We start from the raw sequence: 72,089 nt of genomic DNA, 5'->3' as shown, positions 1-72,089 counted from the left end.
TGCTATATTAGAAGGATTTCAATTTATGAACTGCGAGTAACAAAGGATCTGTGTTAAAAGGCAAAAGCAGTCACCCACTTACCTATCTGCTTTAAATAACAATCTGTCATCTGCGTGTTACAGGATGTGCTTTGCAGGAGACACCTTAACCCTCTATGCTACTTTAATTCAAAACTGGAACTAGACAAACCACAGATCTCTCCAGCAAATATGGTAATGCCCAGAGTTATGTTACCATTATTATCATTCACTGAGATTTACTGGGCACACAAACATCAGCTTTGTAATCTCAAAAGCATCTGGAGTAATTTCTTAATGCCAGGCCACCAGCCTAATTCACAGAAAAACTGTTTGATTTTTAGCAGCTTTGCAAACTCACCATTTTTACTGCAAATTAAAATATAGCCAAACCAGTTGCACTTCCACCAGAGCTGCAACACTCTTGAACCCACAGACCCATGGAGACACACAGAGATAGCTGTATAGATGCCTCCAGTTTTAAGTGTAACACACATAACTTTTTACAATAAATAGTCTAGCCTACTGACTTTATCGTAACTTTCTTTAATAAGCAGGTCAAGCCTCTAGCCTTGATCGATGGCTTGTCACCATAACCAATATGTTAATATATCCATGTTTTTGATGATGTGGAACAACTCAATAAAAAAATTAGTCTTCTTTTTTAATTCAAAAACAAGTTACTGAAAACATATATCCTTTATTGGCATTAGCACCGACTGCTTATATTCAAACTCCATTGCCAGTGCCCCCAGACAGCCCACCCCTACAAACTGCACCAGCAAAATAGATTGTACAAAAGATAGCAAACACCTAGGAATCACTGGAAATCCATACAGTGTGACTTACAGCTAGCTAACCAACAACATTCTTTTGAAATGCTCCTTTTAAAATCTAATATTTTGGTCCTTTGCAGTTTTAAAAAAATGACTGTTTGCTTGAACAGCTTCAATTGGGCCCACCAGGCGGTTAACACATGGTGAAGTTCACAGCACACACATGCCATCTGTTGTGTGGCCTGTACTCTTATCATTCTGTTTACTGTTAGAAGTTCTTGGGCTGTGAACTATTAACATCTAAATAGTGACTACAGTCTTGCTAACACTTAGTGTATGCAATAATTTGAAAGTGGATTAATCAATTTCGGGCTATTGAAGAGGAAGAAAAGCATGAAGACCATCAACATAGGAAGCACTTTATCAATGCCATACAATGCAATCAAATTGTGAATAATGTACTGATGTACACTAAAAGAGCCAAGGGCCATACAACTATAACAATGCATCATTCGAAGTTAAAAAACTAATTGACTCAATTTTTCATTTGTCCCTCAAAACTAGCGCCAGTATGGGTTGCCTTGGTGATACTTGCCTTTGTGCACTCATTTTCCATCAGAAAATGGAAGAAGTTGTTTCCCTGCATTAGCACTAAAACTGCAAATCTGCCATTTCAAAGCACAGGAAATAAATACTAGATGTTGCCAGTACTCAATCTATGGTGCTCAAATTACCATGCTCAAAAAGACTGGGACACTGATCCTGCCTTGCCTGAATCGAGAGTTAAAGATCATTTCAGATGGAAAGGGAGTGAGAGAAAATTGCACTTCTTAATCTTAGGCCTGGAAAAAAATAATTACACTGTGACACCGGAGAACACCTACTGCAGTTGAAAGCTATTTCTTACACCGAATGCAACAGCCCATAGCGCAAACGTTTAAACTTTGCACTATCTGCCCCCTCTCCGCACCCTGGCCGACATCCATGGCATACATGCAACCACACCCAAGAGGGCAGGATTTCCAGGCGCTAGAAAGCATTTCAAAGTAAACCCTTTTTTTAATCCTGATCTGAAGCACCAGGAAGCCACGGCTTACTAAACATACTCACCCCGGTCGGAGAGGCCTGAGCCCATTCATTCCACTAGGCCCCAATTAACTCACAAACACCCAACACAATATCACGAAGAAGGGTGTCACTCTGCCAATTTCCAACAGGCGTGATATGAAACGCCAGTTAAGCCTGCCGAAAAGACCTACATTTAATGTGGAAACCATGGGCCCACCTAAAATTGATAGATACAACAAAGGTCCCTTGGGTTCACTTCTAGGTTATGGCAAATAGGTCCATTCTTCCTTCAGGTTTTTCAAACAGCAGGACAGTCCTTCTTCTGATCTACACAGGTCCAGGAGTGTTCTGAGGAGGGTATTGGGGATGCCACATATATGCCCAGTGCCAGTGGATGGGGGAAGCTACATGTGCCAGAGACAGAGTAGGGGCATTTTGAAGCTCAGGAAGGGGCCAGTCAGAAAGGCACACAAACTATGTTAAAAAAGGAATCAGCCATTAGTAGTACGCAAAGTACACTAATTTAACTTTTGTGGTACCTTAATATATACGTTTAACACACAAAAACATTTAGAAAACACTCACAATCACTGGATGATGTCATCAGTGGTGTCATCAGTGAGGTAATTTGATGTCAACAGTGATGTCACTGACCATTTAATGAGTGATGTAATATGTGAGGCCCTTCGGCAGCATTGAGCCCTCGGATGATCGGCGACTCCACCTGGTGGATTTAGCCTCCGTCCTTTCGCCATCTGCCATACTTCTCCCCTGCGGGACTGATTCCTTTCCCCGAGGTGTGCGTGCTTTGTCTTGCCTTCCCTGCTCTGCATCGAAGACGCCCTGCGGTTCTGGAGTGGTGACCCCGGGTACCCTTCTGGCTGGGGCCATTCGGGCTGCCGCCTGAAATCTGGGTTACAACAAACAAATGATGGATGGAATGCTGACAATGCAGACATTCTCCCCCAGTCAAGAGATCTGGGTTAAATCCATCGTTCTTTTGCCCACTACACCACCCCAGTTTAGACATGGCCATATGCAAATCAGTCTTGACCCTGTGCCTCATGGGAACAGTCCAGCCCGAACTGCCAAGCCATGTCTTCCCTGGACCGGAATCAAGCATCCTAGGACCGGTTTCTGGCTATCAGCCGTCATCAGCCAGGATAGCTTGACTCCAGTGGCGTAGTGAGCATGGGTCCCACGTCTGGGAATACCCATCCCACTTAGGGCGAAAAGCGTTACAACAAACAAATGATGGATGGAATGCTGACAATGCAGACATTCTCCCCCAGTCAAGAGATCTGGGTTAAATCCATCGTTCTTTTGCCCACTACACCACCCCAGTTTAGACATGGCCATATGCAAATCAGTCTTGACCCTGTGCCTCATGGGAACAGTCCAGCCCGAACTGCCAAGCCATGTCTTCCCTGGACCGGAATCAAGCATCCTAGGACCGGTTTCTGGCTATCAGCCGTCATCAGCCAGGATAGCTTGACTCCAGTGGCGTAGTGAGCACGGGTACCACGTCTGGGAATACCCATCCCACTTAGGGCGAAAAGCGTTACAACAAACAAATGATGGATGGAATGCTGACAATGCAGACATTCTCCCCCAGTCAAGAGATCTGGGTTAAATCCATCGTTCCTTTGCCCACTACACCACCCCAGTTTAGACATGGCCATATGCAAATCAGTCTTGACCCTGTGCCTCATGGGAACAGTCCAGCCCGAACTGCCAAGCCATGTCTTCCCTGGACCGGAATCAAGCATCCTAGGACCGATTTCTGGCTATCAGCCGTCATCAGCCAGGATAGCTTGACTCCAGTGGCGTAGTGAGCACGGGTCCCACGTCTGGGAATACCCATCCCACTTAGGGCGAAAAGCGTTACAACAAACAAATGATGGATGGAATGCTGACAATGCAGACATTCTCCCCCAGTCAAGAGATCTGGGTTAAATCCATCGTTCTTTTGCCCACTACACCACCCCAGTTTAGACATAGCCATATGCAAATCAGTCTTGACCCTGTGCCTCATGGGAACAGTCCAGCCCGAACTGCCAAGCCATGTCTTCCCTGGACCGGAAACAAGCATCCTAGGACCGGTTTCTGGCTATCAGCCGTCATCAGCCAGGATAGCTTGACTCCAGTGGCTTAGTGAGCACGGGTCCCACGTCTGGGAATACCCATCCCACTTAGGGCGAAAAGCGTTACAACAAACAAATGATGGATGGAATGCTGACAATGCAGACATTCTCCCCCAGTCAAGAGATCTGGGTTAAATCCATCGTTCTTTTGCCCACTACACCACCCCAGTTTAGACATGGCCATATGCAAATCAGTCTTGACCCTGTGCCTCATGGGAACAGTCCAGCCCGAACTGCCAAGCCATGTCTTCCCTGGACCGGAATCAAGCATCCTAGGACCGGTTTCTGGCTATCAGCCGTCATCAGCCAGGATAGCTTGACTCCAGTGGCGTAGTGAGCATGGGTCCCACGTCTGGGAATACCCATCCCACTTAGGGCGAAAAGCGTTACAACAAACAAATGATGGATGGAATGCTGACAATGCAGACATTCTCCCCCAGTCAAGAGATCTGGGTTAAATCCATCGTTCTTTTGCCCACTACACCACCGCAGTTTAGACATGGCCATATGCAAATCAGTCTTGACCCTGTGCCTCATGGGAACAGTCCAGCCCGAACTGCCAAGCCATGTCTTCCCTGGACCGGAATCAAGCATCCTAGGACCGGTTTCTGGCTATCAGCCGTCATCAGCCAGGATAGCTTGACTCCAGTGGCGTAGTGAGCACGGGTCCCACGTCTGGGAATACCCATCCCACTTAGGGCGAAAAGCGTTACAACAAACAAATGATGGATGGAATGCTGACTATGCAGACATTCTCCCCCAGTCAAGAGATCTGGGTTAAATGCATCGTTCTTTTGCCCACTACACCACCCCAGTTTAGACATGGCCATATGCAAATCAGTCTTGACCCTGTGCCTCATGGGAACAGTCCAGCCCGAACTGCCAAGCCATGTCTTCCCTGGACCGGAATCAAGCATCCTAGGACCGGTTTCTGGCTATCAGCCGTCATCAGCCAGGATAGCTTGACTCCAGTGGCGTAGTGAGCACGGGTACCACGTCTGGGAATACCCATCCCACTTAGGGCGAAAAGCGTTACAACAAACAAATGATGGATGGAATGCTGACAATGCAGACATTCTCCCCCAGTCAAGAGATCTGGGTTAAATCCATCGTTCCTTTGCCCACTACACCACCCCAGTTTAGACATGGCCATATGCAAATCAGTCTTGACCCTGTGCCTCATGGGAACAGTCCAGCCCGAACTGCCAAGCCATGTCTTCCCTGGACCGGAATCAAGCATCCTAGGACCGGTTTCTGGCTATCAGCCGTCATCAGCCAGGATAGCTTGACTCCAGTGGCGTAGTGAGCACGGGTCCCACGTCTGGGAATACCCATCCCACTTAGGGCGAAAAGCGTTACAACAAACAAATGATGGATGGAATGCTGACAATGCAGACATTCTCCCCCAGTCAAGAGATCTGGGTTAAATCCATCGTTCTTTTGCCCACTACACCACCCCAGTTTAGACATAGCCATATGCAAATCAGTCTTGACCCTGTGCCTCATGGGAACAGTCCAGCCCGAACTGCCAAGCCATGTCTTCCCTGGACCGGAAACAAGCATCCTAGGACCGGTTTCTGGCTATCAGCCGTCATCAGCCAGGATAGCTTGACTCCAGTGGCTTAGTGAGCACGGGTCCCACGTCTGGGAATACCCATCCCACTTAGGGCGAAAAGCGTTACAACAAACAAATGATGGATGGAATGCTGACAATGCAGACATTCTCCCCCAGTCAAGAGATCTGGGTTAAATCCATCGTTCTTTTGCCCACTACACCACACCAGTTTAGACATGGCCATATGCAAATCAGTCTTGACCCTGTGCCTCATGGGAACAGTCCAGCCCGAACTGCCAAGCCATGTCTTCCCTGGACCGGAATCAAGCATCCTAGGACCGGTTTCTGGCTATCAGCCGTCATCAGCCAGGATAGCTTGACTCCAGTGGCGTAGTGAGCATGGGTCCCACGTCTGGGAATACCCATCCCACTTAGGGCGAAAAGCGTTACAACAAACAAATGATGGATGGAATGCTGACAATGCAGACATTCTCCCCCAGTCAAGAGATCTGGGTTAAATCCATCGTTCTTTTGCCCACTACACCACCGCAGTTTAGACATGGCCATATGCAAATCAGTCTTGACCCTGTGCCTCATGGGAACAGTCCAGCCCGAACTGCCAAGCCATGTCTTCCCTGGACCGGAATCAAGCATCCTAGGACCGGTTTCTGGCTATCAGCCGTCATCAGCCAGGATAGCTTGACTCCAGTGGCGTAGTGAGCACGGGTCCCACGTCTGGGAATACCCATCCCACTTAGGGCGAAAAGCGTTACAACAAACAAATGATGGATGGAATGCTGACTATGCAGACATTCTCCCCCAGTCAAGAGATCTGGGTTAAATGCATCGTTCTTTTGCCCACTACACCACCCCAGTTTAGACATGGCCATATGCAAATCAGTCTTGACCCTGTGCCTCATGGGAACAGTCCAGCCCGAACTGCCAAGCCATGTCTTCCCTGGACCGGAATCAAGCATCCTAGGACCGGTTTCTGGCTATCAGCCGTCATCAGCCAGGATAGCTTGACTCCAGTGGCGTAGTGAGCACGGGTACCACGTCTGGGAATATCCATCCCACTTAGGGCGAAAAGCGTTACAACAAACAAATGATGGATGGAATGCTGACAATGCAGACATTCTCCCCCAGTCAAGAGATCTGGGTTAAATCCATCGTTCCTTTGCCCACTACACCACCCCAGTTTAGACATGGCCATATGCAAATCAGTCTTGACCCTGTGCCTCATGGGAACAGTCCAGCCCGAACTGCCAAGCCATGTCTTCCCTGGACCGGAATCAAGCATCCTAGGACCGGTTTCTGGCTATCAGCCGTCATCAGCCAGGATAGCTTGACTCCAGTGGCGTAGTGAGCACGGGTCCCACGTCTGGGAATACCCATCCCACTTAGGGCGAAAAGCGTTACAACAAACAAATGATGGATGGAATGCTGACAATGCAGACATTCTCCCCCAGTCAAGAGATCTGGGTTAAATCCATCGTTCTTTTGCCCACTACACCACCCCAGTTTAGACATAGCCATATGCAAATCAGTCTTGACCCTGTGCCTCATGGGAACAGTCCAGCCCGAACTGCCAAGCCATGTCTTCCCTGGACCGGAATCAAGCATCCTAGGACCGGTTTCTGGCTATCAGCCGTCATCAGCCAGGATAGCTTGACTCCAGTGGCTTAGTGAGCACGGGTCCCACGTCTGGGAATACCCATCCCACTTAGGGCGAAAAGCGTTACAACAAACAAATGATGGATGGAATGCTGACAATGCAGACATTCTCCCCCAGTCAAGAGATCTGGGTTAAATCCATCGTTCGTTTGCCCACTACACCACCCCAGTTTAGACATGGCCATATGCAAATCAGTCTTGACCCTGTGCCTCATGGGAACAGTCCAGCCCGAACTGCCAAGCCATGTCTTCCCTGGACCGGAATCAAGCATCCTAGGACCGGTTTCTGGCTATCAGCCATCATCAGCCAGGATAGCTTGACTCCAGTGGCGTAGTGAGCACGGGTCCCACGTCTGGGAATACCCATCCCACTTAGGGCGAAAAGCGTTACAACAAACAAATGATGGATGGAATGCTGACAATGCAGACATTCTCCCCCAGTCAAGAGATCTGGGTTAAATCCATCGTTCTTTTGCCCACTACACCACCCCAGTTTAGACATGGCCATATGGAAATCAGTCTTGACCCTGTGCCTCATGGGAACAGTCCAGCCCGAACTGCCAAGCCATGTCTTCCCTGGACCGGAATCAAGCATCCTAGGACCGGTTTCTGGCTATCAGCCGTCATCAGCCAGGATAGCTTGACTCCAGTGGCGTAGTGAGCACGGGTCCCACGTCTGGGAATACCCATCCCACTTAGGGCGAAAAGCGTTACAACAAACAAATGATGGATGGAATGCTGACAATGCAGACATTCTCCCCCAGTCAAGAGATCTGGGTTAAATCCATCGTTCTTTTGCCCACTACACCACCCCAGTTTAGACATGGCCATATGCAAATCAGTCTTGACCCTGTGCCTCATGGGAACAGTCCAGCCTGAACTGCCAAGCCATGTCTTCCCTGGACCGGAATCAAGCATCCTAGGACCGGTTTCTGGCTATCAGCCGTCATCAGCCAGGATAGCTTGACTCCAGTGGCGTAGTGAGCACGGGTCCCACGTCTGGGAATACCCATCCCACTTAGGGCGAAAAGCGTTACAACAAACAAATGATGGATGGAATGCTGACAATGCAGACATTCTCCCCCAGTCAAGAGATCTGGGTTAAATCCATCGTTCTTTTGCCCACTACACCACCCCAGTTTAGACATGGCCATATGCAAATCAGTCTTGACCCTGTGCCTCATGGGAACAGTCCAGCCCGAACTGCCAAGCCATGTCTTCCCTGGACCGGAATCAAGCATCCTAGGACCGGTTTCTGGCTATCAGCCGTCATCAGCCAGGATAGCTTGACTCCAGTGGCGTAGTGAGCACGGGTCCCACGTCTGGGAATACCCATCCCACTTAGGGCGAAAAGCGTTACAACAAACAAATGATGGATGGAATGCTGACAATGCAGACATTCTCCCCCAGTCAAGAGATCTGGGTTAAATCCATCGTTCTTTTGCCCACTACACCACCCCAGTTTAGACATGGCCATATGCAAATCAGTCTTGACCCTGTGCCTCATGGGAACAGTCCAGCCCGAACTGCCAAGCCATGTCTTCCCTGGACCGGAATCAAGCATCCTAGGACCGGTTTCTGGCTATCAGCCGTCATCAGCCAGGATAGCTTGACGCCAGTGGCGTAGTGAGCACGGGTCCCACGTCTGGGAATACCCATCCCACTTAGGGCGAAAAGCGTTACAACAAACAAATGATGGATGGAATGCTGACAATGCAGACATTCTCCCCCAGTCAAGAGATCTGGGTTAAATCCATCGTTCTTTTGCCCACTACACCACCCCAGTTTAGACATGGCCATATGCAAATCAGTCTTGACCCTGTGCCTCATGGGAACAGTCCAGCCCGAACTGCCAAGCCATGTCTTCCCTGGACCGGAATCAAGCATCCTAGGACCGGTTTCTGGCTATCAGCCGTCATCAGCCAGGATAGCTTGACTCCAGTGGCGTAGTGAGCACGGGTCCCACGTCTGGGAATACCCATCCCACTTAGGGCGAAAAGCGTTACAACAAACAAATGATGGATGGAATGCTGACAATGCAGACATTCTCCCCCAGTCAAGAGATCTGGGTTAAATCCATCATTCTTTTGCCCACTACACCACCCCAGTTTAGACATGGCCATATGCAAATCAGTCTTGACCCTGTGCCTCATGGGAACAGTCCAGCCCGAACTGCCAAGCCATGTCTTCCCTGGACCGGAATCAAGCATCCTAGGACCGGTTTCTGGCTATCAGCCAGGATAGCTTGACTCCAGTGGCGTAGTGAGCACGGGTCCCACGTCTGGGAATACCCATCCCACTTAGGGCGAAAAGCGTTACAACAAACAAATGATGGATGGAATGCTGACAATGCAGACATTCTCCCCCAGTCAAGAGATCTGGGTTAAATCCATTGTTCTTTTGCCCACTACACCACCCCAGTTTAGACATGGCCATATGCAAATCAGTCTTGACCCTGTGCCTCATGGGAACAGTCCAGCCCGAACTGCCAAGCCATGTCTTCCCTGGACCGGAATCAAGCATCCTAGGACCGGTTTCTGGCTATCAGCCGTCATCAGCCAGGATGGCTTGACTCCAGTGGCGTAGTGAGCACGGGTCCCACGTCTGGGAATACCCATCCCACTTAGGGCGAAAAGCGTTACAACAAACAAATGATGGATGGAATGCTGACAATGCAGACATTCTCCCCCAGTCAAGAGATCTGGGTTAAATCCATCGTTCTTTTGCCCACTACACCACCCCAGTTTAGACATGGCCATATGCAAATCAGTCTTGACCCTGTGCCTCATGGGAACAGTCCAGCCCGAACTGCCAAGCCATGTCTTCCCTGGACCGGAATCAAGCATCCTAGGACCGGTTTCTGGCTATCAGCCGTCATCAGCCAGGATAGCTTGACTCCAAGCTATCCTGGGAAGGGTATGCTCAGACGTGAGTCCCTTGCTCTCCATGCCACTGGAATCAAGCTATCCTGGCTGACGAGGGCTGAAAGCCCGAAACCGGTCCTAGGATGCTTGTTTCCAGTCCAGGGAGGACCTGGCTTGGCAGTTTGGGCTGGACTGTTCCCATGGGGCACAGGGTCAAGACTGATTTGCATATGTCTGGGTTCAAACTGGAATGGCATGGTGAGCAAAAAAACGATGGATTTAGGCCCAGATCTCTGTACTGGGGTGAATGTATGACATTGTTCTGCATTCTGTCCATCAATTGTTGTTTTTGCATTTGTCACCCCGAGTGGGAAGGGTATGCTCAGACGTGAGTCCCTTGCTCTCCATGCCACTGGAATCAAGCTATCCTGGCTGACGAGGGCTGAAAGCCCGAAACCGGTCCTAGGATGCTTGTTTCCAGTCCAGGGAGGACCTGGCTTGGCAGTTCGGGCTGGACTGTTCCCATGGGGCACAGGGTCAAGACTGATTTGCATATGGCTGGGTTCAAACTGGAATGGCATGGTGAGCAATAAAACGATGGATTTAGGCCCAGATCTCTGTACTGGGGTGAATGTATGACATTGTTCTGCATTCTGTCCATCAATTGTTGTTTTTGCCTGAAATCTGGGGCCCAAATCACGGCGCCGACGCTTGGAGCGCTGCCACAGTGGTCTTGTCACGGCTTGATTGAGGGCACTGACTTGGGCAGAGTTATCGCCGAGGTCCCGTCGTATGAAGAAATGCAGAGTTTCATGGTGGCGGATGACGAGAGACTTCTGTGGTCGACTCGGTGATTAGAGGATTGTCAACCTGGCTGCCTGCCGAAGTGCCCGTCCACTTGGGTTTCTGTGGGCACTGTTTACCGACAGGGCAAGTTAACTTTTGTTACCTGATTCAATGTTGCTTTTGAAACTTGCGGCGTTCATGTCATCATAGCCGCCTGACCCTAAGATGGCGACTGAAATCTACTGAACGCGCTCTACCTTTCCCTCACAGAACGCTCTCTTAACTATATGGCCCCTGACCCCCTTATTTTGCTATGCTACATTTGTGCTGGAGAGGGAGGGGCACTCAAGCACGACTGGCAGCGCCCCCCTGAGATCCTCAGTGAACGCGCTTCAGAGGCGGTGAGTGGGGGAACAGAAAATAGCCACACTCTATCTCAATGGGGTTTTGAGGTCCTGCTGGCACCCAAATTAATCCCCTTTCCAACTCTGCTAATTACTTTTAAATCGGATCTCGCTGAGCTCGACCCCAAAATGGCACCAGCCAAGATATCTCCACTGAAGAGGGAAGATGTCCTTTTAGACGAGGTGGGACTCCTTACCCGGGATTTGCCTGCCTCTAAAATAGATCCCAGACTAGTTCTTCAATGTCCCTATGAGTGACCTACTGAGGTTTAACCTCTGTTGAAGTTCAGGTTTCTATTCTCTACCCCTCTTCAGTTCAATGATGCCAAACCACATTCCTTCTCTTATCCTGCCATCCTCGCCAGCTCCTACCTCCCTTTAGATTCTAGACTTTTGATCTCCTCCTGATCCTCACTCTATTCTGGCGGAACCCGAAACGCATACATAGCCGTTTCCCGGTGGAGCTGCTCCGACAGTCATAGGGGAGATTGGCTCTGGCACACCGCTATGGCCGTCCCCTACCCAGCTGGACTTCGGACATTTGTCTAGTTTTCTTCCCCACTGCTGTCTCCTTGTTGTGGATTACCAGCTGTTCATGGTCTTTCTGATCCTGATTTTCGTTTTTGGTAAATTACTCCTGTATTGTATATTTATTCATTCTCTAAATATTACGAAACTTTTGCAACTTGTAACACGCTGTTTCCTTATGTAAAGCCCCCTGATACCTCCGGGTCTAGACCTGAGCAACATGGCTGATGCCCGGTGGAGTTGCTAGACAGCTAATGAGGAGATTGGCCCTGGTTTTCCCCTCGACCGTCACCTACCCAGCCGGACATTGGGCACGGTTCTTCCTCGTCTCCCTGCTATGGCTCCTTCCTCCCCTCCTATCCCGCAAATTCTCTCAACCTCTTTGTTTGTTTACTGTACCTTACTACGCTATTGTAACTGATGTAACTTGCAACGCAATGTTCCTTTGGTATAGCGCTCTGATACGTCCGGGTCTAGACAGCGATATATAAACCTTTTTATATGTACCTCGTAATGCAACGATCCTCTGGTTAAGCGCTCTGATACCTCCAGGTCTAGCCAGCGCTATATAAACTTCTCAAATCAAATAACCTCAAAACTGGTTTTCCTGAATGTTGAGACCTGAGCAACATGGCTGATGCCCGGTGGAGCTGCTAGACAGCTAATTAGGAGATTGGCCCTGGTTTTCCCCTTGACCGTCACCTACCCAGCCGAACATTGGGCACAGTTCCTCCTCGTCTCCCCACTAATACTCCTTCCTCTCCTCCCTCCTACGAATACTTGCAACATTGTTGATGTGTACTGTACCTTACTATGCACTTGTAACTGATGTAACTTTTAACGCAACGATCCTAAATGTAAAGCGCTTTGATACCCTCTTGGGTCAAGTTCACGCTATATAAAACTTTATAAATAAAATAAGCAGTGTGTTAGACTTGGGGGTCTCTAGTTGGCACAGGTATGCACTTACAAATAGGGACCCTCTCCACTAGTCAGGGTAAAGGGGTACACTCCTAAAATAACCCCTGTTCACCCCCTTGGTAGCTTGGCACGAGCATACAGGCTTATCTCAGAGGCAGTGTGTAAAGCATTTGTGAACACATACAGTAATCAAGTGATAACACTACAGATGGACACCACACCAGTTTTAAAACAAAAATAAGTATTCTTTATATAGATTTAACAAAACACCATAAACAACAAAAATCCACAATACTGTACTTAAAATGGAAGAATTAGCTTAGTTCTCTTATGATGGTAAATGCGACACTCTGAGTTCAATGTACCTTAAGATGCGTAACGCAAGGCAACAAAAGTGTTGCAGGGAAGGTGATGCGGTAGTCCCTTACACGCAAGGACGGTGATGCGTTGAAGATCTGGTGCAAAGAAACAAAGACGGCGCTTTCTTCTTGATGCGACACGCTTCCCGGTGATCCCGCGGCGTCTGCTGCGACGTCGATCCTCTTCTCAAGCGATGCGAGATGTTTCCACATGATGCGAACCGTGACAGGCCTTGCGACGCGCTTCCCAGTGAAGTGGCGGCATCTCCTGCGACGTCGATCCTCTCCCCTGGCAATGCGAGTTGCTTTCACAACGATGTGAGCCATGACAGGACCTGCAACACTCTTCCTCGTGATGCGGCGGCGTCTGCTGCGACGTCGATCCTCTTCTACGGCGATGAGCCGTGACAGGCCCTGCAACACGCTTCCCGGAGATGCGGCGGCGTCTGATGCGACGTCGATCATCTTCTCCGGCGATGAGCCGCAACAAGCCCTGCGACACGCTTCCCAGTGATGCGGCGGCATCTGCTGCGACATCGATCCTTTCTTCTGGTGATGCGAGGTGCTTCGTGTTGTGAAGCGGCAGCAGCAGTTCGGCGACACGCTTCTTGCTCGTGAGTCGCACTTCCAGCTCCTTGCGACACGCAGTCCCTCAGAAAGCCTTGCAAAACAGCAGACACTTCCAAAGAACTCTTGGGGAGCTGGTGAGTAAAGTCGGTTGTCCCTGGCAAGCTCCTTTCTCAAGCACTTGGAGATCCTTCACAAGTTGAATAAAGTGCACACAAAGTCCTTTCTCCTTTCTTTGGCAGTCAGGCAACCACTGCAGGCCAGTCCCTCAAGCTTAGGGATAGTCTCTCCTCTTCTTCTTGTTTCCCAAAGTGATCTTAAGTTCTTGGGTTTGGGTCCCAATATTTATACCCGGTTTCTCTTTGTTCTTTGAAGGCAGAGAGGCCTTTGCCTAGTCCAAACCAGTTCTGGTCAGTCCTGGAGCACTTTGTTTACATGACTCCTTCTTTCCTTTCAGAGTGCAGGGCAGGGACATCAGATGCACCACAGGAGGTGGAGCAAGCATTTTGGAGGGAAGGCACAGCCCTAATCAGGTCCAGATGCAACTCCTCCTACCCATTTACATGCAGATCTCTCTATTCAGCCCTGTGCTGACTCACCCTGTCTCCTGGAATCCCCCAGTCCCTGTCACTCAAACTCCAGACAAGGAATACACAGCCTAGCAGAGGCAGGTTTGGATGGTTAGACAAGAAAATACCTACTTTCTAAAAGTGGTATTTTCAAACACAGAATGTTAAAAAACAACTTCACTAAAAGATGTATTTTATCATTCTGAGTTCAGGTATACTAAACTCGAATTTCTACCATGTTCTACCATGTTCCCTGAGTCAGGCCTATGGGGAACAGGCAGACTTACAATAGTGAAAAACGAAAATGGCTGTAATTCACTATTAGGACATGCCACACGCACCAGGGCATGTCCTACCTTATACTTACAATGCACCCTGCCCTTGGGCCTACCATAGGGGTGTGTGATATGAAGAAAAGGGAAGGTTTAGGGACTGGCAAGTGGGTGCACTTGCCCAGTCAGCATGGCAGTACCAGACTGCACACAGGCTCTGCTATGGCAAGCCTTAGACACACTTTTACAGGCTGCTTCTGTGGGTGGCACAACCAGTGCTGCAAGCCCTCCAGCAGCATTTGGATTATCAGCCCTGGGCACTTCTGGTGCACTGTACTAGGGTCTGACAAGTAAACCAAATCAACCAATCATGGAATCACTAATCCATACATCAATTTACATTAGGGAGCACTTGCACTGTGGCACTGGATAGCAGTGGCACAGTGCCCAAAGCATCTAACACCAGCAAAAACACATGAGGCAGCAGCAAAAAGTGGAAGGGAGACCCACGCAAAGGTGCCAGGTCTAGCAACATTGGATATCAATCAATCAATCGATAGGGGAATTGTAAGGGCACTACTCACCTGTGAGGGTCTCAAGGCGCTGGGGGAGGGGGGGTTTAAGCATCTCCGTTCAGTCGAAGAGCCAGGCCTTGAGTGTCATCCTGAAGATGTTCAGGGAGGGGGTGCGTCTGATGTCGATGGGAAGTTCGTTCCAGGTCTTGGCCGCAATGTAGGAGAAAGCTCTGGTGTTGTGGAGGCATTTGTAGGTGTGGGTGAGTATCTTGAAGATGATTCTCTTTTCTATGGGGCGCCAGTGGAGGTTCTGCAGGTGTTAAGTGATGTGCTCATGTCGAGGGATGCCGTGGACGAGTCTGGCTGCGGTGTTCTGTATGGTCTGGAGTTTGCGGAGCAAGGACTTGTTAATCACGGCATAGATGCCATTTCTGTAGTCCAGTCTGCTGGTTATGAGTGCGTGGGTGACGGTCTTCCTTGATTCTGGGGGATGCATTTGAAGGTCTTTCGGAGGATGCGGAGGGTGTTGAAGCAGCTGGAGGTGATGGCGTTGAGTCGAGTACGATGTCGAGGTTACAGGCGTGGTCCTTAGGGGTGGGAGGGCTGCTGAGTCCGGTGAGCCACCAGGTTTTGTCCCATGCGGAGGGGGAGGGTCCGAGCACAAGGACCTCTTTCTTCTCTGAGTTGAGCTTCAGGCAGCTGCTGCTCATCCAGGATACAATGTCCTTCATTCTTTCCTGGAAGTTGAGTCTGGTGGTGATGGGGTCCTTGGTGAGGGAGAGGATGAGCTGGGTGTCGTCAGCGTAGGATACTATGCCGAGTCTGTGCTGTCTGACGATGGCAGCAAGGGGGGCCATGTAGCTGTTGAAGAGCGTGGGGCTGAGCGATGATCCTTGGGGGACTCCACTGTTGATTTCTGTTGGTTCAGAGGGGAAGGGCGGTAGTCTGATTCTTTAGGTTCTGCCGGTGAGGAAGGAGCGGATCCAGTCGAGGGTGGTTCCCTGTATTCCGGTGTGGAGTCTGGTGGTGAGTGTGCGGTGGGAGACGGTGTTGAACACTGCAGAGAGGTCGAGTAAGATCAGGGCCGCAGTGTGTCCTTGGTCGAAGAGAGTGCGGATGTCGTCTGGTGGCGATTAGATCGGTTTCGGTGCTGTTGTTGCTGCGGAATCCGGATTGGGAGGGGCCGAGGATGGAGTTTTCTTTGATGAATCTTGTCAGCTGGGCATTGACGGTCTTCTCAGTGACTTTAGCCGCAAATGGGAGGAGGCAGATGGGTCGGTAGTTCTTGAGGTCCATGGGGTCTTCTTCGCATTTCCAGTTGTTGGGATAGATGTCGGTCTTGAAAGTGGTGTTGATAGTTTGTCGTAGTTCTGGAGCGCTGGCGGTGGCGGCTCTGTGGAAGATGTGCAGTGGGCAGAGGTCCGTTGGGGCTCATGGGTGGATTCCTTTCATGGTTGAGGTGGGGTCTTCGGTGGTGACTGGGGTCCAGTAGGAGATGGTGGGCTGGCTGGCGTTGCTGGAGAAGGATGTGGTTTCGGGGTCAGGCGTCTTGTCGTTGAAGTGGTTGTAGAGACTCTTGATTTTTTGTTGGTAGTAGATTCCAAGCTTGTTGCAGAGGTCCTGGGAGTGGGTGTTGTCCGTGGTTTTGCTAGGGGGCTTGGTGAATTCCTGGATGATGCAAAAAAGTTCCTTCGAGTTGCTGGAGTTGGTTATGATCTTGTTTTGGATGAAGGTCCTTTTGGTGGATCTGATGCGTTGGTGGTGTTCCGTCATGGAGTTTTTGTAGGTGGTGCAATCTTCAGATGTTTTGCTGTTTCTCCAGTTCTTCTCGAGGCGTCTGCAGGTGCGTCTGGATTCTTTTAGGTCGGCGGTGAACCATGTGGCCTTCCTGGGGTGCTGTCTGTCGGGGTTATGTAGGGGTGCGAGATAGTCTGCGCAGTTGGAGATCCATTTGTGGAGTTTCTTGGCTGCGAGGTTGGTGTCGGTGGAGTTGATGGGGGGGTCTCGGTTGAGGGTAGAGTTGAACTGCTGACTTTGCTCCAGTTCCTTTGTGGAGGGCGCGATTCAGGTTTGGGTGCTGTGGGTTTTTCGACGTGGAAGTTTACCCAGTGATGGTCCGTCCATGGGGGTTGCGTGATGTGGCTGAGGTGGATGTTGTTACCTCCTGCAAAGATGGGGTCCAGGTTGTGTCCTGCCTTGTGGGTAGGTGTGGTGACGAGCTCTTTAACTCTGATGTTGGTGAGGTTGTCCAGGAGGGTGGGGGAGTTGGGGGTCACTGGGGTTGTTGAGGTGGATGTTCAGGTCTCCGATGAGTATGTAGTCCATGGAGGCAATTGCGTGGGGAGCAATGAGGTCGATGATGGTGGTGGTGAACGGGGCGCAAGGTCTGGGGGGGTCTATAGGTGAGGGTACTGCGAAGAGTGGTTCTAGGGCTGGTCTGGATCTGGAAGTGCAGGTGTTCGGTGGTGGAGGAGGAGCGCTGGTGGTGGAGGTGAAGAGTCGGAGGAAGCACTTATGTGCAATGGTGAGTCCTCCCCCTGGGTGGTTGGGGCGGTCCTTCCTCTGGATCTTGTATCCGTCAGGAATGGCAGTGGCGCTGTCAGGGGCGGAGGCGGCGTTTGTCCCAGTTTCTGTGAAGAAGGCGACGTCTGGTGAGAGGGTGTTGTGGAGGTCCCAGATTTCTACGGCGTGTCTGTGCAGTTTCAGTGCTTCCGTGGTGTTGGCGTTCGGTGTGGAGGGTGTGGCTGTGGGGGTGCGTGTAGTGGTGAAGGTATGGTGGCAGTTATGGCAGGAGAACTGTCTGTGGGTGGTGCTGGGCGTGGCCCGCTGGCATTTGTTGCTCCTTCCGGCGTCAAGTGCGAGGAGGGTGGCTGCGTTGTAACGATGGATGGTGAGTATGCAGGGTTCCTGGTGCTGGTCGCGGTCAGGTCGTGGATGGGCCAGACTGGCTTGCCTTTAGCATACCTTCGGCGCACCAGCGGCGCACCAGCCGGCATTAAATAGGGCAGGGGAGGGAAGCACAGCTGGGAGACGGGCGCGAGAACGTCAGGGGGAGGGCCCGTTGGGGAGTTGCGGGGGGAAAATCATCAACGATGGGCAGGCAAAAACAAAGGGCAGAAAAAAACGAAGGGCAGACAAAAACAGGCACAGAAATTACAGAGAAAAAAGCAGTAGGACAGTGGAAAGTGTAGTAAAGACAGGAAAAGTCACCACAACAGAAAACGGGCACAACAGAGGCAGACATACAGAAGTGGAGCAGCAGAAGAGCAAGGCTCTCCCACTGGACCACCAGGGATGCGGCTCAGGCAGGAGCCTGCGGGTGGAGGAGGGCCTCGAACACCTACTAGGAGAGAGGTATCTAGGGCATCGGAGCTGCTTAGGCAGAGAGCAGGATCCTGGCCAGGATATGTACATGCTGCACTTACATCTGGGAAGAATGCCTCCCCTGGGGAAACTACTTGCAATTTCCATGATGGCTGCATGCCATCCTGGTCACTTACTGGCTCAAGGTACTCCCTCCCCTCAGTCACCTGAGATAACGTCCACAATTAATTATTGTGTCTGGTGGAAGGAACAGTACTACAATCACATAGTGGGGCATTGCCACCTCTCAGTGCGTCCTCATTTTTTAAAACTTTTTTTTCCAAGTGAGATGCTGCTCTCTCTTGGCTTGATTGTGTCTCGTTCCTACTGCTTGCATACATGTGTCTATCTTCTAAGTGACGTGTGGTTAAAATGTATGGATTTCACAATTTGCCCAGGATTACTGGGATCTAGGGAACATTCATGTAACAAGGAGCCATGCCAGCTCTGGCAGCCCCTGCTGCCAGCCAGTGGAATGTGGCCCACACCCCAAGGAAATAGTATCTACGAGGGCCAGACACTGGGTGAGTGTAGTAGAGTAGAGTAGAGTGGAGATGAGTGGAGATGAGTGGAGTGGAGTGGTGTAGTATAGAGTAGAGTGGTGGGGTGTATAGTGGAGTGGCATACAGTGGAGGGGTTAGAGTGAAGCAGAATGGCATAGATTGGAGTGGTGTAGAGTGGAGTGGAATAGAGTGTTGTAGAGTGGGGTAACAGAGTAGCATAGAAAGGAGTGGTGTAAAGTGGAATAATGTGTCATAGAGTAGAGTTGAATGGAGTAAAATGGAGTGTTGTGGAGTAGAGTAGAGTAGAGATAAGTAGAATGGAGGGGAGTACATTGGAGTGGATTGGTGTAGAGTAGAGTGGAGGGGTGTAGAGTTCAGGGGCATAGAGTTGAGGTGTGTAGAGTGGAGTAGAGTGGCATTGAGTGGAGTGGCGTAGAGCGGAGTGGCGTAGAGTGGCATAAAGGGGGGTAGCAAAGAGTGGCATAGAGTGGAGTAGTGGAGTAGAGTAGTGTGGAGTATAGTGTCATAGAGTGTTGGGACATAGAGTGGAGTAGAGTGCCGTAGAGAGGAGTGGCATGGAGCAGAGTAGAATGTCAGAGAGTGGAGTGGCAAAGAGTGAAGTAGAATGTTGTGGAGTGTCATAGAGTGAAGCGTCATGTCGTAGACTGGAGGGTCATAGAGTGGAGTGCTGTAGAGTGGAGAGTTATAGAGTGGAGGGTCGTTGTGTGTCATGAATTGAAATACATAGAGTTGAGTGGCATTGAGTGGCCTAGAGTGAGGTGGTGTAGAGTGGAGTAGAGTAGCATATAGTGGAGTAGAGTAGGGTGGTTTAGAGTGGAGGAGAATGACATAGAGTAGAGTAGTGTGTCGTAGAGTGGTGTGTCATAGAGTGAAGTGTTGTAGAGTGGAGAGGCATAAGGTGGAGGGGCATAAAGTGTTGTAGAGTGGAGTAGTGTTTTGCATAGTGAAGTAGCATGGAGTGGAAGAGAACAAAGTGTTGTAGAGGGGAGTGGAGTGCTGCAGAGTGGAGTGTCGTAAAGAGGAATGGCATAGAGTGGAGTGGCATAGAGTGGAGGAGTGTGGAGTAGACATGCATAGAGTGGAGGGGAGTGGAGTGGAGTAAACAGTTGTAGAGTGGAGTAAACAGTTGTAGAGTGGAGAGGTGTAGAGTGTCATAGGGTGGAGTAGAGTGTCATAGAGTGAAGTGGCATAGAGTGGAGGGTTCTAGAGTGGAAGGGCGTAGAGTGGTGCGGAGTGGTATTTAGTGGAGTGTCAGAGTGGAGGGGCGTAGAGTGGATGGGTGTAGAGTGGAGTAAAGTGGAGTGGTGTAGCGTAGAGTGGAGTAGAATAAAGTGTCATAGAGTGGAGTGGCGTAGAATGGAGTAAATTGGCCTAAAGTGTTGTAGAGTAGAGTGGCATACAGTGGAGTGGTGTAGTGTTTCATAGAGTGGAGTGGTGTAGAGTGGAGTGGTGTAGAGTGGAGTGGTGTAGAGTGAAGTGGGGTAGAGTGGAGTGGCATAGAGTGGAGTAGAGTCGTCTAGAGTGAAGTGTCATACAGTGTTTTGGAGTGGCGTAGAGTAGAGTGGTCTAGAGTTGTGTAGAGTGGCATGGAGTAGAGTGGCATAGATTTGAGTACAGTGGCATAGAGTGGAATAACGTAGTGTATTGTAGAGTGGAATAGACTGGAGTGGTGTAGAGTGTCACGGAGGGTAGTGGCCTAGAGGGTCATAGAATGGAGAGGCGTAGAGTGGCATAGAGTGGAATAGAGTGTTGTAGAGTGGAGTGGTGTACAGTGGAGTTTGCATGATGTGGTAGTGCGCTGCCATTACGGACAACATATTTTTAGTTGAAATGACCATTACATTTCATTTCCACAGACCTACAGTTTTACTGATAAACCTATACAGCACACAAATAATGTGCAGAAATGGCATTACCCAGTGTTTTGATTTGTGTGAATAATATTAAAATAGTTTTTTCCAGCACACTTTCAAATTAGAAACAAATGTGCATCATTTGTTCTTCCCTAATTCTGATATATTCTGAAATAATTGCACTCTTCATTTATAGCCAATTACATTTTGTTGTGTGCTAGAAAAAACCTCCCCTTACACACCTCCAGAATATCAGAATATTCCTCTTACTTTGAAGTCATAGAAAGAAAAGTAAATACCAAGCTCCTTGGAAGACAGAGCCTGCTCCATGAAAGACCGCTGTTTTGAATGCACAGCAAATGTGAGAATATAGGAACAAAATTTACAGAAAACAAGCACTCAAGGAAGAATATAGTAAACAGAATATGCCCCCAAGAGGGGAAAGAAATGCTGGACAGCCCCAAACTTACAAAGCCAGCAAACAGAAAGGAAGCAAATGTGAGTTACAGACTACAGAGCCAATGTTAAGCAATGGGTGGAACGCATTCTTAGGTCTGCTTTCAGAATGTCCCCAAGAAGACTTTAGCAGCTAGACAACTGTGCGGTCTGGTAGGCTATCACCTAAAAAGTGAGAGTTTTTCAGCATGAAATTGGAAACATTCCTTACTCGCTATTCTAAAAATTCTATTAGTGAACTACAAGACAAGTCTCTTGTCATGTATACGCTGTATGTGGCCTAGATTCTTATTATACACGAAGCAACATTACAGGCTATTAAATCAAACACAAGAGAGTTTTTTTACAGTGTTCAACCTGAGCTCAACTCACATATTTGTAGACAATCTCAGGGAAGCTGAGACTGATCCCAGATTTCCAATTTCACACTTTGTAATTCAGTCATTAGATGGGTATCTCATGCGTACATCAAAGGTTGATGATTTGTCCTTAATTCTGGGAGGATGAGATTACAGTGTGCGTGAACGGCAGAACCACTATTTTATTTTTGTAGTTTTACATAACAAACCTTGCATAGGGACGTAAATGTGCTTCATAACCAGCCACGGCATGTGCGGGTTAGAGCGGTGGGGCAGGGTTGGGGGAATTGATAGACGACCACGAGGATAAATTAACGAAATAATTTATTTTCCCTCGTTGTCGTCTGTCGAAATGCCCCCGCACCTGACCTCATCACACCACCACTCTTACCTGCACGGGCTGTGGCTTTTCATAACAAGCACACCACACCCCCCCCGCAGCCTCCGCTCTGCCAGCCTTGCCCTCGCCACAGTTCCCCACATCCGCAAAACAACCGCCAGCGGCAGATCCTTTTCCTACCTCGCCGCCAAGACCTGGAACACTCTCCCTACCAATCTACGACAGACCCAAGACCTACTGGCCTTCAGAAGATTCCTCAAGACCTGGCTCTTCGATCAGTAGCAGTCCACCCCCCCCCCCCCCCCTCCCCAGCGCCTTGAGAGCCTCACGGGCATGTACCGCGCTCTACAAATGTACTGATTGATTGTATATTACTCCTATCTTTTCATGCACAGGGACATTTGTCAGGACTCACATTATGCTGAGCGGAGGCAAGGATTTGAATATGGTTTCCTATGTTACATGTTTAGCAGCTAGCCACTTAGCAGCGACAGCTCACCTTGTTTTGAGCTCCAGATTCCAAGACAACCTGAGCCCAAGATAATCATCTGACTCGGGCCTGGCTCGAGCTTGCAGTAGCTCATCCGCCTCTATGCAAAGCAACCAAAGTTTGATACCCCATATAATTCTCCACCACCCACATCGAGTACTTCTATAACAATATGGTCTAGGGTTTCAATAATTGTTTTTATTTTTTATTTATAAAGTTTCGTATAGCGCGAACATGACCCTTACGGGTTTTTGAGTGCTTCACAATTTTGAGAGGGATACAGTATTGGGAGGCAAAAACATTTGTTCAGTAGATAATAATAAAAGACGTGTGCAAGGCTCCTGTAGGTGTCGGAACTCTTCACATAAGGTTAGGGAGGATAAAACAATGGGTGAGGAACATTCGAACATATGTATGTACAATGCATGCTAAACAATGGTATTCACCGGGTATATAATCATGTCCAAATTCAATCAAGACGAGTGAATAGAGGGCAGTAATGTAGTCTACTAGTCAAGGCCTATTCAGGCAGGAACTTGAGCATTTCGATTTTTTTCACTTCTTTTCTGAAGGAGGCGGTCAAGGAGATTGAACTGATTTCCGGAGGAAGAGAGTTCCAAATCTTTAGGACAATGCCAGAGAAGGCTCTGTTACTCAATCTCTTTTTGTGGAAAAGCTGTGGTTTCAGGAGCATTGTACTTGCACTTCGTGATGCTCTGCATCCCCCTAATAGTTCTAGTTTTTGAGCCAGGTAGATGGGGGTCTTGAAGTGGAGGGCTTTGTGCGTCATGCAGGCAATTGTTAGGTGAATTCTGGCCTCATATGGTAACCAGTTTAGGGACTTTAGTGCTGGGGAAATGTGTTTTTTACTTTTTGTCCCTGTAATCAGTCTAGCTGCGGCATTAAGGGAAGCCCTTAACGGAGCCAGGCTTAGTTTGGGGAAACCACATAGTGTGGAACTGCCATGGTCTAGTCTTGGCAAAACTAAAGCTTGTACCACCAATTTGAAATCTTTCTGTGGAAGGAATGGTTTGAGATTCCTTAGCATACTCAACTGATGTTTAGCTCCCTTGGTTGCATTGCTGATATGGTTCTTCATATTCAAGTGCAAGTCTATTGTTATTCCGAGCCATTTAGCTGACTCAATAATGTGGGCGGAACAGTTGAAGGCAGTGAGGTGTTTCATCCAAAGGTCAGTCTTGGGAATGTGATTAGGGGGAGCGATGAGAAGAAATTCTGTTTTGGATGTGTTGAGCATGAGGTAGTTGTCAGCGAGCCAGTTTTGAGTGTTCATCAGGATTGAGTGGAGTGAGATGATGTCTTCTGGGGAGGTGATTTTCAGATAGAGTTAAGTGTAGTCCGCATACATATGAAAAAGGATGTTCGCGAAGTTCAAGGCATTTGCTAACGGTTCCAAGAATAAATTGAAGAGTATGGGTGATAGCGCAGATCCCTGTAGAACCCCCATAGTTACTGTACGGGGCTGGGAAAGAGATTCATCTTTATTCTTTGGGATCTGTTTTGAAGGAAGCATGTGAACCAATTCAATACGACCCGGCAAAGCCCATCCTGTGTTCCAGAATAGATAGTAGTTTGATGTGGTTCACTGTGTCAAAGGCAGATGATAAGTCAAGGAGCATCAATAAGCAGGATTCATTATGGTCTAGGAATTTTAAGATATCATCCGTGATGTGCGTGAGTGCCGATTCGGTGCTGTGCCCTTTCCTGAAACCAGATAAAACATCTTATCTGGTCAGAGCGCCTGGATACCCGTAGGATTACAGTTTCTCCGCGCTATATAAATCTTTATACAATACAATACAATACAATACAATACAATACAAGAGCTGCTTAGCTTCAGTCTAAACTTTCAACTCTTGTTAAATCCCTACTTTAAAACTCACAAATCTTCTTCTCATATGTCATCCAGTCCTGAGATGTTTTGATGATGTCCCGTACTTATATTTTTAAATTTTCACAAAATAACTCTAGAAGCAGCAGGAAAAATGAATGCTAGGTTGATGTGTTATTCACACTTGGCCAGACTCATGACATACATTCTGCAAAAAAATGACCTGACTGAAACCAATAAACCCATGTTTCTGGAGCCATGTTTACTTTCCCAGCATATGGCACATATGACTTCCCAACAAGAGTATACCAGCATTGGCAAAATCAATAGGTCTGGACTTGACAAGTCTGACTTTTTTTCTGATTTTGCTAATCAATGCAATAGTGTGTATGTTTGTTACAAAAATAAATACTGTTTTCAAAAATGAAAAAATACATGAAAGGAAAAACTCAAATGAAAGCAGAGATTTGCCTACCAGCGCTGGCACCGAGTGGGCTACTCTTTCGGCAGATGTGCTCACATGCCAGAACCAGAGCAAAATACCCTCACATACAGTGAAGACAGCCAATGACTGAAATATGCTGACCCATTGCCACCTGATGTAGGTGTAGTGTTGTAAGACTATGTGTGCTAGGACCCTTGCGGTTCTGCTCGGCTTAAGAAGGAATTACATAATTTGCTGGGAGATGTTAAGGTGTGGTTATTAACTGTTATGACCTAATGAGTGTGCAGTGTGTGATCGTATACTGTGGAATAAAGATGTCTACTAGAGAGCTTTGTGTGTGGTGTATTCATTTTACATGCTCCTGGGCTGGGGCTGGTGCTACAACTGGCGACGAGTAGGGGATTCGCGCCCCGAAGAAACAAGACTGCCCTGAGAGTTTGCAACAATTCAGCAAGCTGCTCATGTGTGTCACATGCTCCCAGGTCGATGAGAAGCAGTTCAATGTTGGTGTGTGTGGATTAAAGCCCTGTTCCAGCCCATATAAGGCCCTCGAAGAAGTTGAAGGCCCTGCGGAGGAGCGCATTCAAAAAGCTCACCCGAAACCCATGGTTAGGCCAAAAGAAGAGATACTCTGCCACATCATAAAACAGAGCCATTATCAATACTAAGCTAAAAGCTAAATGAGGGAAGTACCACACGACCTCAAATTAGGTGTGACGACGTGCCTGGCCCCAGTGAGAGGTCGATGTGTGCACAGCAGCAGGTGGCATTCAACACAACAAAGGCCATTGGAATAGTGACATTTTTCAATGGCAGCTTGAAGTATGATGTAGCCACGTTCCTAAAACCACCACCACCATTCAACATCGCCAAGAAGCAGAATATTGGTGCTAGGTTGACTTCATGGATCGAGACGTTCAATGACTTCATTGATGCCCTAGAAGAAGTAGATGATAAGACAATCATAAAAATATTTAAACAACCTTGCCGGTGATGAAGTGAAAAAAGAGAATCTTGATTCCTTATGCAATATCGTACACTCAGTTCAAAGAACCATTGGGAACAAAGTTCATTCCGATGCCGAATGTCCACTAGGAAAGGTATATTTTCAAGTAAGCAGTACAGCAAGCTGGTGAAACAATGGATGAGTTTGTTGAGAGACTTGATGTGCTTATCAAAGACTGCAAGTTTCGGGAATTTAATGATGAAGAAGACATATGCCTCAGAATTATTGACTGCTGGCTTTCAGACTCATTTAGAAGACGTATGTTGAGAGAGATGCTCAGTTTAGAGAAAGTACTAATGGCTGCAAGGGCCGATGAAGGAGCAGATCGACAATCTGCTGATATGGATGCTGCAACAGCGAGAACTGAATCAACATTGGTCATGAAAAGCAAGCACAAGGTAGATGCACACAAGTCAACACCTTCAAAGAAGAAAAAACTGTGTTTCTGATTTGGGTTTTCTTTCCCCATGAAGGTAAATGTCCAGTCATGGAACAGACGTGTAAGGGTTGAGGGAAAGAAAACCACTTCATAAATTTTGAAAAATTAAAGAGAAACCAAATACATCACAGCCAGAAGAGAAAGTGGATCCCAGAAGGTTCCAGAAGCAATATTGCCACGCCCACAAGGGCAAAGAGCGACATAAGTTACAACAAGTAGAAACCAGACAAAGTTGATCATCATCAAATTCATCCTACAGAGGCTCTTTAAAGTTGTTATTGACCATCAGTGAAGAAGATCGATGGGCGATGATGATATCAACTGAGGAATGGCAGGCACATGTAGGTTTGGCTGCCTGCAGGGAAAAACAAAAGACAAAGGCAAACTGCCAGATAAAACAACCAAATTAATTTGGACAATGCACCAAGAGTACAGTAAAAGTCAACGGTTGCCTCATAATCTTTATCATAGACAGAGGTGCGCCGATTAACATCATGCCAGTCAAAACGTTCAATAACCTTGCTCCCATGCCACGTCTCAACCCATCAAACATGAAGGTATACATGTGGGCTGCTTCTAAACCATTGCAGATTCAAGGGTCATTCACAGCGACAATGCAAAATAAAGCAATATCAGCGCAAGCACCAGTTCATGTTCTTCTAGAAATTTCATCCAGTGCGTGCCAGCTCAGTTTTGCCACTGCTGCTGACATGGGCCTGATATCTCTCATTTACAACCTTCACACTTACTCTGAAGTTGTGAGTCAGTTCCTCATATTGTTTCATGGCCTAGGCAGGCTCAAGACAATGAAAGTACAACTTCATATTAATGAGGACATTCGCCCTGTTGCCTAGCGGCACCACCAAGTCGCTTTTTACCTGCAAGAAGCCGTTGAGAAAGAACTAGAAATACTGTTGAAGCATGACATCATTGAACACTCCACCCGTCCTATGCCTTGGGTCTCACACATAGTGGTGGTGCTAAGAAAGGACAGTGGAGGTGTAGTGTGCATTTGTGTTGACATGCACCAGGCCAACAGAGCACTCACAAAAGAAAGACATCCTAGTCCACACATTGAGGACATGATCAGGCAACTGAATGGTGCCAACATTTTCTCTTGCCTTGACCTGAACAAGGGATAACATCAACTCGAGTTGGAAGAGACCTGAAGGTACATCACTACTTTTCTAACTTATGTTGGTTTGTTCAGGTAAAAAAAGGTTGAGTTTTGGGGTGTCTCCAGCTGCAGAAATATTCCAGGATGTTATACGTCGAATAATTCAACATGTAATGCATTCTTTTAACTGCAGTGATGACATACTGGTATTTGTGGCAACACAAAAAAAAACATGACAAAGCTCTTACACAAGTGAACCAGTTACTGCTGATGCAGGTCTCACTCTGAATGCAACAAAGTATGAGTTTCATAAGACCAAACTCAAATTCTTTGGGCACATATTCTCTGATGGGGGACTGACTCCTGACACAGATAAGGTGCAAGCACTCTCAGCTACTTGCCCTCCAAAATATGTCATCATTCTGCGATCCTTCTTAGTAATGGCCAGTTATTGCTCAATGTGCATTTGTGACTTTGCTACTGTGAGTGCCTCATTTAGAATTGCCAAAACGAGATGTCCCTTTCGAGTGGTCTACTAAATGTGATCAAAGCGTCAAAAGAATAAAACATGTGATTGAAAATGCAACCGAGAGGGTCTATTTTCACCCTGTTACATACTGAGATCACAGCCCAGTAGGGCTGGGGAAATACTTTCTTAACATAATGGTCATCCAAATGCTCAGAGACACATTGTGGCCTATGGCTGTCGAAGCCTGTCTGGCACAGAACATGCATATTTTCAGCTGGAGAAGGAGAGTCTGGCTGTAGTGTGGTCCGCGGACATTTTCATGTGTTTCTATACAGAAAACGTTTCACTATCGTAACAGACCACCAAGTGCTGCTCACTATTTTTGGAAACCCGAAATCCAAGCTGCCCCCTCACATTGAGAAGTGGGGATTGCGACTGCAAAAGTATGACTATGCAGTTGTACACAAGCCAGGTAAAGATAAGAACGCTGCTGATTGCTTTTCATGAGTGCTGTCACATTGACACAATTCAAAATTCAAAATGGCTGAGGAGTACATTAACTTCATTGTGAGGTCCAGCACCCGGCAGCCCTATCTATCGCTGCTTCCAATTCTGATAAGAACATGCTTACCCTCAAAGACATAATTTCAACTCAATCGTGTAAAAATTCAAACATGTACAGAATGAACTGTTCATTACCTAGGCATTGTATTGAGAGGCTCACAAATCGCCGTACCTGAGAGCCTAGGACAGCAAGTTAATGAACTAGCCCATCAAGGACAGCGTGGCATTGTAGCCACCAAAACAGCCCTAAGAGATAGACTGTGGTTCCTGCGCCTAGATGAGCGAGTTGAAGGGAACTAAAAGAGTATCATCTTTGCAACTGTCTTTTCCCCAAAGAGAGGCAGTACCCATTGACAATGTCTGACCTTCCTGCACATGCGTGGGAAAGAATTGCAGTTGATTTCTTTAGGCTTTTAGGAAATGGACATCATCTAATTGTAGTCATCAATGAGTGTTAACTAACTCTTAAAGCAAAGACATGGGTTACCGTCAGAGTGAGATGCTCTCCTGCAAGGGGAGAACAGCTGTGGAGATCTAAGACACTCTGGGCATCAGGAGGGAGTGCTGGATGGACTGGGAAATAAAGGCAGTCCTGGCAAATTGTGTCAGACCAGCCAATATACTGCATGGAGTGAGTAAGAGCAGTGTGCGAGCTTGGCTACTGCAAGGATAGCTTGGTGGGGTTCTTTCTCCAAGACATTCTTGACACAATTTGCAAATATGATGCGTTTTACAACACAGTTTTCATTATCGAACCATGTCCAGTCATTAAATGGATGATGGAAACTGGACACAGGGCTGCATGGCTTAATGAATGAACAGCTGGATCGGTAAGGAGGAGGAATTAATCAAGAATGGATGACTAAAGACTTATAGCTATGTGGCGTAAATGGTCTTAGTGCGCTAACCGAGCGTGGGTGCTCTGGTTTTCAGTTCAGCTTCTGTATTACATTCTCACAGTTCCCAAAAACTACCACCCCAAATCCTAATGAAGCATGGATAGCCATGATGTATTTACCATAGTGCACTGATCTAGCACATCAAATAACCACAAAGCATTAAGCTTTGATCTAAAATGGAGAGAGAAAGAGATAACCATGTAGTGGCTGAATTGCAAACAAAGTGTCTGGATTGCAAAAGAAGCCTTGAATCAATCCTGGCTTCCACTTGACCACATTGTGGGATCCTAGGCAATTTCTTTTTTACAGTGTCTTCCTTTCCTTCATCATTACAAGACAGCAGCTTCAAATACATCAGTTCATGGTATGTGTTGCACAAACCTAAGAGAAAATAATGTTATTCCATCTATAGTAACACCCTAGGTCATGTAAAGGGGAAAAAAGAGAGGTTGCCTCTTGGTACGCTAATAGCTTCGTCGAAATGGTGGTGGGGGCATGAATGTTTCTAAGTTCATGTTTAGAAACTGTCACTTCTAATAACTGGCCCTCACTGCAATCATATAATTTCATATACTTAACTGAAATGCGTTGTAAAAATCACATTAAAAAGAAATACACCGTTTTGAAGAGACTTTATCATATATGTACTGGACTCTCTGAGCCAAGCAACAACAGACCACTCAGATGCCCACCTCCCCCAATAGCCATGAAGGTCAGCACTGCTTGTGGCGACCCTGACGGACACAAATGCAAAACCAAATATTTTTGAAGCACGCTTTAAAATTATTTGCTTTACATTCTCTGGGGCATATTTACAATATTTTGGTAAAGGGTAGCTCCGTAAGCCTTCTAGCTGCACTGCCTGCGTCAAAAGAAACAGCAGGAATGTGCCATATCTACAAGATATAGCGCATTCCTGTCCTTTCTGCACAAACTGCAGCCGAGCGCCAACGTAGGCATCCTTGCACCATGGTGCTAGTGTGTCTGTGTTGTTGGCATGATTGTTTTTGTGCAGGGTGGGACACCTTCCTGTACAAACTAATCAAAGAAGGCTTTTCCTAGTTCTATGTGTGCTGTAGAATGCAGCACACATGGAAAGAGCAAACATTTCTCCTCGTTAGGCCTCCTTTGAGAATGCTTTAGTTTTGGTGCTGCCCCAGATTTATACCATGTTGTAAATCTTGGGCAGTATTAATAACCATTGGTTTTTGTGTGGGAACACCCACAGCAACACCCACGGAACGTCCCTTCCACGTAGAGTAAAGCATTGCCTTACTCCATATTTACAAGGCCATGAAAAGCTATGCAGGGTGGCTTTGCATTGCCTTGTAAATATGGGACAGCACACTGCGCGTCTGGAGCGTCATAAAAGTGACGCTCTGGCGGTATAAAAGCGCTGCAGGGGCATTGCAACTATGCCCCTTTATTTTTAAAGTGCCAAAGCACTGCAGGCAGGTAACACAACTATCACTTCCTCAGCAACAAAACCAGACCCCACTAGGAGTGAACCTGGTCCCCACCTTGTCAGTCCATTGGAAAAACATCCTGTGCCCAGCAACGCTAGTCCAGGCCTGCTGGATGCTTTGTGTGTGGGTTATGTACCAGCACAGGCATGATCAGGATAGCAAAACACATAAGAGTCTATCAATCAGGGTATTGCTAGTCAGTGGACAGAGGTACTTATCCTGCGGTGTGAGCAGTGGCGGCTCCTCGGCTATGGCAGTGGAGCGTCGCCCCACTGCTTTTGAGCCGTGCAAAGCGTTATTATCATTTTATTCTTCATCCTACTTTGTGGGTGGGTGGGTGGGCAGTGCTGCTGAGCTGCGGGAGCAGGGGAGGAGTTGTTTGCCCTCTCGGGCCGCCCAAACCAGTCATGCGCTCTTTCGCTAATCTCCATGCAGGCTGCATTACAGCCTGCATGGAGAACATGCCCACCCCTCCAGCCCCTGGCTGAGCGCTGTGTCACAGTGCTCAGACCAATCTCAATGCTGCATTGCAGCGCTGGGATTGGTCAGGGGAGCCTGGGTGCTTACCTATCACATCACTGCATTGCAGTGTTGTGATTGATCAGTGGGGCCTGGCTGTGCTTTCTGGTAGAAGACAAGGAGAGCAGGAGAAGAGATGGAGGACAGGCGTTAAGGTACTTTTTTTTTAATATTGGGCACTCAACCCCCCCCCCCCCGTGCAACTCTCCCCAAGTGACTCCCGCCCACGAAGCCCAACCCCACGCCCCGCCACCTGCGAGCCATGCCAGCTGCCACCGGCTGTGAGCAGGGCCCGAAGCAAAAGATACTGTTGCCAGCAGTGTTAAAACAAAGGGGGGACTAGCCGGATCCCAGATCCGGTAGCTATTATTCAGGATTACTCTGGCCCTGGTGAAATTTACTGAATTTACCTCTATGCAACTTTGATTGCGAACTTTGACTAGACAAAGCACAGGTCTCTTCCACAAGTGCACTAACCACCACACTTATTTTACCGTTATTATTTTTCCCAGAGATTTACTGGGCAAACGCAGCTCCCCGCAACATGTGCCTTAACCCCATAAGATATTTTAAAATTCAGCCTTTGCAACCAACTAATCCAGAGCAGATTACTGCCACATTTCTCCTTGTTGCCATTTTTGTTGTGGCAGGTTTTAAAAAAATATATAAATGTATAAGTTGAGTGTGGGACTGTTTTTCATGACTTCACCCCCCTTTTTATTGCCAAAATTTGCCCCCCCCATTCTGGGTTGCCTAAGTACAGTAGTTTCAATTCCAGCACTTGTGGCCAGTGAGGAGCTGTTGTGGTAGCTGAAACAACAAGTCAAGGCCCTTAAGCAACAGTAGAGCTGCCCTTCAAAGGCCTGTGCCTAGATCAGGAAGCTGCAGCAGATGACTGGCGACAGGTGGCTTGACCTAGAATGTGAGGAATTAAGCAAGCAGAAGAATGTGGGCCCGATGCATCCAAGTGCTACAAGAGGAGGTGCTTCATGTGCACGTCATACAGGCGGTCCCGCTGACCACTCTGGAGCTCCTCCAGGAGCAGGTGAAGGACCTAGAGCAGTGGCTTGGAACTAAAAACGCTCATGTGTAGTTCTTCCAGGACCAGATGACAGACGCAGAAGGACTGGGCTCATGGAGCTCGTCTGACTGCAGTTGTTGAAGGGTACACTGCTGAAGCAGGTGACGCTGGAGGCATGGAGGAAGCTAGGATCCCACCTGGGCCCGCTTCATGGAACTGGAGACCCATCATGAGCAACCCCAACCTCTTTAACAACCGTAGGGGCACCATGACAAAGGGGGCGCAGGAGGAGGCAGTAAAATCATGGGCCCTTGTCCCATATTTTAGAAAAGAACGATACATACACAGAGTACAGGAGGAGGCACGTACACCAAGCTCCCTTTTATTAGCAGGATCACCTGACTGGTGACATCTGTGAGGGGTGTGTTTACGCAGAGGACATTACATTCTTCCAAAAACCAAAGCAAACTTAGCATGTCCAACAGGGGAGACTAAAAACAAAGCAGAGAGTTTCAGAGTCAATCAGAAGGACATTTGAGGGCAAACAATGCCAGTTGCATCAGAGCATTGACGCTTCAGTTCAGAATTTATCATGTTGTGAGGCAAGGCATGAACACTGATGTGGAGGAGTCCAGGATATTTTGATGGCATTAATGCAGGATCATGTCTGGAGATTACAGATTTGGTCCACCTTCGTGATGCTTGGGATAGTGTCCACAATTCAAACGGTGCACCTGGAACACTATTGGACTCACATTGATTGGAAGGCTTCACACCCATTTGACTCTCCAAAGACAGTCTTTAACAAACCTTGAATGTTTGTTGATGAGCGTAAAGTCTTCCTCTGGGCCACCGCTAACTTTGTTATCCTTCGCTGGATGAGCTGAGTCCGTTTCACACATGTGGAGGCACCTTGGATGTGCCACCAATGACACTTTATGTGGGCTACTTTTGAATATTCTGTGTGATGCATGTGGGGTATTGCAGGAACTCTGTAAAGCCACTGTCTGATTGCTCATGGAACACTGTAGGGCATGGAAAAGGCACGTTGAAAATGTGTCAGGTCTCTATTGGGTCAGTGGCTTTCAATGGTCAGCTATCGCTTTGGAGTGTCAAGGGTGCTTCTTGGGCCTTTGAAATGATGATAGTGGTCTTAATTCAGTCAGGTTGGAAGACACTCTATAGATGGCAGTGGTGATGCACGTTCAAAGGAACGTTCAGTGTGGTGCTACCAGATGGGGGAAGTAACCTTCTCACAGTTGTCAACGGCTAGAGCAGATATTCACAAAGGAATTTTCCATGGTGCCTCAAGGGTTTCTGTGAGGATACCCAGATGGAGCTAGCATCCAAAAGGATCTGTGAGTCGTTGGTGGTAAATGTCTTGAACAGGCCAAACACCAAAAGAAACTCAGGTCCAGCAACAGTGGGAAGCAGGACAGGTTAGAACAGAAATAGAAATACAGCTAAACCTAGCATCTACGCAGTGGGGTACCAAGTATGTCATGGGCCCTATTGCAAGAAAGGAAATGGGCCCCCTGGCTGCTGTTTGAACTGTGAAATACAGCAATAATCCGTGTTTAGTGTGCCTTCAGGTCTCTGGGCCCTGGTTCTTTTTCACGTACTTTACCAATAGAAGATACGCCCCTGACTTTGCAGGCCAAGCATACTCATGTTTGTTGGAGACCAAGCACTGGAGTCTAGGAAGGATGTTGCAAGGCAACAATTTCACAAAAGTTGAAACAGTTAAAAGTTTTAACTGTGCTCAGTGCCCAGGGCAAGAAAAATAGAAAATGTCCTGTTCCTCCGTTGCTTCCTTTACAACCTCTGGGGCCATGCTGATCTGTCAAGTGGTGGATGAGAAAAATGGAAGGTCTCAAAAATGCCATTTGTCATTTTAATTCCTATGTGATTCTTTGCTCTTCAATACAGAAAAAAATTCTGAATAGAATTACTCCAAATTTGGCACTTTCCTGAAGAAAGTGCATTTGCTTGAGTTGGAGATATTTAGAGTTTAAAAAAATGCTCAGTTTTGGGCATGTAGCGGTTACATTTTAAAAAGCTTTATGTATATCTGGAGCAGTAAGATACCCTAGTATCCAGAAATTTGAGAAATACTCAACTCCCATTGTCCAGGTTAGCTTTTTTCCTATCACTCACTTTGGAAGCCAGATCTAAAGATGGATTTGGGGTACTAGAACGATCTCATTGGCAGGCACAACCTTGAGGGGGAATGTTGCAGTCACCAATAAAGGACTCGGGACTCACTTCCCATGTTGTGAAAATAAAAAAAACAAAGGAAATGTTAGGGAACAAGGCCAGAACACTGATCCCCAGAGCCATTTAGAGGGATCCTAAGGGATCCCCCCCATACTATTTGTTTTAAAAAAAATACTTTTTTGTAGATTTTTTATATCTTCCAGAAAGGTGCCCTGGTACCAGTGATCCAGAGTTTGGGCCAATGGAGTCGTCAACATTTACCAGCCTGGTAGACCGCAACCAGGGCGAGCTTCATGGAAAGGAGGGCGCTGCTGCACCAATCAGCAGGCAATACCTTGTCAAGTTTCCATCTACCTGGTGGACCACCACCAGCGTGAGCTTCATGAACAAAACATGTTGCAGGAGATACACTGTCAAGTTTTTATCTACCTAGCGGACTACCATCAGCACGAGCACCACAGACTGAACACCTGTATTGGTCCAAAAGTGACACCGTCAACCTTCCTCCACCCAGCAGAACACCACTAGGGCAAGCTTCAGGGACAAAGCAAGGACTGAAGAGAAGAACCAAGCTGAGCATGGCAAGTGACGGTACCCACGAGCTTTACCCACCCAACAGACCACAGACGACCCCGGCTGAGTGCTGTCAAAGGCTATATGTAACAGAGGTTGAACAACTGTGGAGAGTGTAGTGCAAGACATGACTTGTAGCCTGGCCTAGCATCTGACCCCCACTGGGCACAGCTGAAGGCTCTGTGCTGAAGGCTGCGTGCAGTGGGGACTGGATGCCCATGGAGAGAGGGGCTCTTACTAGGCCACAAGAGCTGCCCATAAACCCATGAGCCAAGGGTATAAAGGTTAGATTACAACAATGGCCCTCGTAGGTAACACTTAAAAGAGTAGTTAATAATTTATATGGCTTTATATAAGGAAAGAATTATTAAACAGTTTCTTATGATTCTCATAAAAACAACATGGAATACTCAGAAATAGTCCATATGCCTTATAGCGGCGTCATTTTGGTATGTTTGTTTGTGATAAATATCAACGGCTAGAGCATTTGATAGGGCACTCAGTCACTGAGCCCTTCCACCAGCCTAATGAACGGCTGCTTGCATTCAGGACCGCGGACACCTCTGACGCACAGCTGTTCCATGTACACTGAAACCCGCACCTCCTATGTCTGCTGCATTTTATGAAACAAGCATTTGCAATGTAATAGGTCTCGCATTTATATGAGTTTGACCTATTGGCATTGTAAATTACGCCTTTTATTTATGTTTTGGTTTTTAAAACATAATTATAAGTCATTGTCAATTTCAATGTTAATAGCTTAAACTTAGGTAAATGCGAGACCTATTGCATTGCAAAGGCTTGTTTATTTTTCACACTACTTTTTGGTAGAACATCGTCTTTTGAATATTATTGGTTTTTATTGTGGCACTCTTTACTATGCTGTTTGATTCTTCTGATGTCTGACTGGTACCTCTGATCAGGGGCCTCCCTGTGAAGGTTGAAACGCACGGTGCGCTCCAAGCCTCTTTGGGAAATAAGGGGGGAGGGGGAGGGGCAAGCCGACACGAGACCACCTTCTGTGTGTGAAAAAGGCCGCTTTATTGAAACAGGTGCATATCACAATTTCAACCCTTGGCAACTGCCTTCCAAAACTAAAACCTCACTATACAAGAATTTCCTGACCCCTTGTTCCTGCCCCCACCCCTACGATCCCAACATCAGATCCCCCACCCCACCCCACAAAATAAAACCTATCAAGGTCCGCGCTCCCAGCCACCAGGTCAACAAACCTAAAATGGTGGCTGGGGAGGGGCGAAATTGGAATAAATACCCCTTGGGCTATAATATAAATATTGGGCTACAATTGGGCTAGTCCCAATGTAGCCCAAAACATACAAAACGGCGCTTGCCGGCCACTCCCCCCCCCCCTTCCCAATCTGCCCGGGGGGCAGACCTCGCCGTGCTCGGCTGCCCCCCAAGCCCCCATTTTCACACAGTATCCTCCTTCTGCTGCCATTGCGCGCTCACGCTGACAGTGATGGAGAAGTGTGGCTCAATGATTAGAGCGGCAGACCCTGATGCAGAGGTCTAGCCCGGGACCAGGGTTCAATTCCCTGCCTTGGCGGGTCTTGGGCTCAAAAATTCCACGGACCTGATAATTCTTGCCTCGGTGCCATTCCAATCATGGAGTCCCACTCTGCAACTCTGGGCAATAGCTTGCTTAATCTCCACAACGGCCCCCACAACGCTACGGATGCCTGGCCTCCACCTTGGGGGTGCCCAGGAGTGGATGCCTCACAGGGAAAGCCAGGATGGGTTCCACAGCGGTATTCGTACAAGCGCCTTGAGACCCTTGCGGGTGAGTAGTGCGCTATACAAGTATCCATTTACATTTACATGGTTCGGGCCGCACTGCTTTACCGTGTGTAATTAGTTTGAGATGACTGATTCTGCTGTGTTTAGGAACAGCTTCTGGCGGCCCTTCCATATCCTTGACGTATTTCCAGAGGGTAAGTGCCACTGCACATGCAAACAGATGAGTATGGTTTAGTGATACACATGAGCTTGATTATTCATTTTTTTATCAACCTTTACAAGCCTATTTTCCTTATCTTTGCTCCCTGAGTAAGTAAATTGGTTGGATACCACAGGCACACTCGGGCGACCTACTTAATTAGTAACCTTCAGCACTCTGGGTGCAAGGTGGTATTTATTACCCTTGGTTATTAATACGGACCCCCTTAATTATTTGCAAAAATTGTTTTCTAATCTACTTATGTTCAGTTTTTCAGATGGCCCCTGTAACATTTATGTCCTGATGACACCTGGTTATTTTTGTGACAGGTGGAAACGTCGTCGTTACATATAACAAACAAACATACCAAAATGATGTCTCTATAAGGAATATTAACTATTTCTGACTATTCCATGTTATTTGTTATGAGAAACATAAGAAATTGCTTAATAATTCTTTCATTCTGTTCTCTGCTCACCGTGGACACTGCATTTTATTTAATTGATTTGGTCGATGTATAATGTTATGTTTTTTCTTCTGAATGAATATGATAAATATTGCTTGAAATCATCATGGTAGTTTGAATTATGACTAAATGTGACAGCATTAATGGCGGATAGCTTTTTTGCCATATAAATAATGTCTTCATCTTTTAAGTGTTACCTGCGGGGCCGTTGTTGTAATATAGCATGGAGAGTGGGGAGCAGGGCCTGGCCAGAAGCAGAGGACCTCCAGCTTGAGGTTCTGGGGTTCAGGGCTACCTTTCCCCTTCAGACTTGAACTTTTGATGCTTGTAGGAGAGTAGGGTCTGCAATCCTATGATCACCCAGATTTTTTGCTTTCGCTTCATTGGTTTACGACTTTCCCTGGCTGTGGGCCTGCTAATCAGACCCACAGCCTAGCTGTTCTCTCTCGAAATTAACACACATGTACATTAGGTGCATCCACTAATTGGAACTGGGCCGCCTTATCAGTCCCTGTATCAGCATACCACAGGTATCCAGGGCATCGGTGTACCCAGGGCCTACCAGGGGCTGCAGCATGTATTATGCCACCCCTGGATGGCCGCCCAAATCTGACACAACTGGCTGTACGACAGCTGGGGCAAGGTGGTGTAATCACCCGTTGCTGTAGGTGTAGTATTCCTATACCTAACCCTAAAATGGACGCATGGATTCCTGTCAGTCACTCCTATGGCAGGCCTTATCAATCCTGAAGGCAGAGTGCTGGGAATCATGTGAGATGGTGCTCTGGCGCGAGCTGAGCCCGTCGACGGCTTGCGGAACCAAATCCTAATAGCCGTTCCATGGTGACGCGGGCCAACTACTTTAAAGTGCATTATAATCCTCGCGGTTATTTGCTAACTTTGGCATCGCATCACCCAAACATGTCGAGTAAGATGTCATACGAATTGGAATACGAACCCCTCGCCAGTTCTGGCGACGGGGTTAGCATTCCATCCTTCTAGAGGGACACGACATGGAAGTAACCTTGAACCCCGGTTAAAGTTGACTCAAGCCTCAGCATCACAAAATGGATGCTGCCACCAGACACAAGTCTGACCTCCTGCTGCTGGGAGACCTTCCAGCGAGGGGAGCTTGGACAAAGGGTTTCCTGTCGAGGGCGGTGCTAGCACCATCCCAGACAGGGTTTGTGTATCCCAGGTAGGCAGGGCTGAAAGGAAGGTGATTGCAAGTGGCACCCCGGTGCTCACTGTGCGAAGCCCGGCTCAAACCAGTTTCGGGGGCACACCAGCCCCTGAGCTGGGGCGAAGCCGGACAAAGGATAGGGGAGTAACCCATAGGTAGGACCTAGTCACGGGCCAGCCCCCTTTTCCTAGAATAAAGGTGGGAGCGGGTCCCCTTCCCAAATTGGATAATTCTGAATCTTGAACTACTTTCCACGAAAGGAACTCTTGACTTTTTCTGAAGACTCTCCCTTGTGGCTAAGGAGTAGCCACCCTGCACCAGCAGGCACCACCTAAGCGCTTGCGGTTTGCTGTACGTTTCTCCTACGGAACAAGACTGCCCAGCTCGACGAGACCCGGGTTCCCTGCCATCTCTGACCTCTACCTACATCGTCAGCCCAGCTGAGATTCGTAGGTGCGACGAGACCTGCGGGACCGGCCATCTTCAGAACCTGCACGACGCTTATCTAGCACGCCCACCGAGGGACCCTCGAGTGAGTGCACCTATGGTTTGAGAAGCCCTAACCCTGAGCGGCTCCAGCACCGAAGTCTGCCTCCCCAGCATCCACGAGATCTACGTGGGGGGCCCTTCTGCTCCTTGCCTCTCACCGCGTTGTCCGACCACTCGCCGACCGGCTTGTGGCCCTCTTCACGACGCATCACGACAGTTTCATCACTGGTCTGGTTGCTCCAGACTGGCTCTTGCTCCCCTTCAACAGAGGAGTACCTCGGACCCTCCTGGTCCACTCCAGACGCCATCTTGACTCCACCGCGTGGGCTGCCACTGCCAAGATCCGCTGCCCCATTCCTGGGCCCAGCATCATCGACAGCAGACACCTTCGTGGGACAGCTCGCCCTCCATCCTGGTCGCCGCCGCGCCTCCTGGTCCGAGGAACAGCCGAGTCCAACGTCATCCACTCACCTGGTCGAGGTGACTTCAGCCGGTACCTTCCTGGTACCCACACGATCGCTGGCTAGCGGTTGAGAACTGAGTCCCCTCTGCTTTCAGGTTTTCTTCATCACCGATCCAGGCTTGGATCTCGCTGAACATAACACTGGTCGCCTGCCAGCAACTTCTTCTTTCAGGCTCCCGAGACTACAACAAGGACTCCCGACATCTTGCTGAACCCCACGCAGCCGCAGCCTCTGGGCTAGGTAACTCGAGCATCTCGGTGCTCCATCGTAGGTTCACTCTACAAGTGTCCAGCTCCTTTCCTCTTTAGTCCCACTGATCGGATTCCTCCGGAATCAGTAACTTTAGACTCTTTAACCTCTCCCATCCCACTTGCAGTGTAAATGGTTTCGTGCCCTTCGGGCATTTGTGTAAATTGTGCGACTAGAAGTATTTTCCTAAGAGTTTTGTATTGTGCTTAGCTCCCTGACTCATAAAGAGCCAGGTTAGTCTTGTTATAAATAAATATCCTTTATTTTCATAACAACTTGTGTGGTGTCCTTTCACTTGGTGTTCAAGGGGTATATGTGATGGTAAACAGCTGGCTTAACACGCCCTCTAGAGTTTAGCCTGAAGACTGCTCTTGTCCACGCTACTAGGATAGCTGGTCTATAAGGTTGACTTACAACCAATCATCAATAAGGGTCGTTTGAAATGATACACAGTGATCACTAGAATAGTGAGCACTACATATCAGGCCAACTTCTCACAATGCTGGAATGTATTTTCTTCCAATCACCGTTTTCTGTTGTCCTTGAGCTGACCTCAATCAGGGAGCAAATCCTAAAGAGTGATTTGGCTACTCACCATCATTCAACATCCAGAAGTGTGTGAAGTGGAACATGCACAGTGTTATTCTACCCTTGGCATCTGATAATATTCCCATAACATCTTGCATTTCCACCAGCAGAGTTACATTTCATTTAGAAATGCTTCATTAACTAGTCAATGGTGTGTATTGAAGTCTGAGTGCTGTTGTACACGGTCTGTAACTTTAAATGGAGTGTAAATAATGATCAGCATTAATATTGCATGGTGAAGAGTGTGTTGTTTGAAAGTAGATTCATTTTCACATGCTAGACAGGGACTTGTGGCTGTAAATATCTCTCTATTGCTGTTTTGGGGTCAATGATGTGGCTGACCAATCCACCCCTCACAGATTTTTAAATTCCTTTGCATTTTTGACATAGGCGACATCAGGGAAGTCTGTTGTAGTGAGCTGGTCCGGTGATTGTTCCACTTTATGAGGCAGATTCAACATTGCCTAAGAGACCAAGGGGCATATGTACAGGATTTGCTGTTAACTAACGCTAATGTTAGTTAGCAGCAATTATTTTACCACCTTGTACCGCTGAAAACTTTGCCATGGTACCGACATATTTACAATACATCCCGCAGGGCAATAGCTTAACATCGCGGCTGGAATTGTCAATGTTAAGACCTGCGTCACGGTGATAAAAATCTTGCCGCAAACGTGAAAAAAGTGGCGGCCGCCAGTCAGCTGCCAGAACATGCACACTAATCAGTGCGACACCACTTTTTCACGTTTTGCAGGAAAATTAACTTCAAACGCCTGCAAAGTTCACAAAACAACCCAAAACAAAAAGGAAAAACAAGAATTAACACAGAGGAAGCTGGACCCAGTAATGTAGGAGAGCACAACCCCCCCTAACCCCTCAAACCAGCCAGACCCAGGGGACGAGGAAGAGGAAAACCAGGTTCAACCAGCAGGAAAATGAAATCCTGATTGCAGAGGTGACAGACAAACACCAGCTTTTTGTCAGTTCCACGGTGACATTGGGGATCAAAAATGCAAAATGGCTGTCCATCGTAGCAAAGGTGAAAGCTGTAGCAGAGGTCAAGAGGACAGTGACTGACTGCAAGAAGCGCTGACATGATGCTCAGCGCAAGACCAAGCAGAAACTGTCCAACAATTGTCAGGCAGCACTGCAGACCGGAGGTGGGAGTCCTGCGCCACAGGAGGAGCAGGATACCTTGGAGGAACAGGTGTCCGCGGTCATCTGCGAGGAGTCGGTGGTTCGAGTCCAGGGACAGGATAGTGCTGAACATGACCAACTACATCAGCAACAGGGTAAGTAACAACCAGGGACTTCGGGAGTGAGGGGTGGTGGTGACCAATGTTACTCATGTTCAAATAAATATCCCTCAGTGCACACCCAGACTGACTGCTGATCTCTTAACAGATACAGTGGTCCCTGGGGGTATAGCCACATATCACCTTAGTCATTGAATATATTTAAAGACACATAATGGTGGTGTCACAGACTTGGAAATCTGCTCATAAAAACAATACAATATAGAGCAAAAATAATATACATCAGAGGACAAAATAAGGGCAACATGAACAAGCAAAGGGGCATATTGACTGAAGAGGTGGCATAGTGTTGCATTGGCCTCCTTGCCTCAACACCACGCTCCTACAAATTGGCTGCATCTCATTGATTACAATATGATGCAGCGCCCGTGAACCAGACTGCTCTGGGACTACCGTTGTGCAGGAGTACCTGTGTTGTGTGGAATAATGTGTATGTGCAGTAAGGTACCCCTCCATGCACATGTACAATTCTCAACTCAACTCAGACACTCCTGCCCAATGGTGCATGTGTGCCGTCATCGGGGGTGGCCTGCTAACTTTAGTCCCAGACATCATACCCACAGCATTCAACCAATGCTGTGCAGAGCACAATGCCCACAGTGCATCCTGTGTAAATCTGTCCTAGCAAAATAATCACATATGGATAAAAAAAAAATCAGACCAATAGAAAACTAATTTCCCAACTGAACTTTGTTATCCTAAACATCAATTAGTTTGTTTAAAACACATTTCAAATGAGGTCTGTTTGTAGCCTGTCCCTTGAAGATACTGTAATCACATTTGTAGACATTCTAATTGATTGTGAGGGGGATGCTTCTGTCGTAATCCACTACCAATCCAATAGGATATGTCCACACAGCAAAAATGAATGGGATCACAAAGCATCAACTATTGGCAATTTATTTGATAAAAAACACTCTTAAAATACTTAACTAATTATACTTACTAATCCTAAACTACACTAACCTAACTTATACTAATATAAAACTACACTAAACTAACTAGTTTACCACCCCCCCTAACGGCACATCCGGGACGGCACAAAGACACCTTAACCTATACATTAACTAACTAAACATACATACTAAACAATTATATAAGTTTTTGAATTTTTGTTTATTTCATTTATTAACAACTCTAAAAACACATCAACCCCTCACCCAAAGGAAAAGGAAACTCAAACAGAAGCACTAAAAAGAGAATATCCAAAATTTAAAAAGCTAACCACACCTAACACTATATTATTCTCACACTAGATCTACACTTAACACTTAACTAACTATGAAATATATTGACAGGATGGTAAATAGGAGAGGGAAACATTAGACTGGACAGAGTGGGAAAATGAACAACCATTGTCCATTAATAGGGGAGACCCAGGGCCCCCTTGATGTCCATGAAGTGGCCCTTGATGTCATCATTGTCCCGTTCAAGTCAGGCCACATGAATGTTTAAATTGAACATAAGCCTCCTCTTCCTCTTTGTGAGGACATACCTTTCACTGTGTCCTGCAGCTCTGGAGGATGTCCCCGGTTGTGCACTCTGTGAGAGAGGTAGACTTAGGGTGAAAGATGTGGATCGAGCGGGTCCTGATAGACCGGGGACAGCTGACCTTTTACTTTGTGTTGGCCGAGGGAGTCCTGATGGTCCTGGGATTTGCTGGGGCTGGTTCTGGTTTGTTGTTGATGCAGGCAGGGAGGTGTGTTTTTCCCAGCTTTCTTTGTACTGTCTGTGATGGACTTCCACCTGCTTGCAGCCCTTTCCTCCCAGTACCTCTTAGTCATTGCATTGTACCCCAAACCTGATGTGCTGGTAACGTTCCTTCCACTGGAGGAACTGACGCTGTTCCTCCGGGGACATGATATCTGAAAAAATAAAATGATACGTCATGTTTCCTGAGTCCAAGAACATTATGTCATAATGCATATTTGCCACACCTATAAATAATGAGAAATAGGTTATGTGAACATCATCAAGAATAACATGCAACTGGACACATAACCTGAGAAATAATGAACACATCAAAGCAGGAATCAGAATAAGATGTTCATGACAACATGGTTATTCCTGTGCTATGACAAGGCAGGTACCCAGTGCAGTAACAACAGTTGTTGGATTTCTGTTTGCAATTTGGCAGTGCAAAAGAAAAACAATCGAGGCCAACAGTGGAAGTACAGGAAGTATGAAGTATAAAAGGCCCATAGCAGACCCTGCCATTCCAACTGCACGAAGACAGTAGGCTGCACAGTCTGCAATCAAGTCAGATGACTAATCACAACAGTGTTTGTCATGTAGTACATTTGAGGAAATGGAAAATGTTTGTATTAGTGAGCCATTGGAGGTGTCACCACAGCTACACAACCAGATTACATCATGTACACATGTACTAGCCAATTAGTGGTACAATGCCTACATTTTGACATGCATTCAAGGAAAGAGGGCATATGTGGCTTGACGCTTTGTGTACAAGTATCAACCAGCTCTGCACATTTCTGTGCAATGACCCAATGGGACAGCAAAGCTGCTGCATGTGAACCACAGATTTTTCTTCCGTGTTTTTAAAACAGTGGCAGTGTGAACACATTTATGGTAGTGCAAATGAAAGCACCCTCGCCCAAAAGTGTTATGTTGTCTGATTTGAGCACATGTTAGTCAATGTTATGCAAGGATCACCATCATGCACCTGATTCATCAGTGAACTATTGTGTATTTCATGTGTGACACATTCAGATGACCAACTAGTATCATTTGAATTTGCAGAACTGTTGAGCATGTCAACGTAAAGAGCATATAATAGACAATATTTACCCACAGTCTGAAAATCAAAAACTCCTTGATTTTGAAGGTGCCCCTGTGTGAATGGTTCTGTGTGATGATGAGTGTGTTTAGCAGGTAATGATGTCAAACACTCATCAACTAATTGCAGTGTGAAAGGATGTCTGATGCATGATTTGAGATTGTCCTACGCTGATTTTCTAATGCATGCTTCGGCACGGAGCCTGCAATAGTCTGTTCAAAACAATGTTGTGATTACAACATTTTCTAGGTCTACAGAGGCTTGCTTATCCCTTTCGGTGCTCATGATGAGCTGGACTCGTCATGGCACACAGTAGGCGTGTGCTCATGATGAGTCCAGCTCGTCATGACACCCACCCACGGGGGAAGCGCTGGCGCTCCCCCTGTGGGCGGTCGATCTGGGTTTCGTTACTGGGGAAGGCAGGGGAAGACCTTCCCCTGCCTCCCCCCACCCGCCCTTTTTTCTCCTTTTTATTCTAGTGTAAAGCTTTTGATTCCTGTTTGCGATTTCGACAGCGGTGTTCTGCAGTTTTGTGCAGTTGCATTTTTTTGGTAAGAAAAACTTCTTTGTTGTATTTTCTCCAAATGACTATTTTTGTCATGTAGGAATGAATTTTTTTGTAAGTGGTTTCATAATGGCAGCCTATTTAGTTAGTGTTTTGTGCATGGAATTCTTTGTGATGTGTTTTGCATTGTCTTACGTGTAATTTTCCTTTCTCTTTCTTTTTTAGTGGAATATTGTTGATCCATACTGTGTCCGTGCAGAGTAGGTGGTGGTGAATTTAGCTGCTTCTGGCAAGTGAGTGGTATCGTTTTGGAGTATATAGGTATTACTGATAAAGGTGCATTTTGTTCATTATATATTTTACAAAGTGTTTGTTGTTGTTGACTTGTTTGACAAGTTACTCTTATTAGTAAGCAGTATGGCTAGCCGTAGAATGACTGCTCAGCAGGTGGCTGGTATGCTTCTTGAATCTTCCTCTGAGCAGGATGATGAGACTGACAGTGCGTCTGAGTGTGAGGAGGGAGGGGAAGATTCAGGCAGTGAGTTTTCTCTCCACATGGAATCATCGGGTGATGAAGGTACTGTCAGTGCAGATGAAGCTACTCTCAGTGCGGATGAAGTGCCTGTTTTAGAGGAGGATACTGCTGTGCCAATGGTGCAAGAGGCATCTGGATTGCAGCCTGAGGCTGCTAGGCTTCCTACTGGAAGTGCTGGACTCTGGGTTGATCCAAACATGGTGCAGCCGGTGTTGCCTGCCTTTAGTGGTGATGCAGGGTGTAGAGTGGATTGTGAACATTTTTTGCCTATACAGTTTTTTCAGTTGTTTATGGGTGATGTATTTTTTTGGGGTGAGTTTGTTGAGCAGAATAATTTGTATGCTGAACAGTTTTTGAGGGACAACAGTGACAAACTTAGGCCCCACTCTAGAGCTACCCGATGGACACAAATTTGGAAGAGATGAAGAAGTTTTTGGGTTTGACTCTATTGATGGGTTTGATAAGGAAGCCGTCCATGGCTTCATATTGGTCTACCAGTCCCTTGATGGCAACGGCCATATTTCCTGCAGTTACGACTCGTGATCGGTATTTACTTTTGCTACGGATGCTGCATTTTGTTGATAATTCTTTGGCATTGCCACAAGATCACCCTGAATGTGACCGTCTTTTTAAGATTCGGCCTGTTCTTGATCACTTTGTAGATCGATTTTCAGATATCTATACTCCAGGGAAAGAAATATCTATTGATGAGTCTTTGGTCTTGTTCAAGGGCCGTTTGGTTTATAAGCAGTACATCCCTAGCAAGAGGGCACGCTATGGAATTAAGCTGTATATGTTGTCTGAGAGTAGGACAGGATATGTTTTTAATATCCGTGTGTACACTGGTAGGGATTCCACTATTGACCTCCCTGGATGTCCGTCCACTTTTGGAGTTTCAGAGAAAATTGTGTGGGATCTTGCTAGAGGACTGTTTAACAGAGGCCACCATTTGTACCTTGATAACTTCCACACTGCTGTGCAATTGTTTAAGGAATTGTTCAAAGTGGACACTTTTGCTTGTGGCCCAATCCGCTCTAACCGTAAAGGTTATCCAAAAGAGCTTGTTTGCAGAAAACTTCAGAGGGGATAGTGCAGTTCCTTGCATAGTGATGAACTACTAGCTGTGAAATTTGTGGACAGGAGGGATGTGTACATGCTGACTACCATCCATGATGAGAGTACTTCACCTGTGGCTGTTTGGGGTCAGATTTCTGAAGTGCGCAAACCTGTGTTCATTTTAGACTACAATAAGCACATGGGTGGTGTTGATAGAGTAGATCAGAGGTTGGAACCTTACACTGCTATTCATAAGGCTTACGTTTGGTATAAGAAGTTGGCCATCCATCTCTTTAATTTAGCAACTTTCAATGCTTTTGTTGTGTTCAAGGAGTGTTCTCCTGCATCAAAGTTGACTTTTGTTCAGTTTCAGCAATCTATGATAGTCAGCCTTGTTGTTGTGGAACAGGCAAGTGTTCCTAGAGTTGGAGTGGTGGAGGATGTGGCTCGATTGAAAGATTGCCACTTTCCTGATTCCTCCCACATCCTCAAAAGACTTTCCCACTAGGAGATGTAGAGTCTGTTGGCGAAGAGTCCTTCTAACACTGGGCTGTGTGTCCCTGCTTGTTTTAGAGCGAACCACACGCAAAATAATTTTTGTGAGCATCCCTGAGTGGTAAAGTGAACTCCCTGGTCTGTATTCTTTAAAAACTTTGATTCTGTTTCAAGGTTGGCATTAGTGCAATGTATTTAGTTTCAGATTTTTTGTTAGTAGATTTGTATCTATTTGCAATTTGTTTTTGTTTTTATTTTTGTCTAAAGAAAAATCCTAAATGTGATGGCGGTGTGTGTAGGCTGGCGCTTGGCTGGCGGTGTGCGTGGACTGGCGCTTGGCTGGCGGTGTGCGTGGACTGGCGCTTGGCTGGCGGTGTGCGTGGACTGGTGCTTGGCTGGCGGTGTTAATGGATTGGTGATTGGCTGGCGGTGTGCCTGGACTGGCGCTTGACTGGTGGTGTGTGTGGACTGGCACTTGGCTGGTGGTGTGCGTGGACTGGCGCTTGGCTGGCGGTGTGCGTGGATTGGCGCTTGGCTGGCAGTGTGCGTGGATTGGCGCTTGGCTGGCAGTGTGCGTGGATCGGCGCTTGGCTGGCAGTGTGCGTGGACTGGTGTTTGGCTAGCGGTGTGCGTGGACTGGTGTTTGGTTAGCAGTGTGCATGGACTGGCACTCAGCTGGCGGTGTGTGAGTAGTGACTTTCTGCTGGTCACTACACACTGCTAGCGGAGTGCCACTCCATGCAATCCATCAGCTTGTGTGGTTGCTGTGTCAGGAATGTGGGCATGTGAAAGTGATGGGCCCTTGAATGGCGCTGTCTGCTGGTGTGAGTGTTGTAATGTGATGGGACCGCGGCTGGCAGTATGAATGGTTTTGTATGTGTCACACGTATGAAAGGTGTATGAATGGCCTGTGAAGAGGTTGGTGCCTTGCCGCGGCTTTACAGCTCACGAGCTGTGAGTCAATGGTTCAGTTTCTCGCCCTTTCAGTTATTAACAGTGAATTTCATTTTTGTGAAATCACTTGCTAATACAAATGTATATACTGAACCATCACTCACCCTCGTGCCAAATCCAACCAGTATGTGTGTGTGCTTGAGGATTAGATGGCTGTGCACTAATATTTGTCTTTCTGAAGCAGGGTGTACCGTGTCCCTTTTTGTGAATGTTGTAATGTGTTGTATTTGTGCCTGGTGGTGTGAATGGTCTGGGGGGGGTCACCTGGGTTTTCGGCCCCGTGCTCGGCGGCTATCTTGGGAAACCTACCAAACCTACACATTTCTGAAAACTAGACACTTGGGGGCTTACAGGGAGGTATGGCTTGCGTGGATCCCCCAATGTTTCCTTACCCAGAATCCACTGTAAACCTCAATTTTAGCTTAAAAAATCACTTTTTTCCCGGTAAAAATGGTGCCTCACTTGTGTGGGAGGCCCAAGTACCAGCGACTACGTTTTGGGCCCTTGCCTGTCGCGGGTACTTGGGCCTCCCACACAAGTGAGGCACCATTTTTACCGGGAGACCTGGGGGAACGCTGGTTGGTGGGAAATTTGTGTGAGCCCGGTGATGCCCCAACTTTCCCACACAAAAATGTGTGAAAAAAGTGATTTTTTCAGCTAAAATTGAGGTTTACAAGGGATTCTGGGTAAGGAAACGTTGGGGGATCCACCAAGCCATACCTCCCTGGAAGCCCCGGAGTATCTAGTTTTCAGAAATGTGTGGGCTTGGTAGGTTTCCCTAGATGGCAGCTGAGCACGGGGCCAAAAACCCAGGTGACCCCCCTTGCAAAACCAGGTGGTTTTGAGATAGGCAATTTTGATGTCGCCTCACTACGTTTGGGCCTTTGCCTGTCGCGGGTACTTGGGCCTCCCACACAAGTGAGGCACCATTTTTACCGGGAGACCTGGGGGAACGCTGGGTGGTGGGAAATTTGTGTGAGCCCGGTGATGCCACAACTTTCCCACACAAAAATGTGTGAAAAAAGTGATTTTTTTCAGCTCAAATTTAGGTTTGTAGGGGATTCTGGGTAAGGAAACATTGGGGGATCCACGAAAGCCATACCTCCCTGGAAGCCCCCGGGTGTCTAGTTTTCAGAAATGTGTGAGATTGGTAAGTTTCCCTAGATAGCCGCAAAGCACGGGCCGAAAACCTAGGTGACCCAAAAAAGGGTCATTTTTCACTGCAAAATTGAGGTGTGACCACGTTGCGTTTTGTGCCGTTTCCTGTCGCGGGCACTAGGCCGACCCACACAAGTGAGGTACCATTTTTCTCGTAAGACTTTGGGGAACGCGGGGTGGGTGGAAATTTGTGGATCCACGCAGATTGCAGAACTTTCCACCACAGAAATGTGGGCAAAATGCGTTTTTTTTGACAATTGTTTAGGTTTGCAAGGGATTCCGGGTAACAGACCCTGGTGGGAGGCAGTCAAGTCACACCATCCTGGATTCCCCTGGGTGTCTAGTTTTCAAAAATGTATAGGTTTGCTAGGTTTCCCTAGGTGCCGGCAGAGCTAGGGTTCACAAACTGCAGCTAGGCACTTAGCCAAAAAAAGGGTCATTTTTCACTGCGAAATTGAGGTGTGACCACATTGTGTTTTGCGCCGTTTCCTGTCGCGAACACTAGGCCGACCCACACAAGTGAGGTACCATTTTTCTCGCAACACATTGAGGAATGCGAGGTGGGTGGAAATTTGTGGCTCCACGCAGATTCCAGAACTTTCTACCACAGAAATGTGGGGAAAATGTGTTTTTGTTGACTATTTTTTAGGTTTGCAAGGGATTCTGGGTAACAGAACCTGGTGGGAGGCAATCAAGTCACCACATCCTGGATTCCCCTGGGTGTCTAGTTTTCAAAAAGATATAGGTTTGGTAGGTTTCCCTAGGTGCCGGCTGAGCTAGGGTTCAAAAACTAAAGCTAAGCACTATGCCAAAAAAGGGTAATTTTTCACTACGAAATTGAGGTGTGTCCATGTTGTGTTTTGCGCCGTTTCCTGTCGCGGGCACTAGGCCGACCCACACAAGTGAGGTACCATTTTTCTTGGAAGACTTTGGGGAACGCTGGGTGGGTGGAAATTTGTGGATCCACGCAAATTCCAGAACTTCCCACCACAGAAATGTTGGGAAAATGTGTTTTTTGGACAATTTTTTAGGTTTGCAAGGGATTCTGGGTAACAGAACCTGGTGGGAGGCAGTCAAGTCACCACATCCTGGATTCCCCTGGGTATCTAGTTTTCAAAAATGTATAGGTTTGGCAGGTTTCCCTAGGTGCCGGCAGAGCTAGGGTTAAAAAACTACAGCTAAGCACTTTGCCAAAAAAGGGTCATTTTTCACTACGAAATTGAGGTGTGTCCACGTTGGGTTTTGAGCCATTTCCTGTCGTGGGCACTATGCCTAACCACACAAGTGAGGTACCATTTTTATCGGGAGACTTAGGGTAATTCAGATTTGTAAAGCAACTGTTATTACCTATTGATTTTTGATGCATTTCTGCCTTCCAAATGAAAGACATTGTGTAAAAAAGAAGTCATTTTGAAAAATTACCTATAATTCTCATGCTAGTATGAGTATTCCCAATTTCGAAAATGTACAAATATGTACTGTTTCTAAACTCTATAATTTGTTCCCATTTCAGAAATACATAGGTGTCTTTCATACCGATTTTTCCATGTATACATTTTCCCACAATAATTATTACCCTGAACATTATAAAAAACCATTGCAAATTGCTGCTCAGTTTTTGACTCTGGGTTCGTCAGGTTCTTGGTGAACCTACAAGTCCTATATATCCCCACAACCAGGAAGGTCCTGCGGATGTAACGGTATGTTGCTTTCAAAGAGCTTTTATAATTAGAAGAAGCTACAGGTGAAAACGTTGACACAAAAGGATGTTTTTTTCAACTAATTTTCAATTTTTCCTATATTTAACTGTTAGTTTCTATAAAGAAACCTTGATTGATCTACACAAATGACCCCTTGCTGTTTTCAGAATGTTATCTACTTTTCTAAAATGTATAGCTTTCCAGGATCCATTATTGCTTTCACACCCATTTCTACCATTAACTGGAAGGAGGTTGATAGCACAAAAAATAGCAAAAATAGGCTATGTCCCAGAAAAATGTCAAAACTGTGTAAAAAATGTTGGTTTTCTGACAAAAGTCTGTCATTCCCTAAAAGCTGGGAAAATGGTGATTTCAGCCCCACAAACCCTTTTTTGATACCATTTGCAGAGAAAAACCCAGTCGCTTTCATTTGAAGCCCGTTTTTTCCATTTTTCCCCATAAAACCCAAAATGTTGCTGTATTTTGGCTAATTTCTGGGACCCCTCCAGGGGAATCCACAAACCCTGGGTACCTTTACAATCCCCATGATGTTGGAAAAAAAGGACGCAAATTTGGCGTGGATACTTTATATGGTCAAAATGTTACAGGGGCTTAAGCGCGCACTACCCCAAATAGCCCAAAAAAGGCTTAGCACAGGGGGGGGGGGGAAAGGCCTAGCAGCGAAGGGGTTATTTGCATCCGCATGGAAATGATTCACAGGATTCCTCATCAAATACACAAGTATTTGATGTGACAGATTTATGTACCAACAATATATGTCACATTGTAAGAGTGTTCCTGATAAACTTATTGAAGTTTAATCATGTCATTCAGCCCTCTGTAACACGTAATCATTGTGTCATTGTGGTAATGTAACATGCTCACTGAACAACTAACTGTCAATGTCAACTGGAACTGCTATTAGAGAGGACAATTACCAACATGCACATCAGTGCTGTGTGTCAATGTTTACCAGGTATGTTCATACACAGCTACATCATTACTAAAATGTATTTTCTCAATTGTGTGCACTCTGGGATGTACCTACAATGGCTGGAGTGATTTACAAAGTTTGTATTGATGGGCTCTTAATTCATTTGCTCTCTATCTAACATATTCATCAGTAAAAATGTCCATGCAAAGGGAGATTATTAAACATGTCGTAGCAGTGGACATGCAACATGTCCACAAGCTGCCCTGTACACATGACACCACGTGAAGGAGCCAGGATCATTGTGAGTTTTTGATCAGATCATGCCCAATACATGACAAATGTGTCTGAACATTGTAACTAAATTAAATATTAAATTGAATGTGTCATGAGTACACACAGACACAGCTTATGTGAAAACACTGGGGGATATGTACAAGGATGGGGTGGAGAGAGGCTTTAGCCTACATGGCTTTACACTTCTCTCTGCCACTTCTGAGATGCAAGGCTGAACCATATTGCAAGGGTGTATGCGTGCAGGGGAGGATTGTTCATGGACATGAACAACCCGCAGCCTTTTGCTTTTTCCATGTGTGCTATTATTGATGTTCTGTCCACTGCTATATGTGATAGCTGAGTGGCACAATTTTTTTATTACCTTTCACTTGACAGATATATGTACTTGTGACGTAATAAAACAAGCATACAGGACCTTTGTGTAGTGATATGTTCTTTGAAAAAGTGGCAATCTTTTTTTACTGAAAGAAATGTATATGTGAAATGATATTTGTTTCCTGTGATTATGTAAAAAATATTAACTTGCCTATACTTGACAGACTACACATCATCATGTTGTCATTGTCCGGGTCCTGTGTATTGCCTCCATGTTGTGACTGTCAGGATGTATGGGTCAATAAAAAGGCACATGATAGTTTCTTTACAGGCCTGTTGACAAAACGTCTCTTGTGCACATATTGTGGAGGGTGCACCATTAGTACATGTGCCAGATTAGGCATCCACCTTGACTTGGGATGAAAACTATGTTGGAACATCATCTGGGGACCTCATTGGTAGTCATTGTGCTGAGGGTAACTGAGAGTGAAAATCCTAGTCTGCTACATGTTGGACTCATTGTGGGCTCTTAAATCCACCTTGCCACATAGGTGGGTCAGTGTCTTGGTGACAGTGGCACTGCTACCTGTTGGACTTGACTTTCTGGGACATTTGAAGACAACATACATATGCATTGATGTCCTTGTGCATGAGTTGACTTATACTCTGCATGTATGCATGTTGTGGTACGACACATCAATTTACCCTTGTGTGTGTCTGTTCCCAATCAACACACATTATGATTTCTTATTTTGTGCATCAGATTGCTACACATCACCAGCAGAGACATGTAGATGACGACATGTGTTGAGAATGTGATTGGATAATTTGTATGCTCTTCCTATGCATGTTCCATTCTGCAACAACACAGACTGATGTTCTAAGCAACTTTTGATTTTATTTGTGGGCAGTTAGTGCTCCCTTCATTCAGCAATACCTGCAGAGCCATGATGCAGGTACACACACTGCATGGCTGACTGTGTTTTTGCATGTCAGCTAATTGTGCACTTTCACAAGTGAGAGCAGGGTGATCTGTCATCTTGTTGTACATATGGTACATGTGTTGATTTAAATATGTATGTGGCACAGCAGAAGCATATGTTCTGCGTCATGTACTGCATTGATTAATGCAACTTTTGTCTGAGGAGTTCTGCTAAATTTATTTTACAAGTATGCCATAGTGGTTTCTGTGATATTTTAATGGCTCCTTCCTTGTCGGGCTGTCTTCCAAATATCTTGAATAATTTGCATTGTGTGGTTGTGTATATAGTTTGGGCATGTTCCAAGGCATGTCATATTACATTGGCTACCTGTGCATTGTCTCATATTTGAGCTACATGCTTGTGTACTTGAGGTGTGTGGTGTGTTCATTTTGTACTTACCAACTAGCAGCCCATTTCCATAAGTGCCATTCTCAAACCGCTGGTTGATGACCGATTGGCGAAATATAATTCATGTACACTGCCAGGGTACTTTGCAGCAACATTAATGAACAGACCCAGGTGGTCCACAATTGCCTGAAAGTTCTTCGAGTGTGTGTGCTTCCTGTTCCTGTATATATGTGCAGTGTCCACAGGAGGCACAAGTAGTACATGGGTTCAGTCAATTGCTCCTCAACACATGCGGAGACCCAGCAATGTCATAGAAGCCTTGTTTGTTGTCAAGTTGTTCCTGTGCAGTGTTGGGGACATGTAGGTGCTGTGGCATCAGGCTGATAATGGCATCCAAGACTTTGGGAAGGAACCTGGAGAAGGAGGACTGTGAGGCTCCACCCACTCTGACAGTGGTTGGTTGAAAGGTACCGGAGGCTAACATGTCCAGCACTGCAAGTAGCTTTGTCTGCATAGGGATGTTTGTGCAGGGTTGTCTTGGTGCCTGCAGCCTTGGTGCTATCTGTGAGAGTATGCGTAAGATGGAGGTCCTTTTCAGCCTGTAGAGTGCTATCAAATCCTCAGGACGGAGGTCTATCAGGGTGATGCGCTGACAATACACCCGCTCTCTTCTTTGGCGCTGCCTCTGTGGTGTTCCTGGTGGTGGTGGCAGTGATAGTGGTGGTTGTGGTCTTCTTGGAGCTCCAAGCTGCAAGAGAAGTACCTCCATGGCATCATTAGGTGAGCAAATGAGGGTCTTGGATTGTCTCCCTTATGTACAGGTGTGTTTGCACCATTTTTTAGACCAGCTTTTTTCTGGTCTTAAAATCCAATCGCTAACTGGCCTTAGCCTGAGTTTTTTTGAAGCATCGCTGGACCAATAAATCATTGTAAATATCGCGAAGTAGGCTTTGATTATCCGGTTGTAAGCAGCGCTAAGAGGCCCGAATGGGTAGCTATGCACTATACAAAAACACCTGAATTGAATTGAATCCATATCAGCCTAATGACTTTAGAGCTTGAGATGATGCAACAAGTCTATTGTTCTTAAACCAAGCACAGAGTAGAGTTGACAAGAGCCTTTATATGTTCCTCATTGGATATTTGTACAAAGTCTGCCAAGACGCACACTAGAAAGAGGTGCAGAATATGGCAGCTAGAATATATATTTTTTTTGCCAATTTATATAGCGCAAACTCGACCTGAAGGTATTGGAGCGCTTTACATGAGCACCGGTTACGTTACACAAGGACACATTCATTTAAAAAATATATTTTTATTAGGCACGGGGAGATTAAGTGATTTGCTCAGAATCACAGGATGTGGACGCAACCTCGAGGCTCAAACCTTGGTTTCCAGCACCAAATTCAGCAGCTCTAGCCGTGAGACCACATCCTCTCCCAATTTACCTTGGCCAGAAAACATCTAATAACGTCAAACCAGGCCTGCAAGAGTGGTGTTGGAAATCAAATCATTCCATTTAAAATTCAATGACTGAGCACCGTGATCCCACCTATGCAGCACCCTAGAGGCCAATCTCAGATGCCTTCCTAGCTTCCCTGCTTTCAAGAAGTCCATAAAGGCAATTTATTTCAAAACAGTCTCTCCCAATATTGTGGTCTTACGCTCGGGCTGCCTTCACCTGCACTCACAGCCATCAGTGGGAATGGTCCCAGCATCGGCACCAAGGGCAAGATGACTTATCTTCCAGCCTCTGAAGCAGTTAACTAAACCCTAAGGATGTCTGAACACTTGAAATAAGTAAGAGGAAGGAAGGAAGGAAAGGAGGACAATTGTTTGTAGACCTAAATCTTTTGCATGTAGAATTAACTACATCATAAATATACCACAGTCATTTTCGCACTAATGTCTACAGCACTCAGATCGTGGCTGACACATTGTTTGGCAGAGAAAGATAAGGATGAACACGGTGAACCAGCGAAGAAGGAAACACCCATCACAGTTAAAAAACAAATAAAAAGTAATAACTCATTTTGTATACAACTCAATTACACGGTTATGGCATTCTGCAGGGCTGCAGAACATTGTTAGGATGAATAGCTGAGTGGGCCTGATTTAACATGTGCATATCACATAGATTTAGGTTGAAAGTGCCTAGATTGTTGAGCTTTATGTTGCGACTTTTGTGTTTTCATAAAGTTTTCCCTTCTTTGTATTCTTACAATTTCACTCCAATTAGGGATTCACGTGGTCGGCTCTGTTGGATGTTTGCTGTTTCTATCTTTAAAACGCTAAAATAGACACATCACAGCCATGGGCGTCCGCAGAAATTTTTCCAGGGGGGGGCGAACCTGGCAAATGAAGGGGCGTGGCTAATGTTAATCAATGGGGGCGGGGCTAAAATGGCAGACAATCAGGATCGGGTAATGTTCAGGCCAACCTGAGAAAAACAAGCATTGGCATAGCCAATAGGTCTCGCCTTTGGGACCTTATGACTGACTCACTGACTGAAGAACTTATATAGCTCACTTTTGCCAAGGCGTCTTGGCGCTGGGTAAGTATGATGCCGGCAGTATAAGTATTTAGTTCTGCAGCAGGTGCCAAAGGCGAGACCAATTGGCTATGCCAATGCTTGTTGTTATATCTGGGCATGTTGAGAGGCTAGGGGACTGGGTCTCGATGTCTGGTTGGGAGCACAGCAATGACCTACTCAATTTGAATGCATAGGTAATACAACCGGAGGGGTATAATGAAAGGTTCGCTACCAGGAATAACAGGAAGGTAGAAAGTTAGGCTGGTTAGAAAGATAAGGAGGGGTAGAGACAGGCATGGTGGTGAGGGGAGAAACAGATGCATGCTAGGAGAGCGCTGTGAGGGAGTGAGGCGAAATGGGAAGAGGCACTGAAAGGTGGGTCGGGTAAAGACCGTAGTAAGGCAAACAGAAGGGTAGCGAGGGGTGAAGGGTAGACAAAGAAGTGAGGTGTAGAAGAAAAAGATTCAGGAGCAGCGACAGGTAAATCAAAGCTGGAGAGGGGAGAATAACACAGTCGTAGAACGTGAGGGGGCCAGGTAGAGAGAGGGAGAGGTGTGTCATAGACATGTAGAGACAGCTGAGGAAGAGGGAATAATAAAGACTGAGGTAGACAGGTGAGGTAGAGGGGTGCGTTGATAAAATGGAAGTGCAGAGATGTGCCACAGATGTTACTGAAGAGGAAAAGAAGTAGAGATATTGAGAAAGATGTAAGGCACTAAAAGAAGTAAGGGGGTGAACAGAGGTAGAACGAGTGGAAGGGGAGAGAACACGTAGAAGATGAATGGCAGGGTAAAATGAGCGATCAGGCAGTGAGTGTGAGGAGTGGGATACAGAGGCATATGTGGCAGTGAGCGTGATGTGCGGGGTACAGAGGGATATGTTGTGGCAGTGTGCACAAGGTGCGGGGTACAGAGGGATATGTTGTGGCAGTGCGCACAAGGTGCGGGGTACAGAGGGATATGTTGTGGCAGTTAGCGCAAGGTGTGGGGTACAGAGGGATATGTTGTGGCAGTTAGCGCGAGGTGTGGGGTACAGAGGGATATAAGGCAGTAAGCGCGGGCAGGGCCGGCTTAAGCGCTCGTGGCGCCCAGTGCGACAATGCTTTTTGGCACCCCCAATGACCACCTCCACTACAGGTTCTTCATAACCATCCTTTCACAGCGCCCCTCAAGCCTCCGTAACCATTCAGTCTCAGGTGCATTTAACTCATTTTATAGCGCCGCTCCTATCCGTGTAAGGTGTCAGAACACTTTACATTACACAGATTACATAGAGACAAACAATCATAAGTGTGTAAACAGTGCATAGGAAATGTTACATAAGAGAGAGGACAAGAAGGTGTAGGAGTCACAGGTCATCCGTACAGGTAGGCAGGATAGTTTAAGAGGGCTTGGCCAGGAGAATCAGAAACCTAGAATTTAAAACCTAGCACCATGGATGGGGGGTTCCCTTTATTAATAAGAATTGATTTCTACCCAAATTAACCCATTTTGCCACATTAGGATAATGAACAGCTGGGGGGAAATCATAACGCTCTAGCCCATACCCTACAGTTTGCATGCATCTTTCATAACAGTTACTTGCTCACTGTTCCACATTAGGATTTTAACTCATAAAGAGTTATCAACAATATGGTCTCTCTGACAAAAGTGTGACCCACTGACCTATTTACATTACATTATACGCACTTTGTGAGCTGCACGTTCTTTGCAGCAAGCATAGTAACCCTCTGCGCTACCTTAGGATGAGTAGAAACTTCCATTACACAAAACTTCGATCTCTCCCTCTCTAAGAAGTGCATTAATCACTGCAGTCATTTAGACATTTTTATTGGTGGCTGAAAATTTCTAGGAGTCCAGGAAAGAAGCAGGTGCTTTTAAAATCATATTAGCGCCCCCTACACAAAGTCAGCACCCGGGGCGGTGGCACCGGTCGCACCGCCCTAGAGCCGGCCCTGAGCGCGGGGAGTGGGGTACAGGGGGATATGAGGCAGTGGGGAGTGGGGAGTGGGGTGCAGGGGGATAGGAGGCAGTGAAACACAGGGTCAGCATGTCCTGCCAGACATGATAGGGTGCATACTGGCAGATAGATATGTTATTGACACGAGTCTGTGTACGTTTTGGTGGGATCTGAAAATTTGTTCTATGGCGCAACCTCAATTTTTGACTTGGGAGAATAATGCATCGACCCCCCCAGAACTTCATTCAGAAGACCTCTTGCTCTCAAGCTACACTGTGTTAAAAGCAGTGCTTAATTTGAGCCGGTGCTTTCCGGTGCTCAGCACCGGAACTTATTTCACAGGGCCGGGGCTATGATTTCTGAACCTGCAGGTGGTCGTCTCAATATTAATTATTCCATTCCAAAATATAAAGTATAACATACCTTGCCATGGTGACTGGCTGGTATGTGTTCACAGGCAGGCATACACCGGTTCAGGCAGGCATGATTGTGTATCACCACGTTAGTGATGATGTCATCACACCTGTCACGAATTCAAGAAGTCATCGTCAAAAAATGGCTTGCGTTCGATTCCCCGAGTCTGTTTCACCCTGCCATTGCCTGAGCCTCCCATTGGCTAATTGTAGGTGGGGGCTAGCTCATGACGGATTTCAGGCAAGGAAGCTCCGAGAGCTCATTTGGAACTTGGGAGTGAGGTCGCGAGGAAGAATAAACTAAATTAAGTGTGCATTTTCAAATTGCTTCGTGACCAGAGTGGTATAGATGGCAGCCCTACATTGCTGCTATCCGCAATGTGCTCAATACGGCTGTGGCCGAGCACAACTTTTGTGCGCCATGGAGTCACCCGTTTGTGCGCTGCCCCCCAGCATGCTAATTGTTCAGCGCGTGAGTCCAGCAGGCGCCACAGCCATACACACCGGCATTGGCAGCATTACGGTCGGGGACAATGCTTGTGCTGTAGCAGTCAGGGTCACAGCAAGCTCAGCATTGGATGCCGATGCCGTTGTCACCCCTGGACCTACTAATTGCAGGAGGCACAAGCAGTGACCTAACCTGCTGTGCTGGAGCAGCCGCCTGTTCCACAATGCACTGATTAATATGTGCAAAAAAGCATTTTATTTTGGTGTGCATTTCTTTTTTTTTGCACTCGTGTCGTGTCGGTTTAGATAAAGAATTAAAATACATGTCACCTTGCCCTTCTTTAGGAATGACAAAATAGCAGGGACATGTACAGGCTAGAGACAGGGCTGAGAGCACTAGTAAAGATGAGAGAGAGCAAGAGCAAAGAGGGGAAAGAAACAAGGAGAAGAGAGGGATAAAACACAGCAGAGTAGAAGAAAAGGAGGAGAGCAAATCAGATACAGAGAGAAAGAGAAGGCAGACATGGTGCGCAGCAGACCGTGATAGAAGGGAGAAGATAGATTGAAAGGATGTAGAGGACAGGACATGGCAGAGAGAAAAAAAGAGCAGAGAAAGGATAAAACGGAGATACAGCTAATCACTGCTAGAAGAGTGAAAGTAAAGAGCCAAGATCGAGGGGAGAGAAAGCAGAATATGGATAAAAAGGAAGATGAAAACGGGCATGGGTAGAATGCATAAGGAATAGAGGGCAAATCAGAAATACAGGGAAGTAGGTAACACACCAGGTGTGACAAAGACGATAGAAAATGATTAGAGAGGTGAGAGGATAGACTCTTAGAGAAAAGACCTATGGGACAAACATCAGAGCATGGTTAGAAGATAGACTGAGGCAGTGCTAGTGTTGAAGGTGGGGCACACCAGAGATAAACGTGGGCTATGGCCTCCTTGGAAACATTTTCGGCACCGGCACTTCTGCTTTTGCAAATTAAGCACTGGTTAAAAGGAGGTCTTTGTGTCCAGACCTAACCACTCGTGCTTGTGGCGCGCAGCTCAAACTGGCCATTGTCATTCTGTTTGTGATAATCAGCCACAGACAGCATGACAATGGGCGGGAGGGGCTGCGAGGAGGAGTGCGAGGCGCCCGATCAGGGAGTTGAGGCATCTGGCAGGGAACAGCTCTGCTCCCTGCAGGGCCCGTAATTACGGACAAAAGGCGTCCGTAAAAGCATGGATGGCCGCAAGGGGGGCAAGGAGGAGCACCCCAGGGGGGGAGGGGGCAAGCGCCCCTCCTTGCCCCCCCTGCGGACGCCCATGATCACAGCTCCTAGGTCTGCCCAGGTCCAGTGTTAGTAGCTTAATCACCCCTGATATTTGTATTTTCGTGTGTGTAGTGTTGCCTATTTCAGTTTAAAAGTAGGAGTACAAGGGCCATAATGCAAATACGTTAATGGGTCTGGCGGAGCTACTCTCACCTGATATTGGACAATGGACATCTTGAAACCTCCGTTTGAAAATAGAACACGTATGTGGTTAATAAATTGACTCGCAGCGAAGGTGGCCCGCGTGCCTGGCAAACGCGATGCTGCCTTTGGTAAAATATGCACTTTGCATTGGGAACTGAGCCAGTCTGGCCAAATACTAAGGGTGGGACAGAGTTTTCACATTGTCCCATGTTATGTGTAAGTAGCTCTCCCACTCCTTCTTCTTCTTCTTATTCTGGTACTTGAATTGTGTTTTCCTCATCATAAATGCAGCACACGAGTACCAAAATGCAAAGATAAACTGATCTGAGAGCTTTGAGTTACTGAACACCTGGAAGATAAAAGATTAAGCAGGGGAGGGAGGGAGGGCGGAGTAGTTCCACCGATCCAAAGTTATAATTGACTAAAAGAGTGAATATGACACATATGCTTGGTGGAGAGAGGCGAGTGTCTGTGATGTGATGATGCTCACACCTGGAATAAAGATGTCACTCACATCTTGATGGTACGTCCTGGGATTTTAGGCTATCTTCGACATGGTGGTGCCCACCCCTGAAAAAATGCTGGCCCTTATTTTGGAAGTAATTATGGCAGATACAGTGTTTCTATGACATAATGATGCCCATGCCCACCAAAATTGATGCCCATGCCCACCAAAATATTGCCCTCCCGTACTGGTGGAAAATCTAAGTACATCAGGGGCACCCATAGCGCCCACTCCCGGTATTCTTCACTCTACAATACGGATGCCACTGCTTGGCATAAGATTGGTATACAGGCAAGAGAGTTCTCATCTCTAATAAAATATTTCCCCTGGTGTATTGGTGGCAATTTTCAGCATATTGTGACTAGCTATACATTGGTGGTACCCATCCCTGGTGTTGACTGGCCTTCAATAATGGTGGACGATCTATGGCATGGTGATGCTCAGCCTTGAAATAATGCTGTAAATTTACCAACGTAGAGAGGCAAATCACAAGAGATTTTCCAACAATAGACACAGTCAATGTTGTTATCAGTAACATAAGTACGATGCGAGAAGTCTATTCTTTTTATAGTCTTGTACTTCTTTTATTCATTCTTTGTGATAAGACATGGGTAATGCTGCACAGCCAACGTGTTTTGCCCACAATTCGGGGTTCTTCAGGGCTGTAAACATGACAAACAGGACTATCATCATATTTGACAATACACATACACTTGACAAACACACATATAAAAGCTTGTTCACAGTTTCAAATCCACATATAATTAATGCTCATGATACATTTTTTATAAAAAATCTATTACACATAACATGCAGGAATATCAACATATACAAAATTGAAAGGTGAATAGTAACAGACCCACACGATAGAGACCTTCTATATTGTCTCAAATCTACATGAAGAGTGTACTCATAATTGTATTCAGACTTGTAAATCAATTAAGAAATCTATTACACATTTTCGGTTAATACATGCAATGGTATTAGGCTCAGAGAGAAAAGAATTCCATAATTATTTATTTATTTAAGAGTTTTCTATAGCGCCGGCCAAACCTGAGGGTATAGGAGCGCTTTACAACAATGGTCATGTGCAATCAGGTATGAAGTATAACAGTAGTAAACACATTGTTTCGTGATGAGTCCTGTTCAGGGAGGGGGTACAGAGGAGCGAGTCAAGAGGTAGGTGCTGTAAAAGTCAATTTTTATCACAGTGACTGGATGCTCCAATGTGCAAGATTCCGCGTTATGTGTCAGCTATCTTTTCGGAAGAGTTCAGTTGAGGAAGAGGTCTTTGAGCTGGCTTTCAAATTTTTTGAAGGATGGGTTAGTCCTGATATGGACTGGGATGGTGTTCCAAATTTTGGGCGCATTTCCAGAGAAGGAGTGCAATAAGGTTTTTTGTTTACGAGTTTTCGGAGGGATGAGAAGTGGAGTGTTAGTGCTCCTGGGGGTCCTTGTCTGCCCAGCTTTGTTGAGTTTGGAGGCCAGGTAGGCAGGTTTACCCGTGTGAAGAGCTTTGTGTGTGAGACAAGCAGTTCTGAAGCTGACACGCATTTCGATTGGGAGCCATTTTAACTCTTTGAGAGCGGGGGAGATGTGTTCGTATTTCTTTACTCCAGTGACCATTCTGCCTGCTCCATTTAGAGTTGATCTGAGGGGAGCTAGGTGAGAGTTTGCCATTCCTGTGAGGGTAGCGTTCCCGTAATCCAATCTGGACAGAACCAGGGATTGTGTGGCTTGTTTAAGGTCATTGGGAGGGATGAAGGGTTTTATTTTGTTCAGTAGTTTTAGGTTGAAGAAAGTACTCTTTGCGGTGGTCTTGATATGTTTGATCATGTCTAGGTTAGGGTCCAGAGTGATTTCCAGTGATTTTATGGAGTCGGCCGGGATGAGATTGCAGTTGAGAGCATCTATGGTTTTTAGCCATTCTGTGATTTTGGGGGTCTGCTCTTTGTTGGATATGAAAAGGATTTCCGTTTTATCTTGGTTGAGTTTCAGGTGGTTGTGGGATAGCCAGTGTTGGGCTTCTCTGAGAGTGTCATTAAGTCTTTGAATGTCCCCAATGGAGGAAGTTTCTAGGTATATCTGGGTGTCGTCTGCATAGAGGTGGAAGGGGATGTTGGCTTTTTGAGTATGGTGGTGAGGGGCTCCATGTAGATGTTTAACAGTGAGGGTGAGAGAACTGATTCTTGTGGGACGCCTCTGGTTATGGGGCGTAGGTCAGAAGTGAAGTTTTTGATTTTTTTTTTCCTTTGGGAGCGGTTATGCAGAAAGGAGGTAAACCACTGTAGGACCACCTCTTCTGCTCCAACCCTTTCTCGGAGTACATTGATGAGCAATTTGTGGTCTACTGTGTCGAAGGTTGCCGATAGGTCCAGGAGTAGGAGTAGACCGCATCGGTCCTTATCGAGTGATTTGTAGACATCATCTATGACATTCAGGAACGCTGTCTCTGTGCTGCAACCTTTTCTGAAACCCGATTGATGAGGGTCTAGAAGGATGTTGCTGTCCATGTGATGGGTGAGTTGAAGGAGAACACATTTTTCTAGTATTTTGGCTAAGAATGGGAGATTGGAGACGGGCCTGAAGTTATTGAGATCGTTTGGGTCAGAGCCCGTTTTTTTCAGTAATGGTGTGACTTGTCCGATTTTGAGACAGTTTGGCATGGTTCTGGTTTTGAGGAAGCTGTTTATAATCTTTGTCCAGAGCGGGGCTAGCGTGAGTTTGAGCTTTTTGGCCAGGTGGGCAGGGATAGGGTCCTCAATGTGTGATAAGGGATTAGATCTGGTAATCAAATCAATGATTTTGATTTCGGAGATGGGTTTGAACCATTTCCACTTGCTGGGGGAGTGCCTGGGTGGGTTGTTGTCTTTTTTGCAGGGGGGTGGGTTTTCATTGGGTGGGCGGAGGTGGTCATTCAGGGAGAGCTCAATCTTGGTGATTTTATCGTTAAAGAAGTTCGCACAGTTCTCACATAGTTTTGGAAGCCTACACTGCGGTTGCGGGGGGCTTGGATGTTTGTTGTGTGATGAGATTAAAGAGTTCTTTGGGACGATTTTTTGCTTTGTTTAGTGCACCAGAGAAGAAGGAGGTTTTTTCAGTTTTTAGGTGTTTTTTATATTTCTTGCGTTCCATTTTGAGTTGATCCAGGTTGCTTGTGGACGGGTTATTGCTCCAGAGCCTTTCTGCAGCTCTTAGTTGTCTTCTTTCAGAGTTTAGGTCTGTGTTGAACCACGATCTCACTGGAATGCTCCTGACATTTTTTTGTTTCAGGGGAGCTATTTGGTCAAGTATGGAAGTCATTGTTGCATTGTAGTGTGAAGTAAGTTCTGATGTGGAAAGGTCACATGCGGTGGAGGGAAGGCGTGCACTTACCATTTCTTCTAGGTCGGATAGGGGGATCTGTCTTTAGGTTTCTCGCCCAATTAGGGGATTCTTTTGTGTGAGGAAGGCATTGGGTCTTTTGATGTGTAATAGAATGATGTGGTGGTCTGACCAGTCGAGAAGGAGAATGTGGTCAATAGTGATTGTGTCTTCGTGTGCTATGATGGCATCCAGGATTGAGCCTCTGTTATGGGTTTGCTCTGTGCAGTGTTGAAAAAGATTGTTATTGCGAAGAAGTTAATTCTTGGATTGGATCAGAGAGTTATTTTCATCATTCCAATGTATGTTGAGGTCGCCTAGTATTATGTTGTTCGAGTCCAAGAGTGAGCAGTGTGTTATCAGGTCAGAAAGGTGTTACTCAAATGAAGGGGTGTTGCCTGGCGGATGGTAGAGGAGATTGCAGTATAGCGTTTTGTTGTCAGTCGTCTTAATGGTGGAGGTTAGGTATTCAAATGAGTTATTTGAAGGAGTCCGTTTCCGCTACGGAGATGTTGCTCTTGTAGATGATTGCAATACCCCCGCCTCGATGGTTCTTTCTTATTGATGATTGAGAACCCCGGGGGCACAAGCATGTCTATTATAGGTGGTGAGGATTTATTCAACCAGGTTTCTGTGATGAACGTGATGTCTATGTCATGGGTGAGAATGGTTTCTGCTAGTTCTGTTGCGTGTTTGGTAGCAGATCTGCAGTTAATGAGCATGCTGTTGGTCGCCCCCTTGTTGTTGTGTTTCTCCTTTAGTGGAGCCATGGGGATATTAGTGAGGGAGGCAGGAGGCCTCAACGTTCTCGGTACAATGCGATCTCTTCCAAATCCTGTGATAACCTGGATCTCGGAGCTGGGGATGACAGCTGGAGTTGCTGCATAGGTTTCGGCGTGATCATTTGCCTCTCTCATGGACATTGCGGTGCTTGTTCTTTGGGTCTCTGAGGCTGGTTTCTGAAGGGGGTTGTGTTCCAGCTGTGCCAATGGGCATTGTGGGGACGTGTGTGTTTATTGTTAGTTTTTGTGGGTGTGGGGGAGAGGGCATTGGGTATGCTCCAGAGGTGTGGTGCGGTTCAATAAGATTTTGTTGATGCCCTGTATTATGGTTTCTAGCTGGTTTTCCATCCAGCAAGTCTCTGAGTTGTATTCATAGAGGAAGGTGTAGGGGAGTTTGGGATCAGGATGTCCTGAGTGGGGCAGTCTATGGAAGGAGAGGGCTTGTCAATGGGAGTCTGGCTCACAGTGTTGATGTTGCCTATGTTGCCCTTGAGGATAGCCGTGGGCATGTGGTGTGAAAGATTATGTCGTGAATTAAGCGGCGGCTTCGTGAGTTTCGGTGAACGGAGAGAGTTAGGGGCTATTGCCTGCGTGTCGTTTTCACTTGTTGTTAGATGGGAACAGTATCGTGTAGAAGGGGGGGGGGGAGGGGAGTATCATGTGGAGGGGGGAGAGGTGGAGCCCTTAAGTAACCACATAGGGATAATTCCTTATATGTTAATACAAAAAGCATCCTCTTAAGCCAACATATGTGCAGACGGTTCCAAGAACAATAAATTCTAAGAGTTTCTTCAACCTTATGATGGTTAATTGTGCTCCTTTCATCATATGATACAAAAATTGTAATCTTCATAATTGGATGCAAAATGGATTAACTCCATAATTCTAGAGAGCGCCGTCCATTCACATTGATTACATAGAAACCAACACCATTGATTAGATCCAATAGGTAAACCCACTGTGGTAGGACTGGTTAGTTCTCACAAATGACAGGTATCTTCTTGTGGTGTGATGTTCCACATTGGTCTGGTCAAATCTAAAAATCGTACATATTCTTTTGTCAAGACACACTGTACTAATTAGTACAAAATTATATCATACGTATTTAAAACGAAATCCTAAAGCCACAATTTGCTCCTAAAAAATACCAGCTAAAGAGTCCCCAAAGTGAAAAAATACTTAATTAAAATATGCCTAAAATTCCATGCTTGTGTTGTGCATTATCCCCTATAAGTAACAAAACGTCACTACCCATACCGTTAGTACATACCATAAACAAGGTGATACAAAAACGTATAGCTTTACTGACCCACATGCCCGGAGTGTAAGGACGCCATGCTTTAAAAGTCTACACGTGCCTCAATACCTTGCACAAACTATGTGCGTGGGCTACAAACCAATGTGCACATGTGAAAATAAACCATATTATCAACGTATTCATACCTTAATTCATCGTACATGTTGTGTGCACTAGTTCGAATCAACTGTCCAACCTTTAAATATACCTTTGTCGAACCTCGCATCTGAGGCTGAAATTGGATGGAATACGGAATTTTAAAGTCAGGCCCCATGGAAACAAACACATTAATTTGTTCAAAGGTACAGCATAGATTTTCATTGTTTCACAAAACTAGCTTGTAGTTACTCACTCTAAAAACCAAAGTGAAGCCCCTCCGATAGCCTTGAGGTATAACATACATTTTCATTGTTTACGTAGATTTTCATTGTTTTACAAAACACGCTTATAGTTACTCATTCTAAAGGCCAAAAGTAAGCCCCTCCGATGACCATAAACAATCTAAAATCCACTCAGAAACTCACCCGTGTACGGCCATGACAAACGTGTGGAGTTAGAGTGTTTCCTGAATCAAAGAAGCCGCCATACTTACTATGGAAGCCTCAAATACAGAATGTGATCTTGGTAAATCGAAAAAAGACTAGACCGAGTCATTAGGCAACGTGACACGCAACTGTGCGTAACGTCAGACACTCCAGTTACCATGACTTCTGGAGTACACCAACGCGCTAACTCCTTTAAAATGACTGAACCGCATCTTTATACAACATAACGCACCCACGTTATGTCAAACTCTCCAGTAACCATGCTTCCTAGAGTGCGACAATCGTGCTAGCATCATCCTTCTCTAATAGAACAGTTTAGATCTCAGTCATTCTGAACAGTTTAAACCGAGTCATTTACCCCATAAAATGCAAATGTATATAATCTCAAACATTCGAGTGGAAATGACTCCTCAAGTACAGCAACGTACTAATTCATTATAGAAAGCTAGACCGAGTCATAGAAAAGCATAGCAAGCAACCAAGCGTGACGTCACGAACTTCAGTAACCATAACTCCTAGTGTCCAACAACGTTATAGTGTCATCACCTCTTATAGTGCTGCTTAATCTACAACCATCCAATTCTGATAAAAATAGACTCTTTAAAGATAAGAATGTCTTAAGTAAGTAACGCTACATGAAGTAGTGTGGGAAATGATTAAAAATCCGAAATGCTACATGTTAGATTTGGGGGTCTCTAGTTGGCAGAGGTAGGTACCTTTGACCAAATAGGGGCCCTTGGGTCTAGTCATGGTACACTCCTAAAATAACCCCTGCTCACCCCCTTGGTAGCTTGGCACGAGCAGACAGGCTTATCTCAAAGCAGTGAGTAAAGCATTTGTGACCACATACAGTAACCCAGTGAAAACACTACAGATGGACACCACACAAGTTGTATATTAAAAATATGTATTCTTTATATAGATTTAACACAAAACCATAAACGACAAAAATCCACAATACTGTACTTAAAATGGTAGAATTAGCTTAGTTCTCTTTAGATGTTAAAATGCGACACTTTGAGTTCAATGTACCTTAGAATGCGTAACGCTATACAACGAAAGTGTGGCAGGGAAGGTGATGCGTCGGATCCCTACTGATGCGTAGGGGATGCGTCGGTTCTTCTCTGCGAGGGGAGGTGATGCGTCGGTTTCTTACTGCGCTTCCGTGGCGATGCGGCCCGCAACGCCGTGATGCGATGAAGATCCGGTACAATGCGACAAAGATGGCGTCTTCTTCATGATGCGACACGATGCGTGCACGCCCAACGGCTGTGCGGTGATTCAACGATATTTCTGAGTCTCGACAGGCCCTGCGTCACGCTTTCCGGTGAAGCGGCGGCATCTGATGCGACGTCGATCCTCTTCTCCGGCGATGCGAGACGCTTCGGAAACGAGGCAACGGCTCCGCGGTGACTCACCGATTCTTCTGAGCTGCGACAGGCCCTGCGACACGCTTCCCGGTGATGCGGCGGCGTCTGATGCGACGTCGATCCTCTTCTCCAGCGATGCGAGGCGCTTCGGTGGCCCTGCGGTGACTCAACGATTCTTCTGAGCCGCGACAGGTCCTGCGACACGCTTCCCGGTGATGCGGCGCCGTCTGATGCGACGTCGATCCTCTTCTCCGGCGATGCAAGACGCTTTCGTGTTGTGAAGCGACAGCGGAAATTTGGCATCACGCTTCTTGCTCGTGAGTCGCGCTTCCAGCTCCTTGCGACACGCAGTCCCTCAGAAATCCCAGCACAACTGCAGGCACTTCCAAAGAACTCTTGGGAAGCTGGTTGGTGAAGTCTGTTATCCCTGAGTCTTCAGCAGGAGGCAAGCTCTTTTCTCTAGCCCTTGGAGATTCTTCACAAGTTGAATAAAGTACACACAAAGTTCCGTTCTCCTCTCTTTGGCAGTCAGTCAACCACTGCGGGCCAATCCCTCAAGCTTAGGAATAGTCTCTCCTCAGTCTCTCTGGGTCCTCTCCTCAGCAAAGGTTTCTTCTTGTTTCCCAAAAGTGATCTAAAGTTCTGGGGTCTGTGTCCCCCCTTTTATACTCATTTTCTCTTTGTTCTCTGAAGGCAGAGAGGCCTTTGCCTAGTCCAAACCAGTTCTGGTCAGTCCTGAAGCACTCTGTTTACATGACTCCTTCTTTCCCTTCACAGTGCAGGGCAGGGACATCAGACGCACCACAGCCGGTGGAGGCAGCATTGTGGAGGGAAGGCACAGCCCTATTCAGGTCCCAGGTGCAACTCCTCCCACCCATCCACATGCAGATCTCTCTATTCAGCCCTGTGCTGACTCACCCTGTCTCCTGGAATCCCCCAGCCATTGTCACTCAAACTCCAGAAAAGGAATACACAACCTAGCAGAGGCAGACTTAGGTGGTTAGACAAGAAAATACCTACTTTCTAAAAGCGGTATTTTCAAACACAGAATGTTAAAACCAACTTCACTAAAAGATCTATTTTATGATTATGGCAGACTAAACTCGAATTTCTACCTAGTTCCCTGAGTCAGTTAGGATTATCAAATGTAATAATCAAACTGCCCATTCTGGTTTATGGGGAACAGGTAGCCTTGAAATAGTGAAAAACGAAAATGGCTGTAATTTACTATTAGGACATGCCACACACACCAGAGCATGTCCTACCTTATACTTACAATGCACCCTGCCCTTGGGCCAACCATAGGGGTGACTAATATGCAGAAAAGGTTAGGTGTAGGGACTGGCAAGTGGGTGCACTTACCCAATCAGCATGGCAGTACCAGACTGCACACAGGCTCTGCAATGGCAGACCTGAGGCACACTTTACAGGCTGCTTCTGTGGATGGCACAACCAGTGCTGCAAGCCCACCAGCAGCATTTGGTTCACAAGCCCTGGACACCCCTGGTGCACTGTACTAGGGTCTGACAGGTAAACCAAACTAGCCAATCATGGAATCACTAATCCATACATCAATTTACTAAAGGGAGCACTTGCACTGTGGCACTGAATAGCAGTGGCACAGTGCCCAAAGCATCTAACACCAGCAAAAACACATGAGGCAACAGTAAAAAACATGGAAGGGAGACGCACGCCAAGGTGCCAGTTCTAACAGTACACCCCTTGAAATTCAAGGAGGCAAGCAAGTCACAATGACTCATTACACAGCAAAACGCGCATCCGAGCGTGAGGTCAAACACACCTGTCACCATTACACCTAGTGTGATAGGGTCATCACCTTTTATAGTCAATATTAGACAGCAACTGGTCAATTCTGGAAAGAACAAACATTTACGAAATAAAAATGTTACTAGTATATACTTCCACATAAAAGGGTATGTCACATAATTCTCTCAAAAAGCTCCACCCCTTGAATATCAGAGAGGCAAGCTTACAGACAATGGTGTAGCAAATCATTAGTTCAACATAGTACTCCACCAACGACAGATCATGTCGTAGTCACCAAATACCTTAATCGTAACTTTTACGTAGTAGTGATGGATAGACTGTCGATGAGTATGATGGCTCGAATAGTTTAATGTTATGTTTGAAGCCATACGTATACAATGTGAGTCCTGACATACTCAGGCCCCAGAAAACCTCATAGAAAGTAATGTAGCGTAGTGTCAAGATTGAGCCCCTCACTCACCTATCTTAGTCTGCATATCCATTTTGCCTCCAATTGCCGCAGAGACAATTCTCTATCACCACCCCTTTGGGTTAGCAGTGATAGGTCTATAGCATAAAATTTAAAATTAGACCTGTTAGCTTCCGATACACAATTATGGGAAACCAATGCATAAGAGGTGTCTCCATTCAAGCATGCTCTCCGATGCTCTTGGATGTGGGTTTTAAGTGGACGAACCGTACTGCCAACATATTTTTCCACACACAAATATAATGACGTATACAGCATAGCTAGTTTGAAAATTGATACAGTGTCTGAAAGTATAGGTTCTACCCATATTGTATGCAAAACACTTAGTTTTCTGTCTCAAGGGGCAGATATTACAACCTCCACATGGGTAGAAACCAATAGGGCGCGGTAGCCATGTATCATGTACCTTTTTCCGTGGCCGAGTATAGCTAGGGCAGACCATCTCTCTAATGGTTCTGCATCTTCTACACATTATGCTTGGAGTTTTTTCAAGCAAGTGACCAACTCCCGGCCCCCTTTTCAACAAATTCTAGTGTTTTTTCAAACTTCTAAATACCTTCTGGTTAAAGGTTGAGTTAGTTGTAATGAACGGAAGACGTTTGTTGGACTTGGCCCTTTTGGCAGGTTCACCCCTAAAGTTTTTGCCTGTCTCCTAGCCTTATCCCTGTGTAGTGTTGGTGATTTTAGGCCTCTGGGCACTTTAGCACTGTGGCCCAGTGTAAAGTGCGTGCACTCTCTGAGTGCGTGTGGTGAGATTGGCCTGCCCTCCCATAGGAATGCATGGGGGATGTGTGTCCATGGTAATTCCTGGTATGAGAGGAGTGCAGGGGCAAGTTTAGTATGTATGAACTCGTGAGAAAAAATGCTGTGTAATGGTGTGCGCAGATTTATGGTGACTGGTGGAGAAATGCCACTTTTAGAAGTTGGCATTTCTGTGTGCTATGTGTCTGCCTGCTTGATGTGGAGTGCATGTCTGGCTTGTGAGTGACAGGATCTGAGGGGTGTGGGTGGCTCCAGGGGACAGGGTCAGTCAGCCCAGTGGTGAATAGAAAGATCTACATCTAGATGGGAGGCAGGTGTTGCACCTGAGACCTGAATAGGGCTGTGCCTTCCCTCCACAATGCTGGCCCCGCCCCCTGTGGTGCATCTGATCACTGAGCCCCCACCTGACAAAGGGGAGAGGAGCTGAGCAAAACAAAGTGCTCCAAATCCCCCCTAAACCAGTTGCATCTGGTTTTCCCCCCAGCCCTGTGCTGTGTCACAAAGCAAAATGGGCTGTGACCCCATGAAAAGGTTGTGTTCTGTTGGGCTGTTCCTGACTTGAGAGGGGCCTGCTGCTGGGCTCCAGGAGGACCCGCCACCAGGCACTACCTCCC

The 72,089-nt window shown here is 46.5% G+C and overlaps 1 long non-coding RNA gene across 2 annotated transcripts; it reads right to left on the bottom strand.

Annotated features, from left to right (window-relative positions):
• Positions 1-42,590: 42,590 nt before the first annotated feature.
• On the bottom strand, positions 42,591-67,180 carry LOC146829509 (uncharacterized). 2 transcript variants are annotated; one of them, XR_014962266.1, is made up of 3 exons: positions 67,066-67,153; positions 66,688-66,773; positions 42,591-43,569 (listed from the first exon to the last, which is right to left on the bottom strand). It is a non-coding gene; the product is annotated as an uncharacterized LOC146829509 (long non-coding RNA). The 2 variants fall into 2 exon arrangements; XR_014962267.1 differs by lacking the exon at positions 66,688-66,773 and having other exon boundaries at positions 67,066-67,180.
• Between the last annotated feature and the right edge of the window lie 4,909 nt (positions 67,181-72,089).

Source organism: Triturus cristatus, chromosome 5_2, assembly GCF_964204655.1.
Source record: "Triturus cristatus chromosome 5_2, aTriCri1.1, whole genome shotgun sequence".
NCBI lineage: Eukaryota > Metazoa > Chordata > Amphibia > Caudata > Salamandridae > Triturus > Triturus cristatus.
Note: the sequence above shows the minus strand (reverse complement) of the source record. Positions and strands in the feature narration are given on the sequence as shown.